At 40.7% G+C, this 72,089-nt stretch overlaps 1 protein-coding gene across 1 annotated transcript; it reads right to left on the bottom strand.

The window, feature by feature from the left end:
• Nucleotides 1-15,235: 15,235 nt before the first annotated feature.
• WNT7A (Wnt family member 7A) lies at nucleotides 15,236-65,058 on the bottom strand. Its single transcript, XM_073354859.1, has 4 exons — nucleotides 64,766-65,058; nucleotides 62,891-63,117; nucleotides 47,273-47,544; nucleotides 15,236-16,175 (listed from the first exon to the last, which is right to left on the bottom strand). The coding sequence occupies exons 1-4, from the start codon at nucleotides 64,834-64,836 to the stop codon at nucleotides 15,696-15,698; spliced, it is 1,050 nt and encodes a 349-aa protein (XP_073210960.1). The 5' UTR covers nucleotides 64,837-65,058; the 3' UTR covers nucleotides 15,236-15,695.
• Between the last annotated feature and the right edge of the window lie 7,031 nt (nucleotides 65,059-72,089).

Below are 72,089 nucleotides of genomic sequence, written 5' to 3'. Positions count from 1 at the left end.
GCATTCCTCACAGGGATGACTTTTACTCTAAGCCAAGTATACCTAGAATGTAATGGGCCTGCTCTCATAAAAGACAAATGTGACTTGTGCCATTGATCTCAATTAGAGCAGGATCTGCTCCTTTATGTTATCTGCTATATTGGGTACAGCTAATGTCTCTGGTGTGCTACAGATATGGTATTTTGAAATCAATTTAAAACATGTGTGCCACACTGCACGTTTTGTGAATACACAGATCTAAAATTGTTAACATTGGAGATACTGTTTCATGTTTTGCAAGCCTGTTTAATCAACCACTGAATGGCCTATTGATCATACACTATCTAACTGAAAAAGAGTTTATCTTCATAATGCATCTCTTCATTGTGTAGTTCCTCTAAATTATAAATAATCTGAGCTATGAAACCATGCTTGCTCACAGCAATTTATTGGAGTTATCAATATCACTAATCAAATTCTGTTATCAAATATAACTTAAAGTGTCATCCATGACCTGGGGGAGATTTTCAGCCTAGAGTCATTTTATGTGAATACAGTGAGAACTTTAATGTAAATTCCATTCCCATGATGTTTCATTTTATGTTTACTCTGTGGGTTTTGCATGTTCTCTCCAGAACTTTTAATTAGATGGAACACGGGGAAAACAGTTGATAAAACACATTTTATGGTTCTAAAAGGTGATTTTTGCCTTATTTGGGGACACAAATGGTAACACTTAGAATTATGCTTAGTAGATTCATCTGGTCAAAATGTGGTGCGCAGAACTACAGTTCTGAACTTTACACTCTGATTGTAAACATTATAAACTGCTGAAATAGAAACATCAGAATGACACATGGGCTAATGATGACCTTGGTGAGGTTCCTATTGGGCTTTGGTGATCCTAAGGAAATTCCCCAGGATACTGATGAGCTTTAAAAAGTTCAGCAACCTGCTGGTTCAGCTATGCTGCCCCAAAGAATCCATCAAGCTGCACAGTTAAGTCTGCACCCCGCAAAAACACTGATAGTTTTCCGGGCATTGGAGACACCAATCATCCTTCTAAGGCACTGCATACCTTTCCCTCTCATGCGTCCTTCAGGCAGTGATAACCTCCTTTACAGTAGTGGACCCCAAACTAATAGAAGAACTAATGGATGTGTCAAGGTCTTTGTTGGTGTATTCAGGCTCGGTAGACTTTCTGAACACACCCCAAAGCAGTGTAGAAAACACAGTGGGCTCTATTATGAACATACTATATAGCCCAGCGTGCAACCTGTGTAATTTGAAGTGTGTGTGAAGAACTTGTAGTGGGAGGTAGAGGCATCCTCCTCTATGACACCTTTTGGAAATGCCTGGCATTTGGTCCAAATTGATCCCTTCTTAAAGGGGGAAGAAAATTACTCTTCCAAATGAATTTTATAAGCCCCTGAAATTAAGACATCTCTGACGAGGGTAACTGAGCAGTATCTGGAAAGGTGTGACATCTCTCTGACAGAGAAATCACTCCAACACCCCCTTCCTCAGTGTCCAAAATTTAACAAGGGGCTCTGAGTAGCACTCAACATTTTTCTCTCTAGCACATCACTTTCCCCCATTGATACAAGCCAACTTCTTATTAGTTTAACATCCTATTACAATTACACATTGGACCAAGAATTTAAAGTTTGGGTTCATCAATCTGCCTAGATCTGTTTCCATGACTCTATTAACTAATTAAATGCCATTTAAACTACTCTTAGCTCTGGCATTATTTCTGTTCAAGTGAACTATGTCTAAGTCTGAACCTCTCCTTCTGTTTTTGTATCAAGTGTGATGATCATACTTTTTGTCTGAATTGCTAATACAAGTTTAGAATATCTAGTCTCAAGTACAACTCTGTGGGACTCTGCTTCTCACCAGACTCCATGAAGATCTCTCACTTCTAAATCCCAACTTTCTGTCTCGGTTCTCTCATATAGAGTCATCAAACTCCTCCACCACTTCAAAACTGATGTGTAGATGAAGGTCATGATGTTGAGATCTCATTCTTCACATACCATGAGCTGTATCAAGCTCCACTGTCTCCAACCCTTGGGGAGAGATTTAACTTTCCCAGTGGCTAAGCAGTGTGGTTTTTAGCAGATTCATTAGATTCATTTTATACCATGAACCTAATGGGCAAACCACAACTGCTAGGCTCACGGTGATGAGGGATTTTAATGGGTCAATGGCAGGGAATTGTCAGCCAAAGCTAATAAATTGGTGGAGCTTGTTCACTAGAATCAGAATTTTGGGGAACAACTACGTTGCAGCTTTAATTTAACCCCAGTTAATATTCAGCCTTCCAGAAAAACAAAGAGCATCTCAGACAGGTGATGCAAGGGGAATGTTGGCTCAAGGAAGTAATTACATATTAGGTGGAAAAAGTAAATTTAAGTGCTCAATAATTTACTTAAGTGGTTTACTTGACTGATGTATTGTCTTGACCCAACAGGGCATAGTAGTAGACACTAAGTTATGGCATAATTCCAGTAAAAACAGCCGTCATCACTGTCCAACATAAATTATTAACTACTGTCTCGTTCCAGGTGTACACAGGTGCTGTTTTAAAAAAAAGGTGATACAATTTATGTTTGTAAACACAACTCTGTCAAAACTAATCCTGTTTCTGGCAGATTAAGATGTTATCCATGCCTCTTTGGTAAGGGCATACTCATATTTTCCGGAAATAATGCTCCAAGTATATAATTAGGTTTAAAATGGCAAACTGTAAGATAGCAGGGTTGGGTTTTCTTTTTCTAAACTCAGCAGCCATGAAACAAATGACTCTGCTGGCTGAAATCCTTATGCTCTGCTCATGCAAATCAGCGATAACACAAGGAACCTATGTTGGTGGAGAGCAGGGAGATACTGATAGAGCATGCTACCCATTGACACTAATCTATCGTGCAAATAGGCTCAGGGCCTGTGCCAACTCCACCATCTCTCCCTTGACTCTGAGTCACTATCAGATGTTAGTGGCTTCTTACAGATATTATTTCAACTCGAACAGAATGTAATCTGGTAAACTTGCAAGACAGAGAGATTTCAGTTTGTAGTCATGACGACAAGGAGCACCCGCCTTCTCCTGCTTACTGTACCTGTAATAAACAGAGCCCTTTTGACTTAGTCATAAGAACGGCCATCCTGGGTCAGACCAAAGGTCCAGCTAGCCCAGTATCCTGTCTTCCAACAGTGGCCAATGCCAAGTGCTCCAGAGGGAATGAAGAGAACAGGTCACCATCAAGTGATCCATCCCCCTAGTCTTTTGTTCTACATAAATTGTGAGAGAATTGCATCTCAGGAAAGTGAAGCACTGATAGGACATTGGGCCAAATTGTGTTCTCACTTACTCTGGATTTCCACCCACGTAATTTAATTAAAATAAATACTTATTCCAGATTTACACCAGTGTAACTGAGATCAGAATTTAGCCCACTGCTTAGTTACCCTAATATATCTGCCAGTATTCCTGAATCCTGACCTGCAGTAACTCTATATCTTACCAGGCTTTGGCTCAGCTGAGACTCTCAGTTGTAGCAAAGCTTATGGTGGTTTTATTAATTGACCAAATGGGACCTATGTTGAGAGCAACAAAGTAATAATTTGAACCCAGGAATCTCTAAGTGATGAGCAATAACATAATAAGTTGCCCATTCCCCCGGTCTTACATTTACATGTTCTCTTGTATTTGTGATTTGACAGGTGGGTATGGTGTTCTGCCCTTCAGATTCAAAAATAGATTACATGTGGAATCTAAATGGGAAATATTTTGAGTAGGAATTCCAAATATGGGCATAAGGAGTTTTCTTGCAACGATATGGGGTAGGAGCAAAAATTTCCACCACTACTTCTGAAACTTGAGCAATATTTTAAGCTTCAAGAAGGGAAAATATTTTCCAAGTGTATCTTCCCTCCATTAAGGTTTGAAGAATAGAATTTATGCTGTGCTAATATCCAAAGCCATGTTCCCATTTTTCAGGTGCCTTTACGGTTACAGGACTAACATTAATAGTGGAGAGCATCAAGGAAAGTCAAGAAGCCCCTTCCCTTTAAGATGAGATTGAGCAGCCTAAAGCTTTATGGGCTACAACATGACTTCCCATCCAAACAATGTATGGGGAGTGTAGATCCCCTACCGATCCAGGATGTGATCCATTTTATCCCACAAAGCTTCCAGATCCCCCCCATTCAGATGATGGTGAGGAACTGCCATCATTTCCATTGGCCTGTTGGCACTTTGTTTATATTTGTAAAAAGATATTTCATAAATGTGGTGGTGACAAGGATAATATTAACATACATTGTCTATTTGTTATTTCAGAGGTGATGGAAGAGATGGAAATCCCAGTACTGGGAAAGAAGAGCATATATAGAGAAAACTTCAAAAGATTAATTTCATTTGGTGGCCTCTTGTTCTTGTATTATGAGAAGGAGTAAATAAGGAAGTGTTATTTACTCCTTCTCATAATACAAGAACAAGGGGCCACCAAATGAAATTAATAGGTAGCAGGTTTAAAACAAACACAAGAAAGTATTTTTTCACGCAATGCACTGTCAATCTCTGGAACTCCTTGCCAGAGGGTGTTGTCAAGGCCAATCCTATAACAGGGTTCAAAAAGGAGCTAGCTAGATTCATGGAAGATAGGTCCATCAATGGCTATTAGCCAGGATGGGCAGGAACGGTGTCCATAGCCTCTGTTTGCCAGAAGCTGGGATTGGGTGACAGGGCATGGATCACTTGTGATAACCTGTCTGTTCATTCCCTTTGGGGCACCTGCCATTGGCCACTGTCAGAGGACAGGATACTGGGCTTGATGGACAGTTGGTCTGACCCAGTATGGCCGTTCTTATGATGCCAAGGACAGGGTTAAAAAACATCAAAAACCAGGTATGTTCTTCATTGTAGAATACTTGTTATGTTAAATACTACAACTGTACTGGTTTATTTAGTCAGCTGACCTCGGCATAAGTAAATTGCTTAATATGTAACTTTTTTTGTAGCTGTTTTCTCTGTTATTATTTTTTTCTTCCTCACACAAGGTATTAACACTGTCTCACTATCTCGTATGTAGGATCTCTGTGACTTCCTGAGCTTCAATGGCTCCTGGCAGTTTTTTGGCCAGATTCCACCTCCCCTCTTCTCCCAGTAGTGATGAGTATCATCTCCAATCTGCCCTGGTCTCAGGTCTCTGAATGAGCTTTAGATCTACTGGTTCAAAACTTCAATGACATACTTTTTTTAAAGTACTATTATATTTATGATTTTTAGAGGTAAGTGTTGAAATTAGTTGCTTAGAAATTATTGGATAATTATGTCAATAAAGCTGTTAAACTTTTACTTCTGTCACGCTAATGTAAATCCTTTCTGGCTGTTCCTTCATACTGCATTTGGACTGTAAATGAACACAGCAGACTTACATTAATATTACCTTAATATTTTTAGCATCCAATAAGGTTAAATATGAAGAATGAGGCAGATCTTGCTGACGGAATAAAAATGAAGGGAGAAGAGTGGTTCATGAGTCATTTGGAAGGTGTGCAGGATAAAAAGAATTAGGAATAAAATGTTATTCTGTGGAAAATACTGAGAATTTATTTGGGTAATAAATATAGTGAAGTTACTTGCTTTAAAAGAAGAAGAGTGCTCTCTGCCCTCAATGCCTGCTCTATGCGTGATGGGTGCTGCAAATTAGTTCTCAGCTGCAATGGGATGCAGACTAAGCCTTAATCCCGTTAAGATAAAATGACAAGCAACATTTTTTCTAGTTTGAGGGAAATCAGATCCAAATTTTGTTGCTCGGGCTAATCTCCTAAGCCTGTAGTTGCTGCCACACTAGATGTATCAGAATATTTGTCCATTGTCCAGACAATGAGTGAGTTTTCACTGGACTGTTCATAGCTAGTTGCCAATTGGATCATTCTCCCACTCCTCAGACATCACTCCTGCCTCATTGGGCACATCATTCACCCTCCAGTAGGAGTACCCTATCCCTCCCCAGCGTCACAGCAGCATTCTCTGGCTGGAAGAAAAAGACACCCTCTTCCAGATGCCTGTGAATACTTTGTCTATAATTTGGTCCTTTGTGGGGACTGGTATATAGGAAGACAAGGTTCCCTTACCTCCCATGGGAGCTGGAAGCAAGAGACTTTATCTGGTATCCAAATCAGATTTCTCACAGTGTTTAGCAGCCCTTGGCATCTTCTGAAAATGTTACGTGTTAAATAAGTAAATAAATAACCCCCTCCTTAGCAAAGGATTGCTGTTAAAATCCAAAATAGTACACAGGAAAATGGAGGGCAATGTACATGTCGGAATGCTGCAGACACCAAGCTGTTCTGTGGAAAGTGCATTTGTTCTTTCTGTTTAAATCTCATTATTTATTTTCTCCATTCTTTGAACCTAATGGCTTACTAATGAATTCGGGGGGGGGGGGAGGGTGGAATCATGGTGATATCATGGGTTAAACCCCCTCTCTACTTTTTGAATGTAAATTCTTTTTGACAGTCTTACTTATTGCAGAACGTTGACTTTTTTCCAACAACAAAACCGGACGCTATTTGGTTTTGCATAGTTAACATTTTGCTAATGGGTAGCCAAGATTCTCTCAGCAGCTCAACAACATTTTCTAAAGCACACTGGCGTTGTTGTAGCAACTGGTGGCTGATCTGTGAATAAAGCAGATGTCATTGTAGCAGGATAAAGAATGAACAATCTATCACCCCGCTACTACCACTCTTTCTGCCCAAACAAGTCATCAGAATGACAACTTTGGTGCCATAGTCATCAATTCAAGTCATTGTATCACCTTTACTCATCTTGTTATTAAATAAACTGATGTTATAAGTGCTAAGAATTTGTCAGCCCTCTGCCACTGGCTTTCTCATGGAGGAAGTGAAGATCTGCTAAAGCACTGACTGTTTGCCAGCTTCCTTTTAGGCCTTGATTGATTTTGTACTTTCATACAAACTGGCCTGGCCTAAATAAACACAATATATGTTCCGAGAAGTTTTTTCTCTTTAGTGTTTAATCTGAATTCAGTTCATTAGAAATGCAATTAGAGATGGGCAAGCGTTGAAATAATCTGACTGGTGCCCAAACTTAGTACAAAGAGAGAGACAGAAGCAGATAAATTGCCTTTCTAACTTTTCAGAAAGACTCCAGTCCATTTTTTGTACTTATTCTCCAAGTCTCACCATGCGTACTTAGTGTGAGCACAGCTTGTCATCTAGGTTGAGTCACCTCACATCTCCCTCTTTAGGTGGCAGGCCGTTCCCTGCAGACGTTAAATATAGAAGTAATAGAATTTACCACTTCCATTTCCAAACTGTTTCCTAGACCTTTCCGGATAAAGCATCACAATACCGCTTGAGAGGTGGATAAGTAGTAGTATTCCCATTTTACATATGGAGAGCTTGATCCATTATATGTTTGCTTTTGATTTGCCCAAGCTCATTTACTGCCAATACTGGGATTAGAATGCAGGTCTTCTGACTTCTAGGCCTATTCTCTATCACCTTCTTTTTAAAGCTAGTGTTAAAAATGTGTTTAAAGGTGAAATTGTTAGACAAACCCTGAGCTCGGGTTTTGTCTAAGTTCCACTGCAACATCACTAATAATTAAGCAATGTGAAGGTTCTATTTATTAATTATTCATTATTATTCAGGAATTGGGGAAGTCATTGTAGGAGAAGAAAGAGGCAATCTCTATCCTGAGTTATTGGCATATACAGTAAGAGGAAGGAAAGCTGATTTTAAAAAGACTTCTGTTTAAAAAATAAATTTTGTCATTAAATCTCAACATGTATTTTGTTTGTTGTTGTTATGTTTAGAGACCAGACGTTAATCTAGTTCTTAAAGTAACATCCTAGAAGTCAGGAGACTTGGTTTCTATTCCTGACTTTTCCACAGACTTCCTATGTGCCTGTGGACAGGTCACTTAACTTCTGTGCCTCAGTTTCCCTTCATTATATGGGGATAATAATGCTGGATAATCAAACCAGAGTATCATGAGGTTTAATACTATACTTTTTGCAGAACACTTTCGCTGCTTCACTGGTTAGTACTACAAAAGTGCAAAGAATAATTATCTTAACGCAGGGAAACCCTATACATTTTAGTTTATTTCTACAAGATATAATTTAAGTACAAGATTTTAGTTCAGTCATCACTCTCATCACAATTGTACTTCCTTCTCTTCTTGAGATGGATCTCACTATATATCTGGATAAATCAAAAATCTCTGGACAAAATGTGCTCCCTGATAGCTTAAGCCAGCATTTAACTTCCCCTGTTGCTTAAACCAGATCTGTCTATCTTTAAACCAATGAAGGATCAGATTGTAAATGAACAATATATTTGCAGAACAAATTGTCCATATGTGCACGCACCTCTATAGTCTTATGTATAGATGTGAAGTTATTGAACATAAACTGAAACTGAGGAACCTCCTCACAAAAGAGATTTATTACTGTCTCAATGCAATTGATAAAGGTCTGTTAACAGCTAGAAATGTTTTCCTCTGTGTTCAAGCTTTTTCTCCTTGGTCATGTATCCTACGGGTGCTAGACTCCAGTGCACCACACCAATAAATATTATTTTTAATTTTGAAAAGGGGACATGGGACAGGTGAAATCATCTTGTGGGCTAATTCTGACCTTTGGGCCATCAGCTGGACAGCACTAACTTAGGTTACAAAGCAAGTCATTTTAGTCAAGCTACCAATATCCCTCCCTCCTTTCCCCAATGAATCCAATAATCTTCTTTCTCTGTCTTCCTTAATGGTTTTCAGTGACCTTCCTTTATTTCTTTCCTCCACTCCAACGCATCTCTGGGCTTCATTTTATTCCTCTGAGGTCATTTCTTTCTTTCTCTGTGATGGGCTATAATGTTCTTTTCACTACTTCTTAGGATGTTCCTTGTCCCCTGACCTGCCTTCCCCTGCCTAAAGCTACTTCCCAAACACTCCAACCCCCAGCAGCTCTTGCTGCTTTTCTGCAAAGTCCTGATACCATTGCTTTAAAAACACCATGCTCTGCTGCTGAGACTACAGAAAAGTACTTGAGATTTTAAAGTTACGGCATTGGAGGGCTCCACAAAACTCCCCAGCCGATTTTGAATATACAAGGAGAGATGGCCATTTGCAGAATCTTATAAGTCCACCTTATAATCAGTTTGCATTGCAACAATTTAGACTGTGTGTTGTTGCGGTGAGTTCAAAACTAACTGCATGAGAATAGGGAAACATATGCATGAAGAAAGGGGTGCAAACAATATGAGTAAATACTTTGAACAGATCTTCTTAGGCACCATCCACTGCATTTTGCTCTTTGCATACCTCTGCAATCCCATTTAAATCAGTAAGTGTACATGACTGAGGTCAGAATTTAGCACTATTCCTCCATATTTTTCACTACAACCCAGTATTTACAACAGACCAGATGGAAGTGGAAATTTGGTCACTAGTGAATGTTTAAAATTCTCCCTGTATAGCACAATTAAAGAAACAGCTGAGCTTCTCTACTCTGCTGATTTAGTATGAAATAACCTTCAAACAGTCTGACTTTTCATTCTAGACCTGAATTGGTCTACTAGCTGGATATCATGCTGTAGGTAAAGACTGTTTCCAGACTTTTCATACCACGTGCGATAGAATGATAGGAACACGTCAAGACTGGATGGACATTTTTGTTTTATACCATATGCCTTTCTGTTTTACCATATTCTTGCATCTAGCTGCTACGATAATTGGCAAACCATCAGTAATATAGGGAGGTAGACTAGATAGCTAAACTTAATTTCACCCCCCCACCCAATTAATTTCCCTGCCAGTGCAAGAGGGATATAAAATACTAGCTAAACTATTGAGCAGGCAGCACATCCATTCTCCAAACTTGCACACTGGCTCCAAGTAGAGGTGAAAATGTGACAGAAGGGTTTTCAGAATAGGGTTCTGTGCACAATGCATTGATCCCAAGGCACACTTGTGCATATCTCGTTTTTTAAAATAAGATTATGACCTGTAACTAGTAGTGTTAGGTTTATGTGGCACGAGGCTTGTGACTTGTCAGTTAACCTGGGACTATGAAGTGGTATTTGCAGTCTACATTACCGATTGAGGGGAAAACGGATGATTGAGTATAGCAGGCATAAAAACTAGAGCTGGGCTTATCCATTTGGAGAAAATTCAGGTGCATCTAAACATGAAGGTGCTCACAGGTGAAGTGGGTATTTTGATTGTATCCTTTCTTACCACCCCACTTACTTGCTCTCTCATGCACGCAGCCAAATCTGGCATCCCTTTCCCCCAGAAAAAAATAATAGCTTCTTCCAGTGGAGTTGGTTTGCCGAAGAAGGTGGTAATATGGTGGCTTCATTGTCCAAAATACAGTCATCAGAGGAGATACAACAGACAGCCAGTGGAGAAAACAGGCAACTTAGGGTGCCATACTTCACAGAATAAGAAGTGTGATCTCTCTTGTAAGATACTCACGAGCATTTTGCAGATCCCACATCCAGTATGTTTATTTTGAAACTTAACATGTGTCAATAATTAGGGAGATCGCTCTCTCACACAGCCCCCCTCTATTCAATGTTTTGCTGTAGATCAAATCCAGGAATACACAAGAAATAACTGGTGCTTTCACATAACTCCAAAAGCATGATCAGAAATAGTCTCAATGGTTTAAAAATGTATCTGGAATGGTAAGAGTGAGAGAATTGCAAAGCTGAGTGATTCTGGCACCTTTACTTCAAACAAGGAGTACCTTAACTCCAGTTGTACCTCTTCGTTGATTAACTTACAATATATCATTAACATTTGTTCCCAAAGTTAGAATTCTCTGAATTTTTGTTCAGTGTTAGAAAATATGCCTTTAAGAAGAACTCCCACACACTCCGAATTAATGTTTTCCTGGAGGAAAACATCCCTTGTTAACCAGTTGGGAGGCATCATATTCTGAAAGTTGCACACAACATTACTCAGTTGAGTGTTTTAGAATTTAGGAGAATTCTATAGGCCACGGCCAGTACGGCATGATGCATGATAAAACCCACTATGTTAAATACTGCAAGCTATGTTGTAGTTTGCACTACATGTAAGTGCATATGCTGGAAAACTTTGTTATTGGCAGCAGAAGCACATGGCAGAACTTGCTATCCCAGTTCTGGCAGGTTCATATGCATACACTCCGCAGAATAGTCCTAGCAACAATAGATTTGGGGGACTTGTGTGCAACTAATCTTATTTTATAGGTGCGTGTGTGCTGCTGTGTCAGCATACCAACTTGGGTGTCCATTGTGGTCTTTCCAAATGTCTATTATTTAAATGTACAAATGTTATCTGAAGTATTTATACTGAATTTTCATTTGGGCAACAGAAGCCTGCCCCATTTCCAAATTTAACCATACAAATGGGCTTTTAAAACTGAGTTTTGCTTAAACAGTTTTATAATCTCTGAAATATACTATTAAATCCTGTACTCATGAGATGGTTCATATGTATCTTTCCTTGTCTCAAGTTAACTGTGCAACCTCAGAATAACCTTGCCATTTACCAAATGAGCCAATTAACTTTACATTTTAGGGAGGTTTTCAGTTTAATTATCACTGTTGAAAGATACGTCTCCATTAGTTTTGTGCAAACATGGCAAAGAAAACTTTAGGTCATTGATGGATTCTTGTTTTATGCAAGTACTTTTCCAAGTATGCAAGCTAACTGTGATCAAGATAGTTGTCAACTTAAAAAAAAATTAGGGCCATGAAGTGAAATAGATTAATGGAATCCTTTTTAATTTTCTTTAGAATTCCACTTGGAATTTATTTTCAGTTTTACAAAATGGAATTCCAATGTGGAAAAAAAAGAGTATAAGTCAAGTAAGGTTTTTAAAATTTCCAAACTCATAATTATCCTTGTTCAAATGTTTTTCTTAACTTTCTTACTGTTTTTACAATATTGAACATGTTTACTTTCTGAACATTACCCAGGTTATTTACGTGAACATCAATCCAGCACTCCACTCATTTAGTAGAAATGAAAAGATGAATTTTTCTATTGAAGGCTGTATTCCTCTGCAGTTGTATGCATTTCATTCCCATTGTGTGGTTATTTACCAAGTACAAACAGAGCTCTTCTATTCCCTGAGGACAAAGAACAAACTGTTTGGGGAAAAAATATCTACAAAATCATAAATCTTTCTTTCGCCTATTTATTCTTCATGCCATTCAGTCAAATTTAGGGAATGGCTAATTAACTCCGGACTCATGGCTGACTCAGATGAGCCAACTTTCTCTTATCTGGTAAGATGTAGCCAAACTTTCAGACACTTTCTAGTAGACTGCAGCTCTACATTTTCCTCATTTCTGAACTTGTAGGGCTACTTGTCAAATGCAGTATTCCTAACTTGAAATTCAACTTCAAAACAGATGAAAGACACCCTTCCTAATATTTGGACCACCAGAAAACTGCAAATATAGGAACAATGTCAGGGCCAGTGTTGTTTCTTATGTAAATGTTAAACTGATTTCACAAATGAGAATATTTCCACTGCAAAACATTTAAGAATTGGTAAGCTAATCAATCTCTTTTCTAGTTCTGCAATAAAAATAAATAGATTTTCTTTGTATATCCATCCAGTTCTTTATTATTGTGATTAAAATTCTTTAAAGAAATCTGTCTTTTAAGAGTTAATGTGCTAGTTGTACGCTGTGCATCACCAATGTATCGAAATATACAGAAAGCAGCAGTTTTACAGAATGCTTTTCCTATGGTCAAAACATACTGCAAAAATAACACTTTGTTAGATTACTGTAATCAGTGAAGAACAACAAACTGTTGACTGTGTTGTGTATCTATTTAATGAAAGCCAATGCATACTCTAAAAAAAAATTGCCCCATGATTAACTATATCAGAGATCTGCATTATTAAACCATGTATATAACTGTAATTAATCTCCATATTGTATGTATATTCTTGAATTTTAGGTCCCATTTTCAATCTTTAATACACAAAATTTAGAATCCTGAAAAAATATAAGCTCCATTATAAAAAAAATACTACTTTTAACTTGTGTCATGTTGACAAGTCATAAGGTTGAAAGTAAACTGTGTTAACCTTATCCGACTTCTACTTTGATATCTCATATATTGGTGTCTGAGTTGCTGTAACATGGTAAATGGCAGATCTGCAAAGAAACACTATATCCTTAATCTTAATTGTACATTGTAAGGAGCAGGTATTTTGTGTGTGTGTATATGTAAACAATAGTCTGCATTCAGGGCAATTCTGAAAATACATTATATTACCCAAATCCTGTAAAATTATATTGTACTACTTCCATCATTTCCTTTCTCAAGTGGTCCCAACCTTGCAGTCCTAGTACAGGCAAACGCCTACAAAAATCAATGGATCAGACCCATTCCTAATTTGCTTGTTATCTATTTGTTCTAATACCTATTAATATCAATGGGAGTCATTGGAGAGCACAGCCTCCTAGATAAGTTGTTTGTTTCCCTTGTTGTCAGTTGTCTCGACCTTTTTGACTGAGTGATCTCACATTTCTCAACGGTGGAAGTGTTTGTCATATGTCCCAAACATTGGAACATGTGATATCAATAAGAGCACAGTCCTGTATTCCTTACTCACGCAAAACCACCATTGAAATTAGAACTGTGGGTCAGGCTTTAAATGATTCAGGCAGGAGAAGCAAGCAAAAAGATTCCAGCTGGAGTGGGAATATTTATTTACTCACCCACATCACTTCTAGTTTCCCAGATGAGAAAGGAAATATCAAAAGAAAGCACAAGGAGGACTTAATGGGACTTTGGAGAAATAGATTGTTTAATGTTTGCCTAAATGTGGTTTGAGTTTTTTGACTCAGAACTTTTTGGAGAGAAAGAATAAGGCAAATGCCAAAACCAGTTGAACAAAAACTGTAAGCTTTGTATCTTATCTATGAGAATCAGGCGATGTGTGTCATGCTAGTTTTTACAGTCATAGTCTATAGTCTTCCACTGATAAAATCAAATTTGACAGTAACACAATATAGAGGTTTAACTGACAGCACACACAGCACATTTGCTAGTCATAACACCACAGTTTAATGACTGACGCATGTGGGAAGCTAATTCAGATTTTTTTTCTGAATGGGATAAATGAGCATCCAGTTAATACCAATCATGAATTCAAGCCATGTGACAAAATTGATGCTACATACCCTGTTCTTGTTTTGCATATTCTGCAAATTGAACTGCAGGAAAAGAGCCAGTTTGTACACACATCCGGAGAGAAAGTTCATTCTGCATTTTGACACATCTACCAATTGCAGCTAAATGTATCCTGCTTGCTGCTGTTGTGTCCACAAACTAATCAGCCTTTATCTGTTAAATAGCCTAAGAGTTACAAATTATATGCCTGTTTTGAGGAAAAAGTACAGGTTATAGAATTATACAAGCAGACATAGTATAAATAAAATATTCATATAAAAATAGTCTCTTACAAAATATACTCTTATCCTATGGTTCATTTTCCAAAGGTGGAAGTTTGTCTGGAGTTTCATATTTATTTTTGATGTATTCCAAACTGGATTTTCATAATGCTCCTCTTTAATTGGAAAAAAAAAGTGTATTGTAAAGAGATTATAATCACTACCAGTTTGATTTTTCCAGACAACTAGCAGCAAACAGAAAAAAATTATAAAAGATGCCTGCTTTTGTACTTAAACATCTAGTACTGCAGAAAATATCCTGCAAATCCAACTAGTAGAAATATCCAAGTAAAGAATAATATATACAGCTTCAGTTTTTTCCTTGCCGTATCTACAAAATAATTATTCCACAAAGAAAGCAAGCTATCTACTTTAATTGCAGAATAGTTCCAAAAATGTTGTAGAGTTCTTTTTTATTTAAATAAATTAATATTAGTTTTATCTGAATAAATTGTTAAATATTGCTATTATTATGCCCAGATGTCCCAAATCCCTGTGCTAAAATCTGCAGCACAAAAAAAGAAAGGCAGATAAACCAGTGTCTATGGAAAACTTCAACAGTTCTACTTGCTGTAGCAAATTGTGTGAAATGGAAAGACAGGCAAGACCAGCAGAAGCTTTTCACAAGTGTAGAAACCTAAATCTGCATAATCCACACTTAAGTAGGAATTCACACTGGGGCATTGTCACCCCCATCCTGTGCAAAGACCATTTTAAAGTTTTGTTTTGTTTCCCCCACCCAACCCATCCCTTATGCACAGTAGCTTGTGTATTTAACCATCTTTTTCCAAACCGAAAGAGTCAGTTGCCAAGCTCTCAGATTTTTTTCACTTGACTGGTGAAATTGGTTAGTCTCTAAGGTGCCACAAGTACTGCTTTTCTTTTCACTTGACTGGGTGTTCTTTTCATAAGGCAGCCCCTGCATTAAGCTTTGGAAGTGCAGATTAGCTGAGGTGATTTTTTTTTCCTCGGTTTTGTGCGTCAGGGTGGCTTGTTTTTCTGTTTTGGTTTGGTTTGGGGGATAATTTATACAAGCCTTTAATGTGTAGCCACCTAGGTACTGAAACATGAAAGGAAAAGACAGCTCCGTTCATTAGCTTTTCTTCTGGAAGGAAGCGGGGCCTTTGCTACAGGCTTGAGTAGTTCTGTTGAGCTCATGTGCAAATGTATTCATGCCTAAGGATCCGGCGTCACCTTCGCCAGCCACGCGGCTATTTGCAGGTGTGCACTTCTGTTCTTTCGCTGCACGTATTACACTTTACGTAGCAGCACCAGTGAAATTTGCAGTTGCACTGCCACACGCGTGAGTACTGGTGAGTATTGTAACCTCGACCACAGCACATCAGATCACAGCCATTGGACTGCTGGGCTGTTTTGTTGCACATTCTGCCCTGTGTTCCCACGCTGCCAGTGACAGGGTCTTCTTCGCAGTAGTTGGGAGATTTTTCGATGTACACTAAATCTGTATCCATGGGTTTGCGGTAGGACAGTGGCTTCTTTATTTTAAGGAAGGTTGGACGCTTGTTGCGACTCGCCCTCACCGGTTCAACCTGAACTGCGTCATTGTATTTGTCCTTAAGGATGTAGCCTAGCTCCCGGAATTTAGGAAGGGTTGTCCAGCATGTCTTAGTCGTACAAGATCCTGAAACTCCATGGCATTTGCACTCTAATTTCATGTTTTCTTCAAGAATCTAGATTTGAAAGAACACAGACTGTGTTAAAACAATAAGACTCCATCAAAGAGACATTGATCGGATGTAATGAACTATTGTTCTCAAAAGTGCTCTTTATAGCAACGGCTACTAAACCCAGGTCAAAATTCATGACCGCCCTGGCTGCAGATCTCACGTGCTGGGGCTGTGTAATTGTCACAGGCATCAAACGCCTATTGAGGTCAACTGATTCCCTCCCTACCCCATGTTGATCAGAGAGGAGAACTTTATCCAATTTCAAACAAAAGCAAAAATGGTGTCTTTAACCACCAACTGTGGTCTTCCCATTGCTTACTATGTGTTTATACTGTGCCCAGCCTGATGTGTCTATATTGCAATTTTGGCATATGCCAAGAAGATGGGGAGTTGCAGAGAAGCACAAATAACACACCTCGAGTATGGTATTTTCACATGGAATCTCATATGTACCAAATTCTGAAAATGCAATGATTTTTGCTACAAATGGATTTTGCAAACCAAACTGGGAAAATAAATTCCATTCCAGTATTTAGACCTGAAAATGGCATGAAACAAGCTAGTAAAAAACGTTGCAGAAAAACTTTCACCAGTTTCGCCTCATGGTAATGTATAGATAGACATACACACATAAATGCTTCATATTAATGTTACATCTAAGAAAATCTATACATTACTTTCCTATGTAGTAGTTTTATTATGTGCCAGGTACTCAAGTCTATTCTCCATGTGGAGAAGAAGACAAGACCCCTTAGTCTGTAAAATTCTCAGCCTTCATTGTAGTACAATTGTAGATTTCTCTTCCGATGTAAACTCTATATGTTCAAAAAAAGGTTTGCTGTGTACTTAGGAGAGTCTTAAATCACAACACAAATGGTGGGCTTCTTAAATTGTGTGCTACTTAATCCCAACCACAGAATTTTAGTTAATATCTGGTGCTGACCAGACCAATTCTTGTGCAAGTTGGGGCTACTGAAGATGGAAACAATCAGGCTACTTTAAGCATTGCAAGTATAGGTGCTACACTTACTGTTCTTATATACTGTAGCTTTATAGGTCGTATAGTAAGTGCTATTGCTTAGCCTTCTGAGGAAAGTTGGAACAGTATTGCATGTCTGCTACCAAAAAAAATGTTACTAGGCTTTTGTGTTTTTGTTTGAATTTTCCAAACATTGAAAAGTTGGAGTTCAAAAAATATTAGATATGGCCTGATCTCGCTTTTGTTCCATGTGTTGGACTGTCATGGAAGTCAATGAGGTTGGACTGATGCCAGGATTGGTAAAGTATCTGGAGAGTATAATTCTGAACAGACGATGGCAATAATTTTAGGGTACAATAGATCACATTTTGGGGAATTATGGGACAGTTTGCATCCAGATCCAAATTTAATGAGTAGCAGTGATCTATCTAATGGATGGACCAAAATCCAGATCTGGAAAAGTTTTTAGATTCAGATCTGCATCTGAACATCTTTGCAGCTCTGCTTAAATTTAGGCTTACATTATGGATTATTTTGGTTATTTTGAGATACTTCCTTACTCATTCAGTTACTGCATTGTTATTGCTCAGTCATTCATAATGGTAGTACACCAAGGAGCTAGATGGGGAGACAAAAAAGGAGCCAGAGCTCAGCAACCTGAAAATAATATAGATTCTCTCAGCCTTATTTGTAATGTATCCATTTTTTGAGGTGATCTGTGATACATTTCTCATTTTGATAACTTGTCTTGTTCAAGAGGCTGGTTTTGCAACCTAGTGCAAATATTCAGAGTGGCAAGAAAAATAATAAGGCCTAATAGCCTTGTACTAATTCTCACATGAATCCTCCATCCCAGAATAGTACAAATTGTCTTGAAATTGATGTTTTATTATCAATCTAGTCATGAGGTTTTTTCCCCCCTAAATGTAGTTTACATTTTAGATAGCCTCAGTTCCCTTTCAGTAACATCCCGTTTACAGACAGTGATCACTGAGGGAATAAACAGTTCGGTTGGAAAGAGCTGAGTAAGCTGATGCAATGGATCAACAATTGAAAGGATCTATGCCATGTGTTGAGCTTGCTGTTCTGTGTGACATAACTTGATGCCAGCTGGAACTAGCTGAGGAAGTTTTCTGGTCTCAGTTAGGACTGGGCGCAAGCCATTGGGATAAAAAGACCTGACTTCATTTGAACATGATACTTTTGAATAATAGTAAATGAACCCAAACATTATGGGTTCCTTTTAGAAGAACAAAACAATTATTTTTGTGTTGTGCCATACCTGATGGTACCCTTTTAGTTGTTTTTAATGTAAGTTTAGACGAAAAAGCTAACTCTTTTTGTGTTTTTATGCATCATCTAGGTGGGGCAAGTTTAGAGTCACTGTGCCAAATTCATCCCGACATATCTCCATAAGTGATCCATTGTAACTTGCAAATGCAAGTGCACTTCCCATCCCACCTCTGTCTTTCCTCCTAATCCACTCTTCCTACCTTCAACCCACCATCCCTCTTATAGATTATTCTCCTCTATCCCTTTCTTCCTGCTGCTGCTTCCAATCCACTACCGAGCAAGTTTGGCAAGAGACCAATCAAAAACATAACTCTGTATACAGTCTATCCTCTACCTGAAACAAAGCAAAACTCTGCAATATGGTGGTCTGTTACACTGTAGTATTGTGATGTCAGATGCTTGGGTTATTTGTCCTGCATTAAAAGGTACATACAGTGGCACCTTTATGCTTTCAGGTTACCTTAATATCCCACCAGTAATTCAGTTGTCTTCATAAATGCAAGGAAAGACCTGGGTGATATGTGGCTACCTAAAGTAGTTGGTGAGGAGGTGTGGAGCTATTCTCTTTGGCCTGGTCTACACTATGAGTTTATGTCAGGTTTAGCAGCGTTAAATCGAATTAACCCTACACCCATCCAGACAATGAAGCCATTTTTTCAACATAAAGGGCTTCAAACCAATTTCTGTACTCCTCCCCAATGAGGGGATTTGCGCTGAAATCGACATCGTCGTTTCCAATTAGGGTTAGTGTGGACGCAATTCAAAGGTATTGGCCTCCGGGAGCTCACACTGCATGTTTGCTGCTCAAAGGAAGCAGCTTACCCTTAAAAGCCCATCATTCTCCATTACAAAAAAATAAATATAAAAATGTCAAGTTGCCATATTTTGGGGAAGTCAGGATCTGTTTGTTTGAAGATTTAGTTAGTGGCTCATATTTTTCACATTAGACTAGGAATTAATTTACCATAGTTTGATTTGCTTTAAAATACTGGGGTCTGGGGAGTGCCTAATTGCAAACCTCTGTCCTTTGTTTCTTCACTTACCATACCTAACATTATCAGCCACAGAAGGCACATCTGTTGTGTACCAGTGAATGCTCGGGACTGTGCTAATTGCTGACAAAGGGAGTGTTTTTAGTTTTGCCCACTTTTTTTCAAGTTCCTACAGTAAACTGTCAGTATTTGTTGATCTTTCTCTCACCCGCCATTAGCCTCTGGGAAATAGTTTACATTAAAAGGGTGTGGAAAGGAAAACCTGCACAAGTACTCTCTGGTGATATTACCAGCAGCTATCCCATCTTTGGGCACTTCCATGTGGAGTTTAAACAATGGACAAAGAAGAAAAAAGTAGGAGGAAAATATACAGGATGAGAACTAATTTCATGTCTCACTTTTCTATAATATGTTGTCAGATCAGATCTTGTAGCATTTCTATTACCAAAGTTAGTCGGAATTCCATACTTTCTTTTTTTAAAATAGTTTATTTTTCACAATTTCACTTGCCAATCCAATTATACACTGTTCTGGGACAGTTTTACTGGGTCAATATAGCCTACCTTTCAGGGACAATGCAAGATCCTGAGTTTGGTGTGACACCAATGCACTGAGAGTGCTTTACTCTGTCAGCACAAACTAGGACACAGGCCCTTGGTGGCAAAAAGTCACCCAAAAAGTGAGTAGGGCAGGCCATAAGATTCACAAAGTCATTATACCTCCTGAGCAGCCTTCACCAACAGGGTTTCTGCAGCGTACCCTGCTCTGGGGACTCCTAAATATAACCCCTGAGCTGGAGAGGACCTCTCTACCAGCAGAGATGAATCTGGCCCCGTTCTATATATGAAATATGGATCCTCAGTGTTTGAAGGAATGTATGTAGCCACTGCAGTCAAAGCATACTCTGATCCCTGCCATAACCGGGGTATAATCTTTTGTAACTTTGGCTGATGTCACGTGAGGGACCAGGAAATATACCAGTCTCCTACAAGTATTCCTATGTGTACCTTTATTACATGGCATTCAGGAAAAAAAATCAGCCATTGGAAAAATGAAGCCACCCTCTATCTGGAAGAGAGGGTGGCAGAAAAGTGGAGGAGGTGGTTGCAAAACTTACCTGCTGTACTGTAAGCAAGTAGTATGAGAGAAGTTGGAGAGGATGAAATCGTTCCCTCACCCTCTGGTTGCCAACTTTCTACTTGCACAAAACCAAACACCCTTGCCCCACCCCCTACCCTGCCCCTCCTCTGAGGTCCTGCCCCGCCCCTTCTCTGAGGCCCCAACCCTGCTCACTCCATCCCCCCCTCCCTCTATCGCTCGCTCTCCGCACCCTCACTCACTCACTCATTTTCAGCGGGCTGGCTGAGGGGGTTGAGGTGCGGGAGGGGGTGAGGGCTGCAGTTTGGGGTGCGGGCTCCAGGGTGGGGCCAGAAAAGAGAAGTCAAAGGTGTGGGAGGGGGCTCCTGGGCTGAGGCAGTGGGTTGGGATGTGAGAATGGGTGAGGGCTCCAGCTGGGGGGTGTGGGCTCTGGGATGGGGCCAGGGATGCGGTATTTACAGTGCAGGAGGGGGCTCTGGGCTGGGGGGGGTGGAGCCAGAGGGTTTGGAGTATGGGAGGGGGCTCCAGGCTGAGGCGGGGGTTGGGCTGTGGGAGGAGGTACAGGCTCTGGGCTGGAGGTGCAGGTTCTGGGGTGGGGCCAGAAATGAGGGGTTCAGGGTGTGGGAGGAGGCTCTGGGCTAGGGCAGGGGGTTGGGGTGCAGGGGAAGTGAGGGCTACAGCTGGTGGTGCAAACACTGGGGTGGGGCTGGGGATGAGAGGTTTGGGGTGTAGGAGGGTGCTCTGGGCTGGGACTGAGGGGTTTGGAGGGCAGGAGGTGATCAGGGTTGGGGCAGGGGTTCGGGGTGCAGGAGGGGGTCAGGGATGTAGGTTCCAGGCGGCACTTACCTCAAGCAGCTCCTGGAAGTAGCAGGAGCTACTCTCCTCTCCGGTTCCTACACTGAGGCATGGCCAGGTGGCTCTGCACACTTCCCAATCCCCAGGCGCTGCCACCACAGCTCCCATTGGCTGTGATTCCTGGACAATGGAAGCTGCAGAGCCGGCACTTTGGGTGGGGCAGCATGTGGAGCCCCCTGGCTGCCCCTACATGTAGGAGCTGGACGGGGGACATGCCACTGCTTCTGGGAACTGCGCAGAGCCAGGGCAGGAAGGGAGCCTGCCTTAGCCCCGCTGTGTCACCAATTGTACTTTTAACGGCCTGGTCAGCAGTGCTGACTGGAGCCAGCAGGGTCCCTTTTTGACAGGGTGTTCTGGTCGAAAACTGGGCAACCCTACCTCACCCGCAATTTACATGTGCCAGACCCAGAAATATTGGAGATCTACATAATTTTCTAGTGGGACCATGAAGGGTAAAGCCAACCACTAGACAAAATCCTTCAGAAACTTCAAGACAAGTACTTACAAGAATGTCACGTGGGAAAGAGACATTTTCTTTACAAGAAACCACATACCAGAAGAGACTGTTGATCTCTATGGGTATGTCTACCTTTCAGCTAGGGTTGTAATTCCCAGCTTGAGGAGACATACCTGCACTAGCTCAGCTCAAGAATGTGCTAAAAATAGAGTATAGCCTTGGTGGCTGGAGTCATGGGAGGGGCTAGGCCTCCCTTCCCCCATGTATGTACCTAGCATTGCAGGTGGGTACATACTCAGGGTGTCTAGCTCTTCATGCTCCTCATTCCACCACAGCTTTTACCTTGCTAGCTCAATAAGAGTGAATATGTCTCCTCAAAGTGGTAATCGCTTCCCAGCTCCAAGTGTAGACATACCCTGTGTTACAGACTGATGTCATAAAGCTAAGTCATATAAATTTGACCAGTTACCAGATGAACTAATTAAAGACCAAATTATTTGTGCTGAAACTGGTAATCTGGGCAAAGCAAGGTTATTAAAAGAAATAGACCTGACTTTGAAAAGAGCAGTGGAGATCTGCAGAGCTAGTGAAAACTGTACTTCACAAATAAGAGTTAACAAGCAGTGAAAAACCTGAAATGCATCTAATTTAAAAATGACTACTACCACCTAAAAATAAAAGCAAACAAATAGCAGAGACCAGATTTGTTTACTATAAATGTGAGGGCAATCACAAGATGATGCAAAGGGGGTCAAGCATAAGGGGTGTGTTGTCATCCATGCAATAAGAGCAAGCATTTCCATAGAACCATAGAAATGTAGGGGCTGGAAGGGACCTTGAGAAGCCATCTAGTCCATCCCCTCATGGTGAGGCAGGACCAAGTATACCTAGACCATCCCAGATAGGTGTTTTGTCTAAGCTGTTCTTTAAAAACTCCAATGTTGGGCATTCCACAACTTCCCTAGGTAACTTGTTCCATTGCTTAACTATTCTTCCAGTTAGAAAGGTTTTCCTCATATCTAACCTAAATCTCCCTTGTTGCAGATTAAGCCGATTACTATCTGTCCTATGCTTGGTGAACAGTTGATCACCATCCTCTTTATAACAGCCTTTTATATATTTGAAGACAGTTACTAGGTTCCCCTCATTCTTCTAATCTCTTTAGACTAAAAATGCTAAAATCTTTCAACCCTTCCTCATAGGTCAGATTTTCCAAACCTCTTATCATTTTTTGTTGCTCTCCTCTGGACTTTCTAATGCGTTCACATCTTTCTTAAAGTGTGGTTCCCAAAACTGGACACAATACTCCAGCCGAGGCCTCACCAGGGCTATGTAGAGTAAAACAATTACCTCTTGTGTCTTGTATATGATACTCTTGTTAATATGTCCCAAATGTTTTTTTTCGCAACTGCATCACATTGTTGGCTCGTATTCAATTTGCAGAAGTGTGATGCCTTAACGGTAAGATAGATTCACAAACATACACTTTCAGGATAAAATGATAAGGCAGAAACAGTTCTTTGAGTCTGTAAATACATTTACAAATCAAGTTTCTACAACAGGTTGGGTTGGTGACATTGGATTAGATACTGGAGCAGGGTGCTGTAACCCCAGAATGCATACACACAAAAAGATTAGTGACCACCCAATGTTAAAACTAAGCTTGGTTCACGTAGCTGGTATAAAATGAGCTCGGTGGCAAAGCCACACTAGAATGCCTACATAAGGACAGGTTTCACTCAGAGTTTAGAATAATGGAAGGGAAAGACAAGTGTATTTGAGTTGAAGAGCAGAGTCCACATGCCTGTGATCAAACAGGGGTATAACTTACCTGAACAGGAGGCAAAACAATATGATGAGGGGTTTAACAGCATGGGTTGCATTACAGATCAAATAAGTACATCAATATAAATATATGATACACATATTTTTGGTGGCACAACTGATAAAGTCCTATTAGTAATGGGAGCTTAGCCAGATGGTAAAATAAGATCATGTCTCTGCTTCCAAATGTAAGAGTTGTTTAAGTTTGGGATGTATGCCAAGAGTTTTGGCAGGTCCAATTTCATACTGAAAGTACAAAACTGTGTACCTTCAACTCTCACTGTGGTAGATATGTTTGAGCAACTTCCCTTTGGGATTGCCTTGAACAGGAAGTGTATCAAAGCATCGTACCCCAGACCTTTGAGGATCTGGAAATAATACCTGAGGATCTGTTGATTTGGGGTAAAAACATTGGTAATACCATGAGAGAGTATACAATGTGTGACAATCAGGTTCGGAGGAGTTTGACCATAACCAAGAAAGGTAAAGGCATTTGTTCAAATTGGACCAGAGAGAGAGAGAGGGAGAATGACACCTGGGAGGTGGGAGACCAAAGTCCAGTCCCCCTGCACCAATGACTCTTTATTTAACCAAAGTGGAACAGCTTCAACAGGAAGGACTGAGGGAACCCTATATCTGAACATCCCATAGCTCAGTGGTTAGAGCACTCTTCCGAGAGGCGGAGGAGATCCCTGTTCAAACCCTTTCTCCCCATCTGCCTGAGGGAGGAATTTAACCTGATCTCCCACATCCCAAGTGAGTGCTCTAACCATTGGGCTAAAAGTTATAAGGTGGGCACCACTACCTGCTCCCCCAGCCAGAATTTGAATGGGACCTGACCCACTGGGTGGCCTCTGAGCACGGGCTACTGGATTGGGCACCACAGGTGAGATAGGCACTGCTGAACCTATCTTTCCCCACTTTTGTGGATTGCACTGGGACTTAGCTCTGAGATGGGCATCTGGAAGCCTAGAGTGAGGCAGCAATGCACATGCCCAGAGGCAGAAACTTAGTCACCTAGGGAACTTTGACCCTGAAAATTTAGGAACTGAGTGAGTTTAGCAGGCAGCCAAGTGGCAATTTTGTGGATTGCAGTGGCACCTGCCACTGGGACTTAGGTGCCCAAGTGCTTTTGTGGATCTGAACCATACAAATTAAGCTGTTGCATATTCTGTATGAAGGACATCTTGTTTATAGTACTATACAACATGATGTCAGAAATGCTAAGCTTTGTATACAAGACCCCTCTATCCATTGAGCAGTGTATGAAGAGAGCCTGAGATGTCAATTTCTGGCCAGGCATGAATGCTGCTATCAAAGATAAGTGTGAAATCTGCTTGAAACAACTTGGAAGAGCACTGAAACTACTTGATTAACCTTGCTCCAAGGTTAGCAAAGATCTAGTTGAATTAACCAGGAAAGATGATCTCTGTTCAGTGGACTACTACTAAATCTCTCTTTTTTAAAAGGGAGCTGTTGCAAAACAGTGTGTAGTAATGTAAAAAGAAAAGGAGTACTTGTGGCACCTTAGCGGCTAACACATCGGATGCCGATGAAGTGAGCTGTAGCTCACGAAAGCTTATGCTCAAATAAATGTGTTAGTCGCTAAGGTGCCACAAGTCCTCCTTTTCTTTTTGCGAATACAGACTAACACGGCTGCTATTCTGAAACCTGTAGTAATGTAGTAACATTTTAAATTGAAATTCCATGGTAAACTGGGGGGAAAGGACTTCAGCATCTAACAATCTTCTTGAGTTAAAGGCCATTACCCCTGAAGCTGTTAGCAAAAAACTAATATGGCAGCCGACTACTACAGAAGAAATATTACAACAAGAATTCTGAACAGTCAACCCCATTGATTGCAGGTGAATGTTCAGTTTCAAATAGAAAGTGGCTGGCAAACTGCCAATCATCTATGCCAAGGTCATGTGGCATCTTTACCCCCACCACCACCCATAAGAGTCAATCTTACGCTAGGAACAGAAGACAGCTAAACAAAATCAAGCAGGACCATTGTTCACTTGTCCTTGAGGACGCCCAGAATACTATTGATAGACGAAACATACGCCTGGTAGTGACCATGCAAGAGGTGCTTTCTAAGGTGCAGTATTTTCTGCTTTGGGACATAACTCAAGAATTTCACCCAATAAATAATCCTACCTTGATAATAAATGGTCTGTTTCTGAAGGGCAAATAGATTTCTTCCTGATTCTAGCTGATGACCTCCATATGAGCCTAAACGTGAAGACTGGTATTCCGTGTAACTTTTTCATGGCTTATGCAGTCATATGATGGCTTTGATTCTTGGCCTCCATGCTGAGTTCCAGAGTTTTCTTATACATCGTTGACGAGGGTTTAAAAAACACAACACCCTAATCTTACATGTGTTACCCTTGGATATCAACCGTCCCTTTGCTTTTGCATTATGGAAAAGTCGCCATCCCATAATAACTGTTTTCCAAACATGCTTTGTATTTGCATGAGATAAACAAGTAAAGAAACTAATGTCATTGCACAGGCACGCTACCCCCTGTCGCTGTCAGCCCAGGAAAATTGAGTAGTATTCAAATAAATGTAGTTTGTTTCTCCCTGAGGTCGATGTCATTGGGGAAGAAGAGCTATTGTATATTTTATTGATCAGCACTGTATAGAAAAAAAGAGGAAAAATACCCAGAAGGACACAGAAGAAGTCTGAAGAGAAAAGTTGGGAGGAATGTAGTGAAACTGCTTTTTTTAGACTATCCTATGTCTGATTTTCCTGTGATGATGATAAATACCACACTGGACTACTATGCTCTAAATCAGAGGTTCTTAACCTTTTTTCTTTCTGAGCTCCTCCTTCCTTCCCCGCTCCCCCTCCCCCACATGCTATAAAAACTCCACAGCCCACCTGTGCCACAATAACTGGTTTTCTGCATATAAAAGCCAGGGTTGTCAGTAGGGGGTAGCAAGCAGGACAATTGCCTGGGGCCCCACAGGGGCCCCCCACAAAGCTACATTGCTCAGGCTTCAGCTTCAGCCCTGGGTGGCAGGGCTCAGGGACCCGGGCTTCAGCCCCATGTGGTGGGGCATCAGCTTTCTGCCCTAGGCCCCAGCAAGTCTAATGTTGGCCCTGCTTAGAGGTCTCCCTGAAACCTGCTCAAGGCCCCCTAAGGGGACCCGGACACCTGATTGAGAACCACTGCTCTAAATGATTTTTTTTTCACCTCTGTTGATACCAAAGAAACAAAGAGAGGAAGAAAATACACTTTACAGGACCCATTAATGTGAGTTATTGTTTTAAAGAATAGTTTTGAAAAGAGAATAGAACTCTGCAGAAACAATATCACTTTTGAAGAATATGGACAGTAAGTGACACAGATTCTCCCATTCTTCCTAAATGCGTGCATGGAATGCCCTCCCTGACTTAATCCACAAGACAGGACCCTCTCCTTCAAATCATAGGAACTGTCATACGTGATCAGATCAGGGATCTATCTAGTCCAATGTCCTGTCAGTGACCACAGCTAGCACCAGCAGCTTCAGAGGAAAAAACCCTGCACTAGCCAGTTTGGGGATAACCCTTCCCCCCAAGGTATAATGCTTTCTAGCCCTGCTCAATTCTGCAAAGTGATTATAAAAATGGCCTTATAGGATTCCATGTATATGTCTCAAAGATTCTGTATCAAACTTGCTCAGTACTTAATCCCCCCCCTCCCCCGACAACCCTGAAAACATAATTTTGGACCCAGAGGTCAAACTAGATTCCTAAGTTCTCAGGTGTCTTCACCAAGATGCTGCTTGCCATATTATGCCCACAGTTACTTCTATCTCAGCAACACCTGTAGATAACTGAGCAAATCTGATATCGAATCCGAGGCACAATAAACATAGAATGCTCCATATTTGAGTCCCTTTTCAGAGTAGAACCATATATTAAGATTCTTACTTCCCCTTCCCTCCTTTCTCCCAGTTCTATCATGTTTGATAACACAGTGGTCTCCTGGATTGCTTCCTTTTAGATATCATATGAACAGACCTCAGCTGCCACCCACTGTCCATCAAAATGTAGATTGAAACTAACAAATTCAGCTTGTTTAATTAGGACCTTTGAAATGAATGATTTAATCACTTGGCTCAAGGTTGGATTTCAAACATACTCCTAAGGTGAATGTCAGTGACTAAGCTTGCAATCTAATGGCAAACATTTTAAACCACCCTTTCTTCTGTCAGTTGGCTCTGGACTAATAACAAAAGTATTTCATGATTATGCATTCAAGCCTTTTTACCAGTATGACTACATGAGTTCCTGTATCAGGAAATGCATTGCAAATTACTTATCCCCATTACTTTATTGGCAATCAAGCTTTTAAAATAAAGTTGCAAATAAAACATCTCTGCACTTACAAGTAGTTTTAGAAAAGAAAATTCGAATTTTGTTTATATCAAACCAGTGGCTACTGTTGTTCTTGGTGAATATCAAAGACCAGCTACCTCCAAGGCTGGCACCAGTTTCGTTTAAACGTCAGAATCTACAGACTGCAAATGTTAATCCAAATATTTTCACAGAGAAAATGGAATTATGTTTGAAAACATAACTATCACTGTTGTTGCTAAACGGCAACCGTTTGTTTTTAAAAAATAACCATAGGAAGATCCATTATCACCTAGATTAGGTTAGATAGTGCAGTGCCAAATAAGTGTCATCACATAGGAAATATAAAAAATAGAGTAATAAAAAGGTACTTGGAAAAACAGCTTTTGAAAAAAAAATCTAAATTTTCCAGCTTTTTCTTAATTTTAATAGGAAAAAGCAACTATCTGATTATTTATTTCATCTGATTTCTGTGCTGCATTGGGAGGAAACTACCTGTTCTGCCATGGGCTAAAAGTATTGTCAACAGCAATCACTAGAAGGTAACCAAACCATAGAACGATTCAATACATAGTTACATGTATTATAAAACATAACCAGAAGTATGATGTCCTGGGTGAAATGGGACAATGACACAAGGAAAGTTTTATTTAGGATTGTCGCTTGCTCTCAGCCAAGCAAAATTCTGACGCTTTGTGGAGATGATAGATTGCAATATATGAGATTAAATGGCCCTGTTGCCCTAAAGTACTGGCTTTTTCATGAAGTGACATTGAAACTGATTGGAAAAAGTGCTGGTGTCATGAAATTATAGGTGTTTGGGTTGTGGGGTGAACATTATATTATCTAGTCCATCTCCCTTTTGATATAAGATTGTGCCTTACTGTGCATTACCTTCGTCTCCAAAGAGATAATGGATGGCATGTTCAAGCCAAAAATGAAGGAAAAGATGATGGATGTGGAAAAGAAAAAAGCAGATTAGGTGAACTCCCCTAACCTGGAGGCAACTTTCATTAACTTGCAAGGAAGATGACGGTAGTGATATTCTGGAATTATACCTGACATCACCATAACAACTTATTACCTTTTGATCTATCTTCCTTGCTGCATGTTCACAGATAGATCATCTATAAAATAAATGACTGGTGTTGTACTCTGCAAGACGTAAGAAAAGCAAAGACATGGTCATGGTTTAAAAAGTCACTTTCTTAGTGCACACTTCGACCTAGGAGCTCAGTACTGCAGTCCAAGTACAGGCAAAAATCCAGTGGGCCACAAGAGAGGAATCTTTAGCCTACGTTTTGCTTTCAGACTTGCTTCTTCCATTAGTAGTGTGTGAAGTTACCATTATAAGGCAGGATAGTTGTGCTTTTTCACTCAAAGTTGCTGAATGTATAGTACACATTTCTGTAAGTTATTTATGAAGTGCTTTGAAGGTACTTCTGGATAAAATGTGCTGTAATAATATAAACCTATTTACAGTGATGAGTTTGAGAATAGAATGAATGAAAGTTCTGTCTTATTCAGGTTTAATTACAACCTTACTCTACTAGGAATGGAATATTCCTGTGTCTTGTCATTGACAGTTGTCACTGCAATCTTAGTTGCAGGGAATGATTCATTCCTCATTATTGTGCAAAGACTGTAATGGAAGCAAGAAATGACACAACTGGAATCCATTCTTGTCGCCGCGAATGTCCACAAAGTGATGTGTTTGATTGTTGACTGATTTCCATTGAATTCCATCTTCCTTGCAACTTTCTCCATTGGGAGTCAAGTTAAGTTTGAGTTAAGAGATGCTGGTGTTCTACATCGAAGAATCATGAGTGACCCAACTAGATCTCTTTAACAAATGCTTAAGCTATCAAGAAAATGACTTCCAAAGAGTGATAGAAACAAAAACAACAGCCTCACCAATTTCCAGACAGCTCATCAGAAAACATCTCTTTTGTGCTATTTTAGTTAAACCCTGTAGTGGCAAGAATACTAGTTACAAAGTAATATCACCTCTTATTGGTTCCAAACATTTCTAACCAATATAACTCACAGAGGCTCATGTACCTGTGTGCATGAACTGAGATAATTAACCCTCCAGTTATTGGATAAATAAAACTGTGCAAAGCATATATATCCCAAAAATGCAGCTAGTGTATTTTTTCTCATTATAATTCAGACTTTTCAGGTGATTTCCCGGCTACTTCTATCCAAATCTCTCAGTTAGGAAGCACTGACTCTGACAGTGTCTTGATAAAGGCAAAACTGACAGACTGTCAAGCCTCTGCTTTGCCCATAAAGGGAAATAAATCCTCTGAATCTGGAAAAGGCACAGTATTTCTTCACGTTTCATTCACAGAGTTAGTGTTTTTAAGCTTCGGAGTCTAATAACATTTTATACTTCACAGTAAATTACTGATGTATTTATCTCTTAACGTTACTTTTACAGTCAGAAGATATGTCCCTGAACTAATTACTTTTTAAATGACACTTTTATTCAATTTTCTCCTGTCTCCTCCCCTGCAATCTCCAAGAGTATTCTTTAGGAAAGAATACCCAGTTAGGCTCAAGTCTTTTTGGTTTACAAAATTGACATGAATTCTTTGTCATGGGTTCAAATCGTATTTCCAAAGATATCGGGATCTAGGAGTAGGCACGTTATGGGCCTGTGGTGATACATCACATTGTACACTCACCAACTCAATATCTTGATACAAATCTGGCTTTTAAAAAAATAGTGACAGTGACAGCTTTAGCTTTTTTAGCTAAAGTGTGGCCTTCATGCAATTTTTCCAACAATGTGACTTGCAAGGATTTCATTGTCATCACACAGAAACCCAACAGTATAGAGTCACTCTGTTGTGAGTTCATCTTTCCACACTGTGTATGTTCACCATACAAAACATTCACATCACCCTCTGAAATATGCAGTTTTAATTAATTTAGTTTAAGAACTGGCTCTTTGTCACTGCTGCATTCTTCTTGCAGAAATAGGAACTTCTTCCAAAAACAAAAATTCTAAAAATTGGACTTGGCTTTAAAGGATTTGCAACCTCTAATTGCAACTGGGATAATACATCAGCACTTCCATGTTTTCAGATAGATTATACTTATCAGAGATAAGATCCTACCATCAGAACCTATCTCAGCAGCTGCTAGGTTACAAAGATTAGCATACTCTTCTTCAGGCCAAGAATTTTAACAAGGAGCTTCTGGCCTGCTGTCAATGAAAATTTCCTCCCATGCATAAGTACCTGGAATTTCCTGATTCCAAATATAATACCCAGAGATTCTTTTTCTAAACAAAGGTTTGTTTAGTGTTTTGGTTTTGCTTACAGAATCTGTAATTAATTTGTCTTGGTCCCAACAGGCATTTTATGTGGTATGATGGCATCTATACCTACAGGTGGGACACCACATGCTAAAAGTTCTAATTTGGGATTCAGATGTACTGACACCTCGGTACATATTAATAAATTCTTGGTGTGCTCAAATGCCCTATTACCTTCTTCATTCCGAACCCAGTTACTATTCTTTTTTAACAGGTTTCAGAGTAACAGCCGTGTTAGTCTGTATTCACAAAAAGAAAAGGAGTACTTGTGGCACCTTAGAGACTAACCAATTTATTTGAGCATGAGCTTTCGTGAGCTACAGCTCATGCTCAAATAAAAGCTCATGCTCAAATAAATTGGTTAGTCTCTAAGGTGCCACAAGTACTCGTATTCTTTATTAACAATCATCTTTCTATTTACTACTGTAGACATGTTAGATAGCAAAGTTCCCAAATAAAATGAATGGCCCCTCTTTATATTAAGGTTCAATTTAGAAATTGCTTATAAGGGGTTAATAAATAATCTTTTAGTAAAGGGTTAATCAGTTAGAGTTTAACAGGACAATAGATTGCTTGCAATCATGGCTTATAACTACCTATCACATCTTGTACTGGTGTGCGTATACCCATCTATAATACATATCACTCATGCCTGTAATATGCTTACAACATCTATTTTATTAATCATTTATTAATCACTTATTAGCCCTGTATAAACCATCTACAAAAGGAACCTTAAATATAAAGTGTCACCCAGTTAACTAGGGATCTGACTACTGTGGCATGCCTAGGCATAGTTATTTTGGAAACTGTTCCACTTTTTTTTTCTGGAAGAGGTTTTAACCCTTCTACTTGCATCATTTATCTTACGTCTCCTGACTAGAAAAAAAGGCAAGTTTCTCCTTTAAAAAAACAAAACAAAAAAACAACCCTGTAAACCAAACCTTTTGGGTTCTTTTAATATGCATTCCAAGCTCCTCAAATAAATTTCATCATTGTCACCTTCATTAGTATGCCATCCAAATGGTTGATCACTTCACTTAAACACTTTCATACTGGACCATTTATATGTCGTAATATAGCCAATGTGCTAGCCACTCCAGGGAAAAGCCATATGGAAATAGCCCCATAAGAATATTGATGGTCAGATATTTAAAGGCTCTTGATTGTGTTTCACCTACTAGTATGCTTAAGGCAAATCTAATTTCATTAATATTGCCACCTTCTAGCAGTGGAAAAAGATGCTCTGTTTTTAGCACTGGAAATGGATCCAAATCTACTTCATAGTTTCTGCAAATGTGGACACTGCCATCTTCTTTCTGTATGCCCACAATGGACCAAATTCTAAAGGAGTTTGGTCCATTGTGTGCTTTGCAGGTTCCAAAAATGTCAGGACACCTTGCCTAACCAGTTCTCCTAAAGATTTTGCAACAGTCCCTGCTTTTGACTTATGGCACTGCTCTGGTCTTGAATCTGGCATCTCCTCTGCAGCCATATGTGACTTAGCATTTTACTAAAGCCATTACAGGAGCAAGCACTTCAATATCTGGTCTTGATGAATCTGGCATCTCCTCTGCAGCCATATGTGACTTAGCATTTTACTAAAGCCATTATAGGAGCAAGCACTTCAATATATTTTTCATCTAACCTTTTTAGAATATTAGGTATTTTAGATACCTTGGATCAGTTTAGGTGTTAAGTGCTTTTAACCATTTATGACCCAATGATGATAAATCTGAATATGTTGTTAAAGTGAAGTCCAGAATATGTTTCTACTCAGATCATTTTTCTAAAACCTCAAATCTTTTGTGCAAGTTTTCAGTACATCATTTTTGAAAACACAAATGATAGTTCTGGCATTAATTCCCACTTTAGCTATATAGTCATGTAACAGTACATGTACCTATTACTCTGTACTCATTAGTAGAGTGCCAGGAAATATTAGCTACACAGTCATCTAACAGTACTTGTACCTGTTACTCTGTGCTGATTAGTAGAATGCTCGGAATTATAATGGGCATTTCATCTTCAGCTCTATGTCTGGCAATATGGGTCTTATCTTTTCCTGGCTGTGCAAAGACTCTGCTCCTTCACAAGCTCTCACAGCGCATACTCTGCAGGTTAGCCTTTTAAAGAGCATGTCACTCTCTCATGTTTCCACAACAGGCATCTTAACTTTTGCCATTGTTTTCCCAAGATGATATGCTGGTTTTTTACTGAGTGGGTTTTAAACTGCTTGCTTCCAGATTTCTGTGCACTTCTTTTCATTAAATCAAACCTTTCTAGCCCATCTGAATGGCCTAGGCTAGTGCCAAGTCCTTTGTATGTCTGGATTGCATTTCGCATTCTCAGAGCTCATGGCTTTGCAGAGCGCAGGATTCTAGTCTCCACTGTGCTACAAACTTCTTAAGCAGCCTTTATAGTATGTAGTGTTGTTGTAGCAGTGTTCGCCCCAGGACATTAGAGAGATAAGGTAGGTGAGCCTTTCTTCAGGTCATCTGTGTAAGCTTGAAAGCTCATCACTCTCACCAACATAACCAATAAAAGATATTCCCTCACCCACCGGGCCACTACAGGCTACTTTGAGAAACTTACATTCATTGGGCTAAACTGTCTGCTGGTTTAAACTATTGCAACTCCATTGAAGCCAAGTGCCTCTCACATGCATTGCTTCAAACATCTTTATTTAGGCCAACTGTAAAAGTGGGCTTATAATGCTTACTCACCTTTGCAAGGCTCTTTAAGAGCATGGGTTTCTGTATTGTCAGTTATGGAACTTGTTAGACCTTTCTAGCACTGTTTACCAATGTTTGGAGGAAGAGGCATGCATATGTAATACCTGAGCTATGGGTACTGTGTCTCACACACAGACCACAATATCTGGCCCACACATAGGGTAAGAGTCAGGTACACCAACACTTCTTTGGCTCAGGTTGTAGAGGCTTGTGCTGAAGGCCCCAGGTTCCATTCCTGCTGACACCCCATGATGGGAGGAGCATTAAACATGTATAACTCATGTAACTGCATAGTGAATGAATATATCTTCTCAGGAATGCACTGAATGAAGCAAGACTGCATAGGAGCCTTAGTCTAATACGTGTTGTAGGTTATGTGTGGTATAAACACCCATCTCTTTAGGTGTGTGGAAAATGGCATTCCAGAAGGACCTAGCCAAACAGTTATTAGATTGTCAAAAACTTGCAAAGAAGTTAACTTGCCAAGCACCAATAAATCCTTTAAAATCTGGCGGCTCCTCTATTCCATTTATTTAATTTTTAATGGCCAAAATATCCATATTGTCATGCCTAGGGTAGATGCACAAATCCATATTTAGACACCTAAATAAGAGACTTGAATTTCAGAGGTGCTGGATACCTATAACTCCCAATGAAATTTAATGGCAGTCCAGTCATGTTAAGCACCTACCTCTGAAAATCTTACCACCACTTTAAGAGTCCTAACTTTAAGTGCCAAGTTTGAAAATGTTAGCCTATGATGTTCTTTTCCCTTTATGTAGGCAAATGAACATCAAAAACACAAACAAAGTCACTGACCCACACACCCAACTACACAGGGAAATTCCAAAAACAAGTACAAAGGAAAACATATTTCAACATAACCAAGATCAAGATAACAGAAATTATACAGAAAAAGCCTCTACCATCCATGGGACAGAGTTAAGATTGCCGTGTTGTGATGTAATGTAATGTGCATTTCTTTATCTTGACCACAATAATATGTTTGTGGTTTTTAGTATGTGAGTAGGGTAAGATTTACAATGCTCTTAAACATTCCATTTCTTTGCTTTCAGTGTTTATATTTTGTAAGTGATGTGATAAGTAAGTACACTGTTGTCTCTAAACAAGTGTAAAACAAAGTGTTTTGGTTTTGGAATATTAATGGGACACCAACAACTCTTAGAGGGCCTAATCTAAAGCACACTGAAGTCATAGGGCATCTTTCCATAGACTTCAGTGGGAACTGGATCAGACCTATAGAGCAGTGGACTATATAATGTCTAAAATAATCCTTCATTTCTCCTAGGGTACTTGTGATGGTGTGTCCAGGGATTTGAAGGGGTTAAAGTGGCCAGGTAGACCAATTAACTCCACATGCTGCACCTGGAGGGAGAGCCAGGGAGCAGGGAATTGATGGTGAACAGAAATAAATGGGGTCTAAACCCCAGGAGCTGAGAACAGACAGGGTGCCTGGGGAAAAGGGCAGTCACTCCCTTGGAAAAGAGAGGAAGAAGTTGGTTTGGAGCTGGTACTCTCAGAGAAGGGGGGAACAAGGAAGAGTAGGAAGCAGTCCAGGAAAGGAGCAGTGAGGGCTGAGAGGGTAGAGCTCAGAACTGCTGAGCTGAGGGTCCCTGGATTGGAACCCAGAGTACAGGGCAGGCCCAGGTTCCCCTACCGGCCACTGGGTAAATGGCATCATCAGGGCAGCACAGGAGAAGACTGCCTGGGACTATTTCTATAGAAGGACTTTAGGTAACTCCAGAAGGGAGAATAATGAAGAGGATGCTGCAGTTCCTGGAGTGAGGCGGGTCCGCAGGGTGAGAGGACAACAGGAGAGGCACCCCCTGAAGAGGGCGCACAACTGACAGAGCTAATCCCCAGGATGGCCAGCAGGAGGTGCCGCTGTGGTGAGTGGACCCCGTGACAGTCGTGGATCTCAGTGGTCTCTAAATGACATATGCTGCCAACTATCCAAAGAGCAAACATGGATTAACTTTGGAAACATCTCCCATGTTCCTTGAAAAGTTTGTGAACCAGCCAGTGACTTTGTATTATTTAAGCAAATTAATCATTACAGTGATCCTCTGATTGTTTCTGTTATGAAAAATTCATGATATTAAATGTGGAACTTGAGAGGGGTTTTATTATTTATTAACAGGACATGGCCCTTTCTTACCTATCATTGTCAGCACTAGTAATCACCCACATGAAATGCCTGTTTTGCTCATAATGCCAGAATCCTCTAAAATTGTGACTGCAGGTAAGTGATAGCATTTATCATTCCCTAATCTTTGGTGTAAATCAGGAATTCAATTTTCAACCACATAAGATATAAGAGGGAGTTGAAAGCCAAAATACAAGTAGGACCATGTATCACAACTTCTGATGAGTTGAAAGTGGAGGACAAGTGGAATGAAAATTCATTCTTGTGGATTACAGCTCTTGTGCAGTCTGATTCCTTCTCATAATTTAGAATAACATTAATGTTCCCTTTATCTTTACTCTGGGCTGTTGAGAAGATGCAGAGCTTGTCTGTCAAGTTTAGTCTTGTTTTAAGACTATTATCTAAAAGCAGTAGGAAAGCCATAAAATAGATCTTTGATCCCTTCAAATACAAACAAAATACTGTGAGAGAGCCCAGGACCTGTAATTTTTTTTTCACACCTAGGAAATTACCCTGCATAGGCCTGTCAGGTGTAGTGCAAACATTCATGCCGGCTGCGGGCGGGGGAGCGTTAAGAGAGGAAAATGGAGGGTGGAGGTTCCAAATTGTTCCTCATTTCCCTTACTTTGTTCCCATTGAAATGAATGGAAGTTTCACCATTGACTTTACTGGGAGCAGCGTTCATTCAATGCTGGGCCCTCCTGAAAATCCTACCTTACAAACTGCATGTCAAAGGAGTTGTAGGTGGGCTTGCCAGAAACAACTTGCTGTGTCTAATGCCTCTTCAGGAGATTGCCTGGAACTATGACATCAGGGCATCGTTATAGTGATGGGTTGTACAGGCCCCATTCGGTGGTCATCAAGGAGAAGGTAAATACACTCTCCCTGAGCAGAATGTCTACAATAGCACAGGGATTGCAGGGGTGGGATATGTCCAGGTCTCACTAAAACAAGCTGCTCTGTCAGGAAAGGACTCTAAATTGGGCTGACTCATCCTCTTCTTCTGCATTTGGCTGGACCTAGGAACCACACCAACTGGGAAGTTGGAAGCAGCTTGCTGGGAGCAGCCTTGTTACCTTTGTTTATACCCATAAACATTTGGATGAGCCCCATAAGTCCCCAATTTTTTTGGTTTGTTCTTCTCCTGGCTTCAACCAAGCTGACTTGAAACACTGTTAAATCATTGAGCAAGCCAATGTGTGGGGATATTTGGGTGCCTAGAGGAGTATTTTCAAAATGGTACATGCAGTTTTAGCAGTAGAGCTTCCATATATTGAGATCACAGGTTTGAGTGAAATGCCGCACGCTGCTTTTGTCAGTTTATCGTGTAAGATATTTTCATTTGTGTTTTTGGTGAGTTTCCTTTGAGATTCCCTTTATTTCTTCAGCTCTATGCATCCCTGTCTCCTCTATGTCCTCACTCACCCTGCCCCACACTTTTGGACTCCAGTATTGCAATAACCTCCTCTGGCCAGAAGGACTAAATACAGCTCCTAGTGGAACCTGACAACATCTCTCCAGCTACCATCCAGAAGGAAAAAATGACCTATGTAAAAAGCATTCCCTCTTCATAAAGGAATGAACACATACTAGGCTTTATCCTGAGCTCACATCATTGCACGTTAGGAGCAAATCCACTGAAGGCAATGAAGTTAAACCAGTGACGTAGTCTGTTTGTCTCCACAAGGCTCCCAGCCTCCGTTCCTCAGGGGCCTAGGACCCAAACTCTGATCCTTTGTTTCATAGTACAATACAGTGACAGACTCCCAGACGTAAGGCCAATCCTACTTCTTTGTAGTCCGTGGGAATTTGGCCATTGTCTTCAGTGGGACAGGATTTGGCTGTTAATACTTCAGCGTTGTACATGACAGATTTACCATTCATTGTAGAAGCAAACAGACAAAGAAAAGAGAAAAGATTGGACCAGTTCCGTACACCATACATGGGATTTCTGTGACTAAGTGGCTTTCCACACTCCGAAGCCAGACATATTGGTGTTTCTACATGTTACATCCCCTTTTGAAATGGTATGGTGCAACAGCCAGTTCTCCTGGATATATTTGCCTCTCCAAATGTTCCTGACACCCAGTGATACGAGCAACTGAACAGAAGGTGGAGAATCAACTCCTGAGAGACTATTTACAACTTTAAACTATTTTCACTCAGGAATAACTAGCAATTGTGGTTATTCCATTCATATTTACTGCCTAACTGTAATGGGGAAAGTGGATTATCAGCTTTACATTTAAAGGGCATGCAAAAAGTGAAACACTGGACGTTTCTAAAAGCAAAGATCAGTAGGTTTTTGAAGCAAAGTTAGAAAATAACTAGTGTAACTTTTTAAAGGGCATTAGGAAGTTCTGAGCTTCAAGAAACATACGGCTCTGCTGCAGATACTTTTGGTATCAGTGATCAAGTGATATTATGGTAACAGAGCAGCCTCACCCAGGTTTTAATTATTCCACTATAAATTGGTCTCTTCGACTCTCTGGAGTCTACCTTAATTTTCAGCAGCTCCAGACACAGTGGAGCATTTATCCTGATGTATAACCCATTTAAGACACTCCTGTTAGTGTGACTGTTGGGATATTTGAATACAAAAGTACATACGTTTGGTTACTGTACATTGGTCAGTTGGTCTCCGTTCAAAGCTCTCTAAGAGCCAGATTGTGGCAGGCTCTTTTCCCAGTACAAGGGGCATTCTCCCCGTGCTCACTCCTCGTGCTGTCATGGCGCTGTGGCTGCTCCCTGCTAGCACTCTTGTGACACAGCCATCTCTGATGAGGTGGGGAGGGCAGGCATGGCCTTAGCTCCATCTCTGTTCCACAGTGGCTAGCTCAGGGAGGGTTTTGCACCCTGCTTTGCACCTTGCTAAAGGATAGTACAATGACTGCGCTCTCCAAGAGACACTATAAATACATAGGTTTCAGAGTAACAGCCGTGTTAGTCTGTATTCGCAAAAAGAAAAGGAGGACTTGTGGCACCTTAGAGACTAACCAATTTATTTGAGCATAAGCTTGAAGTGAGCTGTAGCTCACGAAAGCTTATGCTCAAATAAATTGGTTAGTCTCTAAGGTGCCACAAGTACTCCTTTTCTTTTTATAAATACATAACAAAGCTGCAACACAAATGATGGTGAGTGGCAGTCTGTTCAAGGGTTGCCACAGGCTTGATTTCCCCTGGGGTTCCACCCATGCAAGTGTCACCCATGCCTACTTGGTATGGTGCTCTGTTCCACTCTAGGGGCACCCAGACAATCTAGAGATTGATGAGTCTGCTACCGAGACAGACTGAGCTTTAGAGGTCCTTTGATGTAGCCAGGTGGCTTTTAGCTCATACATCAAAGGCTAGCTACATACACTGAGCTTCAGAGGTCCTAGGTTTGTAATGCTGGCGTCTGTCAGCGTTACACAAGCTGGCGGAGCCCAAGAAGTAGGTCCCTCATCGCAGAAAATCTGACTAGACAAGAGGTTGTAGCTGTGCAAGACAATCCACAAATGCGTTCTTCTGGAGGGCCTGGAGCCAGCCAGCATAAATCCTTGACAGTCTTCACACATGGAGCACCTATGGCACCCAGATTGTACTTTAAAACTGCCCTCCCCTGGCTGGACCCCTTGGAAGGACAGCAATGGAGGTATCCTCCCTCAGGTGCAGCTGCTCCCATTTGATCAACTGCATTCCGTCCCTATTCCACACCAGCAAGGGTGAATCAAGCCTCAAGCATGCACAGGCAGGGGGTGGGGTACAGTGGTAGAACTCTTGGTAGCTTTTACAATGCCTGACTGCATTTTGTCTGGCTCCAGGCAATGTTGTTAGTTCCTTTAAAGCTCATGCATCAATTTGAAATTTTAAAATATTTACCTGGCCTTTAATTTCACACATTTTTTCAAGCTATTGCTTACTGTTGTTTTAAGTGTCAATAGTGTGCAGGGTGCTATGTTAAAAAAATAGTTCCCGCCCCCAAGAGCTGACACTGTTATTTCATGTTCATGTTACCATGTTCGTCAGCATGCATGGACTGAAGTCAAACATGTTCAGATTGAATTGAGTGAGAACTGCTGTCAACTGCAGATTTGCAGTTAACTTCTTTGACCTCACTGTGGGGGTCTGGTGATACTAGCACCAAAAGAGGGTGGGGAAAGTTACAAGGCAGCATGTCTGAGGAATCCAAACCTATTTCTGAGGTTAAACTCTTTGCTAGGCAATAAAAGAGACATGGACAGGAAAGGGGACTAGAATATCACGTTAGGCATCACACAATAGTTTTGTGGGAATCCTATGGCACGGTTTCATCTCAACTTCCTCTTCCCAAAAAATAGGACAGTAAATATTACAGTAGATTAATTCTCAGAGTTACTGGATCAATTTGGGGGGCTGCACCCCTTGTAATTTCTCACAGCCTTGCTTGATAGTTACAGTAATCCTCTGTTATGCTCGCTCTGAACCTCATCTACAATGCATATTTAAACTCAAGAGCCCAAAAAGCATTGGAGCACTACCAATGCATGATAGAATTACAAGTTAGCACACCTATGTGTGTCTGCAAAGAGAAACATCAAATAAAAATCCACCTTGATGTGCCCTTGAATTGCAAAAGCCTTCTAATGTAGCCTGTGTCATGATTTATAACAATGACTCATAATGTGGCGTTATATTTAATATGATGTAACTCTGATGCAAGATGTCATTCACAGAACTGCAATGTCAGAGAGAGAGGGAGAGAGAGAGAGCAATTTGATAATGTCCTTGCCTCTGACTCAGAATGAAAATCTTTCAGTCAAATCACCAAAATCTCTAGGCCCTTTCATGCGTACTTTGCTATTTTAGCAGTTATACTGGTAGAAATGTAATCTTTTCCCCCTAGACCAGAACTACCCTTCAGCAGTGGGAGTTACCTGCAATAATTCAAGTACCTCTGTATGTGGTAAGTCTAATTTGCTAACTGAGGATTCAGTTCCACAGTTGTTCCTTGTATGGGATTCCCATGCAGTTAGTGGAAATTCTAAGAGCAGGTCAGTAGTTGAATCATGCCTACAAATTAATAGGAGCTTTATTTCCATTTTCTGACACAGCTGTTATGAATTCTCCTACAATTCTCCCTATGTTGCTTGCTTCTCACTGTGGTAAATCAGCATTTCAGGACATACTAATTCACTGAAGCAAGGGACACCTGATGTAACATGTCTCAGATATGGGAGAGAACTACAGGAGCCCTCTTAACAGAGACAGACATGCCAGACAAATGAACTACGGCTTCTAACATTGATTGGGCCATTTTTCAGGGTGCATGCAAAAATCACCTGGAGAATGGTCAGTTTAGATGAGCTATTACCAGCAGGAGAGTGAGTTTGTGTGTGTATGGGGGTGGGGGGGATGTGAGAAAACCTTGATCTATGCAGGAAATAGCCCGACTTGATTATGTAAAGAGTTGTCACTTTGGATGGGCTAGCACCAGCAGGAGAGTGAATTTGTGTGGGGGGGTGGAGGGTGAGAAAACCTGGATTTGTGCTGGAAATGGCCCACCTGTTGATCACTTTAGATAAGCTATTACCAGCAGGACAGTGGGGTGGGAGGAGGTATTGTTTCATGATTTCTGTGTGTATATAAAGTCTGCTGCAGTTTCCACGGTAAACATCTGATGAAGTGAGCTGTAGCTCACGAAAGCTCATGCTCAAATAAATTGGTTAGTCTCTAAGGTGCCACAAGTACTCCTTTTCTTTTTGCGAATACAGACTAACACGGCTGTTCCTCTGAAACTTCCAGGACTGTAATTTGTAATTTCCATCTTGGGTAGATGTTCATGTGCGAACTTTGATTGAGCTAGTGCACTAAAAATAGCAGTGTATCCCGGGCGGTGGCATGGGCTAGCTATGCAAGTACTTAATGAGGAGGGCCTGGAGGGGATTTTACTTGGGTGGCTAACCTGCACCACTGCAGCTATGCTGCTATGTTTAGTGCTACCTCAATCAAAGTGAGCATGTGGATGCCTACCCAAGCTGGGAATTATACCTGCAGCTGCAGTGCAGATGTACCCTAAAAAGAGTTTCTGGGAACTCCAGCGCTGCAGTACAGGAGCAACTATTGAAGAAACTGGGAGAACTTCTGCTTGCACAGGTCAGACGGAAACGCAGAGATACAGATGAAAACTGTTTATCCCTTGACCCAAGCAGATAAACCTTTGTAGATACCGTACATACATGAGACCAGTTGCTGACACCCATTGTCAGTACTGGGTCTATTTCCTAGCATAGATGGGGTTAGGGACCAGGAACACATTGTACAAATTGATTCTACATGAGGGCACTCATTATATTATCCTTGATCTGAATGTTACTGCTTTCTAGGCATCAGAGTTCATTAGCTATTACACTAGTGAGACACTGTCAGGAGAAGAACAGGTGTACTTGTGGCACCTCAGAGACTAACAAATTTATCTGAGCATAAGCTTTCATGAGCTACAGCTCACTTCATCAGATTCATTCAGTAGAAAATACAGTGGGGAGATTTTATAAACACAGACAACATGAAACAATGGGTGTTACCATACACACTGTAACGAGAGTGATCAGGTAAGGTGAGCTATTACCAGCAGGAGAGAAAAAAACTTTTTGTAGTGATAATCAAGGTGGGCCATTTCCAGCAGTTGACAAGAACGGCTGAGGAACAGTGGGGGGGGGGAGGAATAAACATGGGGAAAATACTTTTACTTTATGTCATGACCCATCCACTCCCAGTCTTTATTCAAGCCTAAGTTAATTGTGACCAGTTTGCAAATTAATTCCAATTCAGCAGTCTCTCGTTGGAGTCTGTTTTTGACGTTTTTTTGTTAAAGAATTGCCACTTTTAGGTCTGTAATCGAGTGACCAGAGAGATTGAAGTGTTCTCCAATTGGTTTTTGAATGTTATAATTCTTGATGTCTGATTTGTGTCCATTTATTCTTTTACATAGAGACTGTCCAGCTTGGCCAATGTACATGGCAGAGGGGCATTGCTGGCACATGATGGCATATATCACATTGGTAGATGTGCAGGTGAACGAGCCTCTGATAGTGTGGCTGATGTGATTAGGCCCTATGATGGTGTCCCCTGAATAGATGTGGACACAGTTGGCAATGGGCTTTGTTGCAAGGATAGGTTCCTGGGTTAGTGTTTTTGTTGTGTGGTATGTGGTTGCTGGTGAGTATTTGCTTCAGGTTGGGGGGCTGTCTGTAAGCAAGGACTAGCCTGTCTCCCAAGATCTGTGAGAGTGATGGGTCGTCCTCCAGGATAGGATGTAGATTCTTGATGATGCGCTGGAGAGGTTTTAGTTGGGGGCTGAAGGTGACAGCTAGTGGCATTCTATTATTTTCTTTGTTGGGCCTGTCCTGTAGTAGGTGACTTCTGGGTACTCTTCTGGGTCTGTCAATCTGTCACTACAAAAGGTTTTTTTTCTCTCCTGCTGGTAATAGCTCACCTTACCTCATCACTCTCGTTACAGTGTGTATGGTAACACCCATTGTTTCATGTTGTCTGTGTATATAAAATCTCCCCACTGTATTTTCTACTGTATGCATCCGATGATGTGAGCTGTAGCTCACAAAAGCTTATGCTCAAATAAATTTGTTAGTCTCTGAGGTGCCAAAAGTACTCCTGTTCTTTTTGCAGATACAGACTAACACAGCTGCTACTCTGAAACCTGTCAGGAGAAGGAGGCTGAGATTAAAATCAGAATAAACTAAAAAATGCATGGCAAAAATCAACACCTACACCTGAAGTACCTACCGATACCTACTAACGTTCTTCCCTTGTTACTCTTCTTACTTAATCAGTCTCAAACACGCTTGCTGAAACCCAGCTGATAACTCTCTTATACTGTCTGCACTAGCAGTTAAACTATAGGCTGTTCCAGAGAACCAATTGCTGACAACTGTTGTCAGCAGTAGGTAAGTCTCCTAGAGTAGACCAGGTTATTCCTAGTATTTGGAATCTCTTGGAAAAAGAGCCCCAAAAATATACGGATCTCAGATATTCCTTGAGTGCTGCCTGTTGACACACAACATGCCAATCTTTTGCGTGTCCAATTTCAGCATTTAAAGTCAGCAGTCTCTCCCACGTTGATGTAAGCCCTCAATCAGTGCTTGCTGTAGAATGGAACAGGTGATGAAAACATTGTGATCCCTCACAGGTATATGGGAGCAAAGCCTGATCTCTGTACAAAACACAGTCATTAGTTCTTCATTCTCTACTGGTTTGTGGACATGCAATAACACCTTCCCAGGCTTGTGTTGGTCTCGCACCCCACTGGATCATTAAAGATTTCAAATAAGATCAGTAGTTCGGCACTGTGAGAGTTTCAGTAACAGGCATATAAATATCTCCATATCAGAATAGTTTCTGAGCTTGCTGGAGACCTGGCAGTTTGCCAAAGATAGCACACACCACAAGCTCTTCCAGATAGTAACACAAACACAGTGAAACTTCCCAGGCTCCAGTTTTTTAGGACACACAAATTTGTGCACACAAATTAGCCATAAAGTCATTGTGATTGTGTGCACATTGGTGCTAAAAGCAAAGGACCAGGAAGAACATTTTGTGCTGCATGTCTCAGAGGCACAACACAAAGCTCACAGTCTAGCAAGACAAGAGGCAAATGTGCCTCTGCCTTGGCTGGCTCCAGGACTTCTACGACCCCTGTGCTCTGCCACAGAAACATACGTACGGCTATAGTGGGGCCCAAAATCACATCCTAGGATCCTGATGTCTAATACATTTTTGTCTATATAATTCTGAAAACCTGGGCCCTGTAACTATAATATGTAAAGTTTGGGATGCTTTGCCCCATCCTTCAGCTGTGCACTAGTGATGCTTTCCTAAAACAATCCCCAGTGCCAAACAAGCTTACAGCCAGCCAGATTTCAGTAAGCCATTTTAAGCTTCTTCTCTTTCTGCCAGCCCTGAGCTGTACCAGTTAGGTGGAAATGAGCCTCTCCATGAACCAGCTCTTGCAAGTGACAACACAAAAGGTGGGAATCCACATATAATGGTCCAATTTCCTCTGTTATCGTTGACTTCAGTGGAGTTACACTGGTGTAACAGAATAAATGTGACCCTACGTGTTAAACAAGATGGTGGAATACAAACAGGTATGCTAACTCATCTGCTGTAAGGAGCCTAGCAGCCAAGAGGCTGATTCTCAGAGCACTGGAGCCTAGCACAGGGACTGTTAGAATCAAGCTCTTTGAACAGTTACTCTATATGAGATAAGTTCAGGAGACATTAATATTCTGTTGTGATAACAACTTAGTGTTCTGAGAGATCATCTCTGCACTGGAGTGCCAGACCCAGGCGTTTGGAACACTGAAAAAAGAAATTGTTAACATAACCTCTCTAGCTTTCAGCGGGAATAAGTCTGAGGAAGGCTATGCTGTTGTTTGTGACAGAAGCCGTCGTTCTTTTTCAAGTCCCAAATGCTGTGGTCTTGTGATCTCTCAGAGCCCTAATTATTGTTACTGCAACAGAAATATTAGTGTCTTCAAGCCACTTTCCACTTCAATCTACTCAAATCCAGCACCAAGACAAAGACAAAGCCACCACTTATGGGCTGGCTGAAAAATTCCATTGAAATGCCAACAGTGGAGAAAGTGAAATAAAGAGCTAAGAAAGCATGGGAATTATTTTAACTCAAGGGGCTGGAGCAAGGGCCAAGATAGGGCTGTAGGACAGTGAATTACTATGTTCAAGAGCCCTTCCACTCTGGAAGGGAACTGTGTATCAATAACAGAACTGTTTGCTGAGTCTCATTCAGTTACACTGTGCAAACCCAGCAAAGGCCATGGGGCTGCACAGGAGTCACTGAGGCCATTATTTGGTGAACCATTCTGTTGATGATGCACCTGAAGGAACAGACTCCAGCTCACTGTCCTTAGCTCTCTTGCTCTGTAATACTTAACAGTATTTAAAAGGCGGTAAAAAAATCACTAACCACTAAAGTCAGCAGACAGGACTCTAAACCACAGGGAGCAGATCTGTTCAATAAGAAGGTGTTTTTACACAGTTGCTTTTCAGAGTAGGACCACACTCGCGCATAGTAATTTAATGTCCTATGGGCCAGAGATCCTGGCCCCTTTGTGCCACTGGCCAGTGTAAAGACCCACATTGGGCAATTTCTAGCTATCACAAGTTAGAGTGCTCCGAGGCTGCTCTCATGTATCCTGGGGATCAATCCAGCTCACGAGGATCTGAGGAGGACACTGGTGGCCCGCTTCACGAGTCCTGTGCTGAGCACAGCTCTGCTACACAGGAGTGCCAAGGCCTCCGTCTTTGCCACATGACAATAGGAAATCTGAATACTATATACTATATACTTTGCAATATATTGCAAAGGAAGCAAAACCAAGAGATGTCAAGATTCCCAGAACTGCTGTGTAGATTCCACATAAAATGTACATGTTTAAAGCTGCCAGGGAGACAAGAGTTCAAACACTGTTTCTGCATGAATGTGCTTTAAGCTGCTGGTTCTAAGGAATTGTGGGGGAGCGCTCCATTTAAAATGATAACCCTGCCTTACGTGTGTATATATTATGTTGTGTTAAAATGAGTCAGTCTGTGGTCTCTTAGTTCCACTTCACTCAAGTTTTTTTTCCTTTAGCTGTAGTCCCCACACAAAGAGCAAGGTTTAGACAGTTGGGTTGAAAGTGATCCCTTTTCAACTGAATGATGAGAAGTTCATGTCTGAACCTGAAGAGAAGCAGATTCAGCCACACAGTAGCAGGCAAGCTTTCTATCTTAAGCACCATTTGACTTTCCAGCTAAACTGTTTGTTTGCATTTTCTGTTTTATGACTGGAAAGAGCAACATTTAGACAAATATTTGACAGATGGATCATCCAACAAGTTTGTGTAGCTTACAAAAGTGCCTATTCGGCTACTGTAAAATGGCATTAGCCTTAAAGCACATTTCATTCTGAACATTGTGTTGTAATCAGACCTCTGATTCTAGACAAGGAATTGTCATATGACGGTGGAGAGCAGAGAGATACCTACCTTACGCCCCGCCTCGTTGTTGTGCAAGTTCATGAGAGTCCTTGCGTTCTGTTTAATCTCCCTTGCATCCACAAACACTTTGGCGAATCCTATTCCATATCTGATGTCAGCAGAACAGCCTCCCCATTTCCATCCTTCGTCTTTATGGTACTGTCCCTGTTTTTCTTTATCACAACCACAGTCGCTTAGGTTTCCCTGGGTACAGGCAGCAGTGATCGCATGTGCTACTCCAGCAGCAATGATGGCATATGTGAAAGCTGCTTCTCTGCTACCTGAAATTAAAACAGTGCTGTAAATATATGGGACAACATTTGTGATAGGGTTATTTAGAAAAATATGTGCAAGTCAGTGCAGTGCAAATGCCATATGGTTATAATTAGAAGTGTTGTAAACATGCAGACATAGGCAGTACTCCACCATTCAAAGTTTTGATCTTTGTTGATGTTTAGGCACTCTCTGAAAAAATAGAGCTCCAGGCTGCAGTATATTTAAGCGTAGGTGTTATCCAGATAACCACATACATATTTTTCTGGGTTATCATTAGAGCTAGTTGGGTGTTTTCCAACTAAATGTTTTTTGCTGAAAAAATGTCAATTCATCAGAACTGTTTGTGGAAAATTGATAAAACTCCCAATTTGAAAAAAAAATTAGATTTTTTTTTTCCAAAATTATCAAACTTTCCCATTTTAAAGGAAAAATTTCAAATTTTTGTCACCACTGTAGTGGGTGACAAAATTCTTATTTGCTTCAATAGGATTAGAATCAGGCCTTTTATAAAGAGAGGATGGATAGGAAGATGTAATCCCCTTGTTAAACATCTGCCAACTCAGCCCTGTCATATTCCAAACAACTACTGGTGATAGCTTATGATTCATGGAACAAGCAAATTTCTGTTATTCATCAGACTTCATGAGAAACATCAGTTAAGGAAGGAAATATTACAGACACTTCATTCTCAGCAGCATCTCTCTTCACATATGTGATCTATATTTTTATGTTTGTCTCTAAGTGGTTCATTCTTTTAATGAAAAATATCTACTTTCTTACCTCATGGCAAGGAAGCATAATGGAGAGAAAAAAAAACAACAATCTATTAATAAGGAAACTTCTTTGCCAATTATCAGCATGAACAGTCTTTCCGCTGATGGTACTGTGTGCTATGTTTACAAATGAACTAGCAATCAAAGACTTTCCTAAAAGATTTCTTGATTTGTCCTTCGTAAAAGAAACAATTTATATCAATGTTGAATTGATGGGATATTTATGCCTCTGCAGACTCTGCCGATCTATTATTGTTGGACTACTGGTTTGTCATGAAAATTTAAAGGAGAAGGAGAAGTCTCCAGTAGCCTCCAGTTCAAGATCCTGGTCTACAACTCCAAAACACTGAGGGTACATCTACCCTGCAATAAAAAACCCGCAGCTCCAAGTGTCAGAACCCAGGTAAATTGACTCCAGGGCTCAGGCTGTAGGGCTAAAAATAGCAGTGTAGACATTCTGGCTAAGATTGGAGCCAAGGTTTGGAGACCCTCTCCCCACACGGGATCTCAGAGCCAGAGCTCCAGCCCGAGCCTGAACATTTACACTGCATTTTTAACCTCATGGCCTGATTCCCAGTCAGCTGACCCAGGCCAACCAAGGCCATCCCACAGGTCTTTAGTTGTCGTGTAGACATACCCTTGGTGAACTAGGCTCCCTAAGAGATTGCTTAGTTTGCTTAAGAGCCTTTGATGAGGGACTTTGTCAAAGGCTTTCTTAAAGTCCAAGTACACTATATCCATTGGAGCATCCTTGTCCTCATGTTTCTTTGACCCCCTCAAAGAATTCTAATAGATCAGTGAAGTATGATTTGTCTTCATAAAAGCCATCCTCTTCAGACAGTTATGGTAAACTGGGACATCCTACCTAGTTTACTAAGGAGGCTACTAAAGAGGTTGTGCTGCCAGGAAGGAGGCTGTCAAAGTTGGATGCACTGAGATCTCTAGGATTTCCTACAGTTTATGGGGCATCTCTATAGTAAATGGGCCTTAAAACCCTTTAAGGGATGACTTGGCAACTTTGTGGGGTGAGCCTTGCAGAGATACTAAGCAAAATTATTTCTCATTAGATTATTCTGTGGAAGGGAGTGGATTCTTTAGGTCTACATTTACATCTGTTCGTATTTTTGCTTTAGATGCACCATTTCTCATCTAACAAAGGTTGTTTTCAGGAATTGCTTTTCTTCACATAAGAAAAAGACATGGGCCTGACTCTAATCCTACTTAAACCACTGTAAATCAGAAGTAATGTCAAATTTTAAAAAAAAATCTCCTCTTTTGTGGAAAAACAGTTGTCAGCTCTTCAGTGCTGAAGGACAGGAGATTGCACTGTAAAGAAGGCAGGTATCCAAAGGAATTCACCACATGGGAAGACTCAAAGCCTCATACAGTATTCATAATGTATCACACACTTGTCTCATCTATTTCAGGCTGCTGTGTTTTGCATAGATGACTCATATGCTGAAGCAGTTACACTTGTTCTGTCCTTAGGAATATAAATGGTGTAGTGAGACATTCTGGCATTAGTATATGTAATTTTGTGTTTATCTAATTTTACTGCTTTTGTGCCAGTTCCATGATTGTGCTTTAAATACTCAAAAGGTGCAACAGGACTTTTACCTTTGTATTCAAGCAAGTAAGTTATAAAGTGCAAGATTTAACCTACTCTGTAATATGTGTTTTGCTCAGAACACTGCATATATTATACTTTTTAAAAAAAGAGAGTGAGAGAGATTAACTAAGGGAGGGGTGGGACATGTCTCTTTTTTTCTTTTACTGAATAAAGATTTTTTTTTAAGTTTTTGGTTTTGGCACACTCTGCATTTGGCCAGAAAACAGGTGCGCATTAAAACATCAAAAGCACTGTTGCAGTGTGTTCAATTTCTGGCCAGCTTCTGCCTCACACATCTTTATGTGCAGGTATATGTCACAGCAGGAGTAATCTATTAAGGAGGGGAAGGGATGAGGCTGGGCACAAGATGTCTTAAAATACACTAACTACACCCGCTTACAGTTAGTCTTCACCTTGAAATGTTGCTACAGCACCATGTAAGGACAACATGGGGAACAACCCACGGTGAGTTTTGAAAGAGCCAGAACTAAAGTGGAATAATTTCACTCTACTTCCTCCATCTGTCAGGAATGTATGTATATGCATCTCACAGCCAAATTAGCTCCCTTACCTTCACTTTCCTGCAAAGATTTAGCAGTGTAAAATTCGCGTTCTTATTGCTAGAAGTACCATTCTAAGGGCTCAGGCTTTAACCTCAAGCCAGTGCAGTTATTTTAGTAGTAGTAGAAGTATTTTTAAATCCAGAGCTACTGATGATTATAGCATCAAAAGTGCTTTATAGACGGGACCAGAAACACTTGTACAAGGAAAAGAGGTAAAGTGGCATAAAAAGATTGTTAGAGTCAAAGAAAAGCAAGGGCAAAGAAGCAAGTAATTATTCCTGCCAAGTTTTTATTGTGAGGGGATGACAAAGGGATGCTGTAAAGAAGGAAGGGAAAGATGAATAGGGCTCAGAGCAGTGGTTTCCACACTATTAACCATGGAGCCCTCTTTGGGGGATATCCAGAACACTCACAACACTTTCCCTGGGGGAAGGAGGGTGATTAGGAAAGCTTGTTTCAGTGATCCTCTCTCATCTGTAGAACCTGAAAGGTTGGAGAACCCCAAACAGCATTGCTTGGCACTCTGTAAATGCCTAAGAAAGTCAGACATGGGGTGTAAAAGCGAAAGAGCATGTCTTAAGGGGGAACTCTGAAGAGACAGAATATATTCATAGGAATGATCTGCCAGACTGGAAATATGTCACATGAACAATCCTCCAACCCAACAGCTAAAAACATCAGAAAGGGACCCAGAAATTAAAAAAAAAATATTTGCAAGGTGGTGACATCCATAGCAAATCTTAATAATCTTTACTTACAACTCCTCTTGGAGCTTCAATTTAATATAAATCTATACAATGAACAAACTAAGAGGGGATGAGTAGGATCCATGCAAACCACAATCCAGGAGGTTGGGTCAGTGAAGGAAATGTCATACATCCAAATTATGGTTCTTCCAGCCAATGGAGTGCTGGGGTGCAGAATGCCTGGGGCATCTGAGTGGGGGGTGGAATGAGGTGTGGTGCCTACATAAGCCTCCTAGGATTGCTGGGGGAGGGTGGAGAGTTCTCTACTCTTGTACAAAAGTTGTAGCTTGTACTGACTGGTACTCTAGCTAGAGTTAAACTCATTTTGACGTGCCCCCGTTAGGATATGCAGCACCCCTCTAGTAATGCTAGGCTACCCCTCAATCTTCCCCACGCTCTCCCAAGCAGCTGCATTATGTCTGCCTCTTGTTCCCATGAAGTGCCCATGAAGGGGAAGCCATATTTTGGCTTGTATTGCATAAATACTTATAAACAACTTGGCAAAATCCACTTAGGCTAAGAAGTCAATTGATGGACTGGTACACTGCCCTACTCTCCACTCTTTCTGCTTTGCAAAAGTTGCTGCAAAGCTAAAGACAGGGATGGGGGAGAAATTCAAGCATAGAGACAAAGTCACAGTGAGGAAATTGTCCTTAAGCCTCCTAACCAGCTAGTAACTTATTCCCTCCTTTTTGTCTATGGTGAGCAAGGCCTACAAAGGATAATAACTTTAGAACATCAGATTTTAGAAACCTTTAGAAAAATATCTATTTGTGCAAGTAAAGGTTGCACCTGTAATTACATGGGAGATGATCAAGCTGTTTCTGATCTTGGCTACATTACAGGTACAATCTTTACGTTAAGCTGAACTATACTTGAACAAGTGCTTCAGTGCTCTAGGAACACGGGTTTCTTCTTCAGTGTTGGACATGAATATCTTCTGCTTTTTCTACTTTCTTCTGGACTTAACCTATGCACTGGGCTATTGGAAGAAATTCTTGCTCTCCCACATGTCTTGCTCTACCAGTACCATAGTACTGTTTGCTTTGATGGAATATAGTTTGGTATTCATGGCTCTAAAAACCATTGAGACTTCACTATCACAGAGCAACTGGTAGTGCCTTATCTGTCTTCTGATTCACTGGAGTTCTGTCTTTGGACAATGGAATAGATCCTTCTCATTGTAACATGTGATAATTCCAAAGCTGTCTTCAGTCCTGTCACCAAGGACTGCACAGTAATACCAACCACAGGAGATGCTGAGAAAGCTCATTACATGTCATAAATAGAAGCACTGGGATTATCATGAATAAACTAAACCATAAATACCACCAGTTCCATACTGCTCACACTTTATGAATGGAAACTCCCTCTGTTGCTGAATATCAGATCAAGTATTTAGTAAGCTGTAAAACACGAAGAATTCTTTTGTTTGGGCAGTACAAATCCATAGATAGACAAGCAATACCAAGATATCAGTGCATGGTCAAATATGAAGTGCTTTTTGGTGAAGAGATCACTTGTTCTGATGATTATTAAATACATAGAAATAAAGGGTATGAAATATGCCATAAACAGTAGGTAAAAAATACTTAAGGAGTGGTGTTACGTCTTTTAGCTGCCAAGACACAAATTCATGCTTTCAGGTTCTTGTGTTTTTCTTGCAACATCTAAAGCAAAGTTATATTCTATGAAAAGAACAATATCCTGACCTTTCAGGGGATGGGCTTGGTGATCTACTAGTTCTCTTCTATCTCGAACTTCTGTGAGTTTAGCATCAGTTACACCATCAGCTGCTTCAGGGGGAAACTTTGAACTCAGATTTAGCAAATACTTGAATGAGGGAATAATGTTTTGACCCTTTTAGTTTTTAAATGTGTTTATTTGTACTTAAAAGTGTATGTATGACAGTTGCTTCTTGCACAGAACAGCTACTGAAGTCAAGAAGAGAGTGCAGCATAAACTTAACACTTGTTAAGTTGGCCACAGTGTGGCTCTTCTAACATTTAATGTAACTATAGGAAATGTGTACTGTACACTACAGCCCTAATCTTACAAACCTGCACATCCATCACTTTACCTCCATGAATAAAGTGTTGACAGGACTGGGATCTGGCAAGTCAGTGCGGGATCTGTTTGTGTACTTGAGGCAAACATAGATCCATATTCTGTTACTTGATTTGGGATTGCCAGTCTTTTCCCCCCTGCCCCAAACATTTCTGTTCTTCTTTAAAAGAGAGTTCTTCATTTGTAATTAATTTAAATTAAACCCTTTTGTAAAATGTATGTGTATCAGTGCCGTAATAATCAGGGTATGTTTGGCATTACATAGGAAATTAGGATCTAATCCTGTAAGGTGCTGAGTGCCCTCCACTCCCAAAGAAGTCAGTGAGAGCTGGTGGTGTTGAGCAGCTCAACTCTAAGATTCTAAGTATATTTTTAAAAAGTGTTGTTCCCCCCATATCAGCCCAACCATAAATTGACTAATCTGGGAAATAAAAAAGACAAATTTGTATTTATCTCACTGGAAAACATACGTTGTATTTTCTGCTATTTAAAGCCAAGGGGTCAGGGAGGGAGTTATCTGCAGTGACATGAACTGAAATATATGTTGATTGTGAAAATAGAAAGATGGAAAATACAGCGTACCTTGCCAATTATGTGCCATGACTAACATTACTTCACATCTCTATAGAGATCATAATTCATAGCTAGTAAAATGGAGAGCAGAACTCATCCTCTGACTACTTATCTCGGTCTGCCTTTTTGAGAGCAAGAGAGCGCGCACGGGCTTGATTCTTAAAGTAGCATGTGTAATTAATTTTAAAAGGCAGCTTTAAAAATTAAAGTATGACCATTTTTCCAGTTAAGGGCCTAAACCTGGGTGCTGAGAGCTCCCAGTAATTCTGCTGACTTGAAATGAAGTTGAGGATGCCAAATTAAAAATTCTTAGCTCACCAGTTTAAAGAAATAGGGTGAATTGTATTTAAAAAGGTAAGCAGGAAATATTTCCCATCTTCAGAGGCTTTAGTTATTGCCCATTTATCAGTCTACATTTTATGATGTTTCATCAACACAGATTAATAATATGAAATTCTGAAATGGGATACAAACAGGTATATTCCATTTCAAAAGCAAATTCTATTTTAAGTGTATAAAATAGTTACTCAAGGCACAGATATTGTAAAATCAGACCTATCATTCGGTATTTCAGAAGATATGGATCGTCCCTTTTATATATCTTCACTTCTTATACGACACTGTGTCAAAATGTGTTTTATGTAGTTATATTTTCTTTCAGAAAAACCCTATATAGTGACCCTGCAATAGGCATTTAGTTATTCTACGTTCTAATGTAATGTAATCTTTTTGTTTCTCTAAAACATGTACTCACAAGATACATTTGAAGGCAGGTATGAGAGCCTTCTGATGTGAATTCCAACTAATGTGACCTTGGGGCAATGTTTTTATCTTACTGTGATAGTCACAGCCTAGAAAGATTGACTCTTTGGCATAAAGCAACATGCTGGTTTTTAGATATATTATGCCAGATTTTCAGCCTCACCTCTGTTTTTGCAGGAACAGTTTTTTGTCTGGTGAATAACTAAGCCTGCATTACTGCATATGCAAATCTTTAATCAATTACTGGTTGCATTTGGAAAAAGTAAGGTCTGTATTGTATTAATGGCACAATACCAAACAGAAACCTTTTGCTAAGATGGCAGCTTTGCCTGTTTGTTTCCTTGGGCAAATATCTTCTCTCTGACTATAAAAACTAATTTAATTTTAACCTACTTTCCTTCTGCAAATCATTTTATTGTGATCTCCTAGGCCTAATATTTGCTCTTTGGAATTCAAAAAATCAAAAATTTTAAAGCCTGTCCCATGAAATTACCCTGGAATTGAATACCAAAAAATGTTGGTCCAAAGACGTGATAGAAAAATAATTCTGATGAAATGATATAATTGAAAATGCATTTCTAATCTGAAAAGTGACTAAAGATGGTAATTTTTTTTACTGGACAGATGTGTGTTTACTGCAAGTCAGATCTGTACACATTAGTGACAAAATAAGTGTTACTACGTTTTTCTCCTGCTACCTCAGGTATGGGAAAATGAGCTGAATTCTTTTCACTTTTGTGCATCTACAAAACAATTGTTTAATAAATTCCAATTACAAGGCTAGCTAGTTACACTGCAAGCCCATGGAAGATAAGAGGGTTACACTGGTATTACAGAGGGCATAATTTGGCCTTCAGAATATTTGTCATTCATGGGGAAGTGTGAGAATGGAAGACTCCACTTTCACTCAGACCACTCCAAGAAGTTTCTCTCCCATTACTATCATGAGACTATGTGGAATGTAAATCACTCAGTGAACAAGAGTTAAGGATGTTGCTGGAAGAGAAGCATGGTCTGTTGGTCTGAGAATGTAAGTAGGTAGGAGCTAATAACTCCTAACACCTTGTCCCCTCTATGAACCTGCATAGATCACTTAACTTCTTTGACTGAGATTCTCCCTAAGTTAAAAGTATTGCACAAAGTGCAAATCAGTGCTGAATTTGGCCGATTGTAATGCACATGGGCCAGATTCTGTTCACGTCATTCACATGGGTAGTCCCTTTGACTTCAGTTGCACTACTCACATGAGTAGTATGTGCAGGATAAAGGTCTGTGGAACGTAACTTTCCACATTATAGTGAGCCTCCCTCCCCCCACCCCACGCCCACACACACTGAGGCTGCACATACATTCCCCAAAATGTGTCCTCATTTGTTGAGCTCTGCCAGTGGTACCAATGTTGTCAGCTGCAGCGTAAGCAGGACTCAGCTATTTATCAGTCTCTTCTAATCATCCCTGCCTACTAAAGCTGCACTATTGACTGTACCAGCAATCAATCCAAGGTCCCATTTTTGCTAGCATAGGCAAGGCCAAGAGGATTGTCCATCACGATGGAAGTTATGAACACAATGAGTTAATTTAACAATGTTTGGCAGATGTGTCACTCAGGATATTCTTGCTTTTGTTGTATAATGTACGTCTTCATTATTTTTAGGTTTTTTAACATTCAAATTTGCAGTGAGATCCTTTTGTCTAAAGTTGACTTTTTTAGTCTCAGGCACATGCATGGCAATGTCTCATGTGTTTTCTGTGTAATCGGATCATCGTGTCCTCTCTCCAAAGGTTGTGTTCAATGTTTTTCACAGGCAATGTCTCAGTGAGGGGAGTCTCCACAGACTTGCCTTGAAATTACTTTTAGTTTTGCTGTGTCACGTTATGGCAGAGTCATAGGGTCTTAATAGACTTGTGTTGAAGTTCTTCCTGTTTAATGTCTGTCACAGGATCTTCAAAGACCTTCACTGAAGTTGGTTTTAGTTTTGCCAGGTTTCTATTGACTTGCATTGAATTTGCTTTCAACTTTGTCTTGTCACATTGCAAAGGCACAACTGTATCATAGTGTCATTAAGGTAATCAGAAACAGAAACATCTTTTTCCTTGTGTCTTGCATCATCACATCAGCTTGATACTCTCGTATTCTGGGTGCAGTTAATCGCCACAGGAACTAGGAGTCAGGACTCAGTTGTTTGAGAGATTAACACTCTGTTCGTGTCCTGTCATAGCTATGGCAATTAGCAGGTTCACGTTTGCTCTGTGCATGGTATTACATCCTCTGGGTTGGTCTGCTGAGTATTCAGTGGAAACCCCTCAGGGTTTAATTTGCTCTTTCAGAGTTCCATGAAAGCCCAAACTGGAGCTTCATGTTGTTGCAAAAGACGCATCTGCATGGTCAGGCCTTTGGATCCTCTCTGACACTTCATTTGAATAGATGTGAGCAGAATCCTTGGGCTGTCTTACTCTGAAGACTTTATGGCTTTGGTGATGGAAAGTCCCAAAATGCTGAAGTGTGGACATCGTTATGCATTTGTTAATTTAAAAAACACTCATAAGTGAATCACCACATCACCTGCACTGTTATTGACATTATCATTACCAATTGTTATGACCAGATATCCATATTCAAATATCAGTAAAGTCTTGCTCTTGAAGGACAAACTACTGTATACTGTATAACACTAGAAATGAAATATATGCAGGAAATGGGATGAAGACTCACTGTGAATATATTTGGGAACCCAGTACCTGAACAGAAATATGCCATGTTGATAGTGAATAAATTTAAGTGGTCACTAGCTATAATCCTTTGTCCAAAACTATCTTTGAAAAACAGATTAGCAAAGTTATATGTGACTTCTCAAAAAAAGTTTACAAATAATAATATCTAGCTCTTATGTGGTGCTTTTCATTCATAGACCTCAATGATCTTAACAAAGGAGGTCAAAATCTTTATCCATATTTTACAGATGGATAAAGTGAATCAGAGAGAAGGGGACATGACTTGCCCAGTGTTACCCATCAGATCAATGGCAGAGTTAGGATTAGAACCCAGATCTCCTGAGTCACAGTCCAGAATCAACAAAAGAAAGAAAATTAAACTTGTATCAGTTTGGTTACACTTGCACAATATCAGAATTCAGACTACCAAGTAAAGACAAAAGTAATAAAATAATGATATCCCAGGATTCAGATTGATAATAAAACTGTATCTGATGTCATAGAAAGATAGGGCTGGAGGCGACCCCAAAAGATCATCTACTCCATCCCCATGCACTGAAGCAGTATCAAATATACTTAGACCATGTCTGACAGGTGTTTGTCTATTCTGTTCTTAATGGGGATTCCACAACTTCCCTTGATAGCCCATTCTAGTACTTAACAGTATTTATAGTTAGGAAGTTTTTTCCTAATCTCTAACCTAAATCTCCCTTGCTGCAGTTTAAGATGATTATTTCTTGTCCCACCTATACACATAGAGGGCAGTTGATTACATCCTCTTTATAATAGCCCTTAATATATTTGAAGACCTCAAAAGGTCCCCCCTCTCTCTCTTCTTTTCTCAAGATTAAACATATCCAGTTTTTTTAAGCTTTCCTTATAGGTAAGGTTTTCTAAACCTTTTATCACTTTCGTTGCTCTCCTCTGGACTGTTCCCAATTTGTCCACATCTTTCTTAAAGCTTGGTACCCAAAACCGAACATAATAATCCATTCGAACCTTACCAGCACTGAGTAGAGTGGAACAATTACCTTCCATGTCTTACTCCTCTTAATACACTCTAGCATGATATTAGCCTTTTTCACCACTGCATCACATTGTTGACTCTCATCCACTATAACCCCCAGATCCTTCTCAGCAGTACTACTGACTAGCCAGTCATACACACTTTGTATTTGTGCATTTAATTTTTCCTTCCTAAGTGCAGTACTTTGCACTTGTCTTTACTGAAGTTCATCTTGTTGATTTCAGACCAATTTGTCAAGGTCATTTTGAATTCTAATCCTTTCCTCCAAAGTGATTGCAATTCCTCCCTGCATGGTGTCATCCACAAATGTTATAAGCATACTCTCCACCTCATTTATTCAAGTCATTAATGAAAATATTGAATAGTAACCATTGATGACTACTTGAGTATGGTCTTTCAACCAGTTGTTCACCCACCGTATAGTATTTTCATCTAGATGACATTTCCCTAATTTTCTTGTGAATATTGTGTGATAATATGTCAAACGCCTTACTAAAATCAAGATATATCACTGCTTCCCCACATTAGTTAGGCCAGTAACCCTGTCAAAGAAGGAACTTAGGTTGGTTTATTATTATTTGTTCTTGACAAATCCATGTTGGCTATCGCCCTATTATCCTCTAGATGCACAGTAATTGATTGTTCAATAATTTGTTCCAGTATCTTTCCAGATATTGAAGTTAGGGTGACGAGATCTATAGTTCCTGAGGTCTTCTTTGTTTCCCTTTTTTAAAGATAGGTACTAAGTATAGAACAGTCTAGTATGCATGACTATGCAGTTGTCAAGGTAACCTATTATCATAGATTTACACACACAACTCCAGTTAGCATAGGAGTTGTATGGCTGAATCGGCACAGACTGATAGAATTTCTTTTGGGGTACTTTGTATAGTATTAGTACACATATACGCCCATGTTGTAATCACTGAATGATGCATTTCAACAAGTTACATTACAGTCTTTTTGAATTTGCATCCTAATCTTAGTACAGGCACCACAATGCCACTTTAAAGTCACATGGCACTCAACTAATAGAGAAGGCAGAATGATGTCATGCGGTCAAATGATTTTATTGCAAATTGCAGTTGTGGGATCCTGCCTACTTCCAAGATAACAATCTTAAAGATTCAACCATACTGAGAAACATCATCAGTGTTCACATGTTAACTAATATTTTAGTACCTTTTACACTTGTAGCATTCTAATGGCAATCTGGAGTAATCGTGTGAAAGGAATAAGAAAGTAGAGATCTACAGCTACTACTCATATAGAAAAATATAGTAATGAAAAATATTTTGAAGATTAATATTCAATTGCATTGTAATTAGTGCATTGGTTACCATATGGGAGATATTTTAGGTTTAACACTTCATATTGCATGTGTCATTCCTGTCCCCACTGCCAGTATTTATGATAACAAATCTGAGACTTTCTCTTTTATCTTATCTTAGTTGTGGGCATTAAATCTGGCCTTTGTATTTACTAGGTATAGGATTTGCCCTTCTTAACACAGTGAAATATTAGCTTAGATTATTGTAAATTGTAGTTCCTACTGGTTCTTTACAGGGCTTCGGGAGATGGAAAGAACAGTTGATAAAGGGGAATGGAAAACAGTGAGCAGCTTAGAGAATCCTAGGAACTGAATGATTTTTTCCCCATCTTCTTATAAAATGATATTGTCTGAATCAAATGTGCAAGGGTTTCCACACATGCTGTTACAGACAAGAAACAGAGAAGAACACAAATGGTTACACTAATGTTATTTGCAAAAAGAAAAGGAGTACTTGTGGCACCTTAGAGACTAACCAATTTATTTGAGCATAAGCTTTCGTGATGCTCAAATAAATTGGTTAGTCTCTAAGGTGCCACAAGTACTCCTTTTCTTTTTGCAAATACAGACTAACACGGCTGTTACTCTGAAACCTGTCACTAATGTTATTAATATTTAGTGGCACCCAATAGACCCACTATTTTTCAGTGAGTTAACTCAGCCATAACAGTTTGTACTGAAATCAGACTTGCCATTAAAGATCCCAAGGGTATACTCCTGAGCTCCAAAAAAGCTGCTTTTTTGCATGGGATTGATTGTCTTTCTTACGCACTTTGCGAGCAAGATGCATATAGTGTATTTTGAAATGCAAGTGTAAACATTGTTTAAATCTGAACATAAAACTTATGCATTTTAAGTGAGTTTTGTTCATTATGGTCCACGTTCAATCCTGGTATAAGTTCTGATGGAGCTACACCAGGGATGACTTTGGCCTGATATGTTTGAATACACCTATCTATGTAAACATTATAATGGGTAATTAGATATGAGGTAACACTTCAAAGATGGATCAAATCCACTTCCTTTAATATTGACTTTCTTTAAAAGTACCTAAATATAGCCTACCAGCTAAATCAATTTTGAAAAAAACTGACAGTGTTACCCAACATATCACAATAACTCTGCATGTTTGTTGCTCTTGGGCACACACATTTTCTTTTTACAGATATATATGTAACTGTTGGATTAGAGTGGTCCAATCCTACCAGCCTTCCAAGCAGACCTATGGTTGAGATCAGTCAGACACGTGCCTGCATAAATCAGTGGCCAGAATGAGCCAACTCTATTGAAGCAGTTACAGTTTTCCAGTGTAACGGACACAATTTGAGAAGTATTCACTAATGTTGTATGCCCCAGTCTTTGGGTGACCAATCTGAGACATAGTGCCGGATTTCAGAGGTGTTGAGAGCCCAATGGCCTTCAATAAAAAATCTTCAGACTTTTCCCTGTTTTTGTTCTTGCATAAAACCATGAGCACTGGAAATCACACACACCTACATTTGAGTAATACTAAAACATGTACTTAAACCTGCCTAAGTGAGGAACTTCAGCTATATAGATGCCAATGCTGCATTCTTTGTGTACCAATCCCAATGACTTTGATAGGTATCTTGGGTGCACAAGGAATGCCATACCGGTATTATAGTTAGGCCATATCCTGCCCTGGTCCACCTGCCCTGGCTGGATTAAGACAAAGTGGGGCCTGAATCCAATCCAACCAAAGGGCTTCACAATGAACCAAAGGCCCTGCACAACAAATCAAAGAGCCCAATACTCCTGGTGTAAAAGTGCCCCTGGCACTCTTGGCTCCTTGCCTTGCCAATGCTACATCTTGCTTCCCAAGTCCCACAGAATACTTTAGCTCTCTATTATGACAGCGTTCCCTCCTGAATCTAAACTCGTTGGGTCCCTGGGCACTGTCACAGTCCAAGGCATAGAACCCCAGATCTGTGGATTCTACTGTCGAACATGGAACTCATAATGGTATCAGTGACCATTTTAAATTGGGAATTGAAAGGTGACTATGGCCCTTAAGGCTGAAATTTTATCCTTAACTCTTCTCACTGTTCCCAAGTATGACATGATCAACAAACACAAAGAAGCCCTCAGGTGCCATAAGTTCTACAATACTAGGTCTGAAGACAGTGTTTCCCCCTTCCTTAGAAATTTCCTCACATCTAAATTTGTATTTTTATTGATGCTATTTGAGTGCAATTTTAAAATGTAGCTTCAGCTGTTAGTACAAAAAAAACCCAACATGTATGACTGAGAGAGATGAGCCCAAATTGGAAAATCAGATTAGAACCCCTTTGACTGTGGATGTGGTTCAGACTTGAATGCCCAGATATTAACTGCATCTAAGGTCTGGGTTGGGTTGAATTCTAAACTGGCAGGTGTGTGTTTTCTGATTCTGTTTTCGAAGGAAGCAATCTCTCACCAAATAAACAGTCAGCTTTCTTGAGCTTACTGGTCTAAATAAAAAGAAAAGGAGTATTGTGGCACCTTAGAGACTAACAAATTTATTTGAGCATAAGCTTTCGTGAGCTACAGCTCACTTCATCCGATGTAGCTCACCAAAGCTTATGCTCAAATAAATTTGTTAGTCGCTAAGGTGCCACAAGTACTCCTTTTCTTTTTGCGAATACAGATTAACACGGCTGCTACTCTGAAAACTGGTCTAAATAGTCCACCCTTTGGGGCTGATCTCTAAAGAGAATGGCTCATGAGCTTTGTGTGTAGAGTCCAAAACCTAGCTTCTCTTCAATACCCTGTCTCCCAACAAAACCCCTAACCAGATCCAAATCTCCAAGTCCTGTTGTGTGTTGTACATACATGAAAAAAGGCACAGGGCACAGGCTTTACAAGTATAGGACTGTGGGATATTTAGAGGAAGATGGCTTATTTGTTATATAAGTGCTTTTTTAGAGTATTTGGGAGGGTTTCACTAGATATCCTATAGGGAAAATTCACAGATATCTATTTTGGTAATCCTAGAGAAGGGGGCAGGTGAAAATACACTAAAGGGACTGATCCTGCACTGGCTGGCACAGACTGGGTGCCCTGGCAGGTCTTTCCCAGCCCTAGCATGTATGATTCTGTGACATTTTGATGTGTACCAAACCCTTTTTGCTAACCTTTTGGTGGACTTCAGGTCCAAACCTTGCAATAACCAGTAAAGAGGTAACATACCCACTTTCAGCTCTTTTCCGAAGACCGTCCTTTCCCCCAAGGCAGAGCAATTCCAGCGTCCATTTCGGAATTGAAATTGACATTCGTTGATTCCCATTTGAGACCCTTCTCCGATCACTATGATAGCATCGGGTCTGCTCTGACAGATTGCCCTCTGTCTAGGAGCTAAACCCGGGATCTTGTTACAGATGATGCTGGCCCCCAGAGCCACCACAGAGGAAAAACCCCTGGAATGAGAGAAGAAGGGGGAAAGACTCAGAACAAATAAAATTAGTAGCGCAGCTTTCAGAGCCAATCGATTCCTGAGGCGGCAGCCTTCTTACAGGCGCTTTCAGAGGGAGGCATCTTCTCACTTCAAAGCATGTTCTCTGCCTTGAAAGCGCTTTCAACCTAGGATTTCCACATTCACGCGAAAAGAAAAGGAGCACTTGTGGCACCTAAGAGACGAACAACTAACACGGCTGCTACTCTGAAACCTGTCACATTCACGCTGTGACGGTACCTTTAGTGACCTCTCCCCGGAGCAAGCGGTTTTCAGGCCGCTTTGTGTCAGTCAATAGACTGGTGTAAAGGAGATAAAGGGGCTGACCCCCAGCGGAGGACAGAGAAAGCCCCATCCTCTGTAACCCTGCTGGGGTATTCACGAGGCACCGTGCGTTTAAAGCCCTCCCCCGGCTGTTGGCTCATGCCACTGATAGATTACGGCACATACTCCAGCAAAACCAAACCATCATTTTACTCAACCAGCCCCTGGCCAAGACCACCCCAACTTTCTGCTGGGCTTGTTGCCCTCCCCAGACCGTCCCTTGCGGAGCCTGGGGATAAGACTAGAATAATGACGTTTAAAGGAAAGAGTGGATCAATTTCACGGACATCAGAGCCTCGCCCTCCCCTCCCCCCCCCCATCATTTTTTTTTCGGTCTATAATTAAAAGAGAGATAAAGAGCGCGTGGGCTTTTGCCATAACGTGACCCAACTTCCTGATTCATAAATTAGAGCGCATGCAACTCTAGCGCCCAGAACAGGCACACGCTCCAAGGGCTGGGGGGTTATCATTATTATCATCGTCATTGTTTTATTAAGCTATTAAATTAGTGCAGTTAGGAAAAATAAAGCGGCCCCTCCCCTCCGATCCTGGGCTGCCGCCCCACTCCCCGCCCTTGCAGAATAACGCCTCTGACTTGGGTGAGGTGTAATGCTAAAAGGTGCTGCTGATCTACAAGTGAGCGGAGCGGGTCTGGCTCCGGATAGCCGGAGCGCTGGCGCGTATTTTATTTCCCGTTGCTTTTAATAAATAAAAGCGCCCACTTTGACCAGTCCAGCAGCTAATGGCAGGGTGACCCATGGCGGCCCTGCGAGATCGCTGTTGCGCGCCCAGGGGACAGGCGCAGGTCCTTATCCCCCCTCAGCAACAGTCCATCAAGTAGTTTGCACCTGGGAAGAGAGGAGATGGTTTCCCCGGAGGTCCCGGGGGAGGAAAGGGTAGGGAGCCGGCGGCCACTCTCGCCGGTGCTCGCTCTCCTGAACGGCTGACAAATGTCCTTTCAGATCCCATTGAAGCGATACTCGCCATGCATGTGAAAGCAGAGTTTGGTTTGATTTCAGGGGATACGGTAGGTACAGAAAGAGCATAAAAATAACCCCAGCACATTGCCATTCCAGTCATGCTTCCGGCACATCACCAATGACTTTCACATTCCCCAGCTCTACACGACACACCAAGAATTCACTGAAAGGCAATAGCATTTCTGCTCTGTCTTTAATAAAAAATAACAACAGTCTTCCAAACTTTCCCAGATAAATATTAACAGGTCTGGACAGGATAGGCAGAGAGAAATCGTTTGTGTGTGGGGTTTTTTTTTTTAAGTTACTTACCCAATTTTGATATATACAATCCCTAGGCTCAGAAAGATATGGAAAATCCAACGCCTTGTTTTCCTGTTCATATTCCTTGTTTGCTGTTTTTCAGATCACCATGCAAAAGGATGCCTCTAATGCTATTCGTGCTGGTTAATTTCTCGTTGCCTCAGACAGTGCAGCTCCGGGTCAAGGTAGTGCAGACAAAACAGACAAACCCTCTTGTGATCTGAACAGGCGGTGTGTGTTTGTAAATCCCAAGAGACAAACACCATATCCCTCAGCTGGGTCTCTCTCTCTCTCTCTCTCTCTCTCTCACTCACCCACCCTGTGTCTGTCTGTCTCTCTCTCTCTCTCTCTCTTTTTCTTTTTATTCCGGATTTGTATGCCTGTCACACGTAATACTTTAGTGCTGGGAATGTATAGGCTGCAGTGATCGCTCTCTGCACGCAGCAGCTCTGGATCTCTCCTCAGGTTCAATGTTACTATCTATCTCTTCTTTTTCCCCCTCTCTTCTTCAGCTACTTGGGCGTGTTCTCCAAAGGAGGGAGTTGTCCAGCCGGGAGGTGGGGGAGTGAGGGGGGAGAAGGGAATAAGAAAGCGCAAACAGACCACCTGCTTGTAAAGAAGCACCACCGATTCTCCTAAGCGGAAGGTGGGTTTCTGCAGTCCTTCCTTAAGTCAAGGATCAGGGAAAGGAGCATAGACTCTACTGAATGACAGTCCCAACTAGAAGGAGTGTAACAGGTTAATTTCCTTATGAGACACTGCAGTAAATACGCTTGTGAAGCTATGCAGAACCCCCCAAAGGTGTGCAAACCTCCTAACACTTTAGTATGCTAGGCTACACCGATCTGCATTGCTTTAATCTTTCGCTAGGATGATCCGTTTTCCCTTCTCCTTTCTCTTCATCGTTTAGGGTTTTCCAAGCTTTCTTTCCCTCCCACCACCCCACCATCCCCCCGCCGTACTCTCGCCTCGTTGATGTGTGGTTTTGTTCCCTGTCAGGGAGGGAAGGGGGATCTGAAGTTTTATGTGGGGATAGTTTTCCTGTTTTGCTCTGTGGGGTGAACATACCGGCTGGTTTTATGTGTTTGCCACCAGCCCAAATGCTCCTCCCCTCTTTCTGCCTACCCACTTCTTAATTTTTTCATCTCACTTCCCTGCACCCCCGTCCCCCTCACCGCCCCCCCGATTTCCGAGTCAGGATTAACAAATGATCACTGAGATAAACCCTCTCCCAGCAGCAGCGTCCCTGTCAGCCAGGGGCATGGCAGAGGCTGCTTGAGAAAGAGAACTCTTTCTGTGTTCAGCACCACTGAGCGAAGTCCTCAGCCCAGGACAATTTAGATCGTATCTACTTGTATTAAAGGAAGGCTAGACTACCAGACAACAGCCCAGAGAGAAAAAGCTCATTGTTGCCTAAAGACTTCGTCGGTTGCCCTTTCCACTTATTTTTTGATTGATGTATTTAATGACAAAGATGGGGGCATTTAGCTGCTCGCCAGGTGGCAGTCAAGTGTCCTGCTAGGGGCTCTTTGTGTCAAAGCCGAAAGGATGGTTTCGGATCAGGTATCACTGGGCATTAGCCTACTAGCTGTCCCCCATCAGGAGAAAGTGTATAGCAAGGAGCTACTGGACATCATCATCAGTACAATGCTTTTAAGAGAAAGCAATTCTATACAAACCGGCTGAAGCATTTACCTAGTCTGCTTGCCCTTCACTTTCTTAACCTTGTTTGTTGCCTGGTTGCTAGCGAACCTCACTGGTTTTGCAGCATATGTGCCTATTCCTCATAGCTGTAGTTCTTGATTACCTTCTTACAGTTGTTTGTCAGGTTTGGGGGTGGAGGCTGATTTTGCTGCTTAAAACACCGTGAGCAGGAGCCTTTAACAATGCTCACTTGTTGGAGAGGGTTTTGTGCGGTCATGGGGTTGTGGGAATTAACGCGGATACGGTGACTATATTTTTATCTGCTTAAAATATAGCAGACAGGGAGGGTTACCTAAATGATAACAGGGGTGTGGTGCTGGAATTGTTCTGCTCATAGTATTTTTCTGAAAACCAAAAACAATGACAGGGCTTCATGATTTGTACTAGAAAGTTGATTTGAAATAACTGAGTAAGTTTGAAAAGCTAGGAATAGGAAAGCAATGTACAAACGTTCTATTAATTGACTGGTTAGTGGCTGGGCACTGGTACTCAAGGCAATATGAGCTGTTAAAAAATCCACACTTAAATCCTGAAGTGTTTGCTTATGGAACTGGGTGGCTCTACCCCACGAAGATCCCCCAGATAGGTGTGAGATTGTAACCCTTTGGCGTTAACACAAAAACAAATCACCATTATTCTGAGCTATGTTCACAATCATTTGTGTGTATACATGTGTACTGTGAGGGTGGTTCTTCTTTCTGTGTGTTTTGATGTAACAAAAGTTTCATTTTTATATCAAGTTTCTTTGGCAACTGTTCCCTTAGGCATATATTTAGCCTGGTTCAGACTGCATGAGGTGGATGATCAGCTCTGCACCTTGTGATCAAAACAAAATAAAATGTGAGGGGGAAACCACATGTGCAAACTTTACACACACACCGGGGGGACGGGGGGGGGACGACTATTTGAAGCACAGATGAACCACAGATTTGTTCTGATAATACCTAGAGAGGAGACAAGGTAAGTTTTCTTTGTAAATGCACCATCTAGTGGAAGAAAATGGGTCCTGCATCTAGCACTAAATGTTAACGTCAGTACCTGAGAGAAAATTATGAGTAAACCCCACGGGGGGATTTGACTTTGGTCTCAACTAAAATGTTCTGCTTTTAAAAAAAACTTGCAGAACCCAGAATTCAGATAAGACAGAAATTTTTTGGTGGTGTTTTAAATCACTTATTGAAGTGTTAGCACTGGCAGTCTAGTTTGCACTGCACAAGACAGCTCAATTTTTCAAAAACAGGAGTCAAAATTAGAACCTTAAGGTCAACATCCAGCAGCTCCCATTGAAATCAGTGGGAGCTCAGCACTTCTGAAAATCAGGCCACTTTCATTTAGATACCTAATTGTGGATTTGGGAGGTTAACTTTGGGCACTTGGGTTTGAACTTTTTGGCCGTGTTTCCTGCCCAAGGCATTTGCAGTCTCAGATGGAAAATGTTTTAAGGTATGACTACAACCTACACTAGGTCAGAAAGTTACCCAGCACCATGTCCAGAGCAGTATTACACATGTTCTATATTGCATACGGTATTTTCCAAGCACCTCAAAGGGCATATTTCTTAGAAGCAAGGCAGCAAATAAATGTTAATTTTAGATACTAATGATAAAATATTAATTATAATGATTCCTACTGTAGGAAAACCCATGGAAAAGGGTGAAATCCATGAAAAGGCATGCATAAAAATGTTGTTCCTATTTGCACTGCATTATCCCCCCAGATCAGCATGGCTTATCACTTTGTGTTGTTTCTCACAGTGAGCCCCACCGCTGGCTATCATGCTGGAAAATGCATGTAACACCATCTACTGCCATATGGATCAGGTGTGGAAGAGGGGGACAATAGCATTCTGTAGTAGGCATGCTGAGTACTTTGGAGAGCATGGTGTCCTGAACATACACACTCTCAGAATTGATCGCATTTGTATTCAAATGGGCCCCTGGAGAGTATATAAACAGCCTATTTGGACTGTGTAGGACAGTGTTGCACAGAGGAACATTTTCCCGTGAATGTGTTTCACACCCAAGTTACATTGGTTTAGTAGGGAAGCATATGCACTATCTGTGTTTCCCAGACCCCCAATTTTACACTGTGCAGAAGTGCTGCAGATGTTGGAAACACAATTTATCTTTCTAACCTATCTGCATTTCCAAAGTACCTATTGCCATAGCATATGCTTTGCCTGTACCGAATTAGGGCAGGGACCATATTTTTTGTGTTTGTACAGCACCTAGCACAATGGGGTTCTGATCCATGACGGTGGGGCATCTAGTCACTACTGCCATAATAATACAGACAGTTCCATGGGATTTGAGGAGTTTCTACCCAGGGATCTTGGCCTTACATGAGAGTGGGAGGCCATTACCCTGGCCACTAAGTGCCCTATAAACCTCCCTCAAGGAAGCCAGACTGTGACAGACTTAAACTGCACCTCCAAGCCTCCCATATGAAAATAATCCCCACACTTCCATGTGGATGATCCCAAGACTTTTTTTCACAACACTGTTATTTAACTTTTGGTTTTTTGTCTCTTACTACTTTGCTGTCATGCAGTGCTGTAGCCATATCAGTCCCAGGATATTAGAGAAAGAAGGCCGGTGAGGTAATATCTTTTATTGGACCAGCCTCTGCTGGAGAGAGAGACAAGCTTTTGCTCTTACAGAGAGCTCTTCTTCTTCTGTCTTGCTGACATGTGATTAAATGGTTTTGTATTCACGTTAAAGAGGTGCACAATGTACTCCTGTTTCTGTACATTTTAGAATTCCAGACCTTGCATGATTTTCTGTATATTGTTGCTCCTTGGCCAAGTGGTGGTAGACTTCGGAGCCTTGCAGTTTTGTTTCTCATTGGAAGAGAAATCAGTGATGCAGAGCCTGGGTATTTTTTTAGTGTAACTTGTTTTATTTACACGATATTCAACAGTCATTGAACAGATGTGATCACAAACAGCAGGCAGACAATCCCCTTTCCAGAATCTCAGCCCAAACACCAATGTCTGCTTCCCTGAGCTAATTTCTGCCCCAAGAAATTGACTAGTTAAAGATATTAACGCAGAAAACAAGCTCCCTTGCTGCTTGCCACAGCCCCCCTAAAAGAATATACATAAAAAAATTAACAACAATGCAGCATTTCATCAAAAATTCAACACTGTTCACACACTGAGAGAATTCTTGAGACTGTGTAATAGTGCCATCTGGTGACTTCTGCCCTAACAATAGTTATCGATGCATATATATATATGACAGTATCATATCTTTTCTATGGGTTAGTGCTTACGCCCAAAGCAAATTTTAAATGACACTTCAAATTTAAGTGCTGCATTAACAATAATACTGATGTTTCTAATGATGCTATAAAACAATAGTTCTCTTACCCACACTTTTGCTTGAACTCCACATATAATGGGAACAGATTGTGTGGAAGGTTATACCCAGTCTACAGTGCTGAGATCTTGACCAGCCGTAGTTGTTATAAATTCAGAAATGTACATTGGGTGTTGAGACCAAACTCATCTCTAAACATTGAAGAAATAAGAGAGTAATTTAAAATGCCCACTCCAGATTCAATTCATGTTCCCTGCTGTCTTCTAATTTGATATGCAAAATAAGATAAAATTCAGGAGCTCTTTAGAATTCAATCCCTGTTTTTTTCTTTGTTGTCTCTGATACTGAACCTAGAAACACTTGATTTTCCCAGCTGATATGAGTAGCATGAAAAACTCTAGGTCAGCTGTTTGTCTGAAGAAGTAACAGTCTAGGTTAAGACCAAGCACATTGTTGTCTCCTTATGGTTCAACACCACAGCAAAAGCATGAAGCACAAAACCCTCCTCAGAAAGTGGAGTCAAATCGCTTACTGTGCTGTTGACTTTCTCTTATTCTGTTGGTTCACATGATATTTACTTTGTGCTGAGGTGTGTGTATATAGTGAGCCTTTGCAGAGTGTAATGTGTGAAGACAGGGTATCTGGCTTGGTGAGGTGTCTGATAGTGTATTAGTCCTAAATTGCTCTATAGACCCTCCCAACAGTCTCTGGAGCCTAATCTAGACTTCTCACTTGTTTTGCCTAGCCTATAATGTGTCTATACGCACCATTTTCCTTTACAGTGTGCCTATTAGATAGCATTTAAACACTATACAATAAAACCAGTACAACTCATTAAAATAAAAAAATATGGAGCCCTCTGACATACAACATTGATTTCAACAGAAAATTGTGGTACAAGAGCAAAACCTGTGGACTTCAGGAAAGTTAACACAAATACAGGGCAAAAAAAGGGACTAGCGAATATACCACAGAGATGTGAGAACAAAGGAGGGAGCATAGAAACCAGCAAGGCCTAACACAACCAAAATATAAATGGGCCTTAAAAGTAGCCGACAAGGAACCTCAGAACCCATGGTTCACTGGGGGAGTATTCTAAAGATTAAAATCCTGAACAGAGACTATTAATCTAACCATGGTGCAACCCTGATAGAATCTAGAGCCACTGAGCCAGCCTGCCTGAGAATGTTGCCTTACACCCTACTACTGTTTCAATCAGTAGCTTTTTTTTTTACCAACACTAAGGCTGTAAATTTTGTCATTTGGTCTTCTGGAAACAAGTGGAAATCTCAGAGGACTGTTACACTGGATACTTGCTCCTGGCCTAAGGAGCCAAACCAGCAGGACTGTGTTCTGCTGACCCGATCATTTAGAAAAAAGGCTTCACTATGCCTAGGCCAATGGGGTCCTGGTCCATGATGAGGCCTTCTAGGTGCTATGATAATACAAATAATAATTAACTAATAGTACTGACATATTCACCTATTCTGTAAGATAATACTTTGCTGGGTATTGGGCTGCATGGTGAGGTAGGTAAACTCCATTTTGCCATTATTCAAAAGCTTATCTCTCTCACCAACAGAAGTGGGTCCAATAAAAGATATTCACTCACCCACCTTGTCTCTCCATTATTCCCATATGGCAGATGAAGAGATCTAATGCTTAGAGAGGCTAAGTGTTCTGTCCAGGGCCATAGGGTGAGTTGACGTGTAGAATTAGGACTGGAACTTGTAAGTTCCTGACTCTCAGCCCTCTCTTCAGACCAACAGCCAGAGCTAATAAGAGGGGGGGCTAGGAGGGCCACTTGGCCTGGGTCTCAAGCTCAAAGGGTGCCTCAAATTTAGACACATGTTAATTTTTTGGCATTTGATAAGTTTCACAATTTGTTTTTATGCGCATCCCTATCGGACCAAAATGTGACACACTCTCTCAGCTTAGAGCTGCAAATTTAAGCAAATAAGAGATGTGATTTGGTAAAAGACATAATTTTTTTTGTTAACCAATATAGATTTTGTCATATTAAAGAATTAAAAATGTTCATAAATTTTAATAAAAATATATCGGTTTGATGGCACAAGATTAGACTGTGATGAACGTGTCCTTTCAGATCAGCTAATTATATAAACAAACCACTACTAGTGGCTGGTGCTGGATCAAGTGTGTGTTGAAAGGTAGAGAATTGTTACATTTTAGTGTCTTTATAATTTTACGTCGAGTTGACTAAGGAATTATTTATGTGTGAAAATTCCTCATTATTATCTTCATATGGTAGCTAAAAGACGTGACTGGTTGGTTGGTTGAGCCCTAGC

Source organism: Lepidochelys kempii, chromosome 7 (genome assembly GCF_965140265.1).
Source record: "Lepidochelys kempii isolate rLepKem1 chromosome 7, rLepKem1.hap2, whole genome shotgun sequence".
Lineage (NCBI taxonomy): Eukaryota > Metazoa > Chordata > Testudines > Cheloniidae > Lepidochelys > Lepidochelys kempii.
This window is presented reverse-complemented; position numbering and strand designations above follow the sequence as displayed.

What these genes read in the sequence shown, in the direction of transcription:
- WNT7A (XM_073354859.1), bottom strand. Translation starts at nt 64,836, where the DNA reads ATGAACAGGAAAACAAGGCGTTGGATTTTCCATATCTTTCTGAGCCTA. An exon ending in ATTGTATATATCAAAATTGG is followed by an intron (nt 63,118 to 64,765) that starts GTAAGTAACTTA and finishes CTCTCATTCCAG; the next exon opens with GGGTTTTTCCTCTGTGGTGG. An exon ending in ACAACGAGGCGGGGCGTAAG is followed by an intron (nt 16,176 to 47,272) that starts GTAGGTATCTCT and finishes TTTCAAATCTAG; the next exon opens with ATTCTTGAAGAAAACATGAA.